The sequence below is a fragment of the Arachis hypogaea genome, chromosome 6 (assembly GCF_003086295.3).
Source record: "Arachis hypogaea cultivar Tifrunner chromosome 6, arahy.Tifrunner.gnm2.J5K5, whole genome shotgun sequence".
Classification (NCBI taxonomy): domain Eukaryota; kingdom Viridiplantae; phylum Streptophyta; class Magnoliopsida; order Fabales; family Fabaceae; genus Arachis; species Arachis hypogaea.
This window is the reverse complement of record NC_092041.1, coordinates 29,457,350-29,526,578: the sequence shown is the minus strand read 5'-3', so window position 1 is coordinate 29,526,578 and position 69,229 is coordinate 29,457,350. Positions and strand designations below refer to the sequence as shown.

Sequence of the window (69,229 nt, the reverse complement as noted above, 5' to 3'; positions counted from 1 at the left end):
GTGAGACAAATATGTAACATATAAAAATAATAAAAGAATTTATAAACGTATCAAAGTATATAAAAATAAGTAATATAAAAATATTAAATATTAAATAAATTTTTATTATATTAAATAATATTGCAGAAAAATATAGTTATTAATTCACCTTTTTATAAAGTAATAATAATAATAAATAATGAAATTAATTAAGATGATAAAAGATTATTTTTTAATTAATAATAAAAGTCAAACATATTATTTTTATGAATTATGTATGTCAAATTAAATTATATTTTAGAAAAAAATTATGCACCAAATTTTTCATATTTTCATTATGTATTTTATAGATTACTTAATAATTATTCAATTATTTAATAAAAAAACTGAGAATTAATTTCAAACAATAATAATAAAATTAGTTACTTAGATAGAGAAAAGTACCAAATGTGTTATTATTTTAATTGATTTGTAATTAATTTATGCTTGAAAATTAATAAACAAAATATATATTTAATACAAAATTTTTCAATTTACTAGTAAATATTAAAGTTGAGTAGAAAAAAATATTCAAAAATAAATTTTAATTAAATAAAATTTAATTTATGCGAATGTAATTGACATAAAAAATAATTATTTTTTATAATATAGTATTACGTAATTAAATATACATATTGATATGTACAATTATTTTATATTAATCATGTATCAAAATTTTATTTTAAAAGTTAAAAAAATATATATAAAATAAATATTTTAACATAATTAATAGTTATTATTTTAATATAAGGACAAATATAGTTTTTTAATAAAAACACATATATTTATACATATATTTTTTTACACTTTTTAAAAATTTTAGTGGGACAGTTGCCCCACAAATTAAAGCACGAGTCCTCTCTTATTTCATACTTTTAAGTTTTAACATTGATAACTAATAATAAAAAATTAATAAATTTTAATAGCCTTCTAATGTTATATATATATATATATATATATATATATATATATATATATATATATATATATATATATTAATTCTAAATTTTTCGTAACAGAAAACTAAGTGCGTAAAAATATAGAAAATAGTGAGTGAATGTAGATCAAATTGAATTTGATATATAATCAAAAATTTTATTCGATCTGCACTAAAATTATTGGATCAAATTTTAAATATATTCATAAAATATAAAATTATTTTTAAGAATTTATTTTTATTAAAAATATCAATAAATTTTTTTTCTATTCACTCTTTTAAATATATATATATATTTTTTTTTTTCGGTTGACTCACTCTTTTAAATATGTTTATTTAAAACTTGAACTTACATTAAAAATAAGTCATCCGGTAAAAGAATAAAATAGAAAGAACGAATCTGACGTTTTTTGGTCGATCCTTTTTTGGGCTTTTTGTCAGGAACTTTTCTTTTGGACTTATGTGAGTGAATACAGGTTTTGGATCAATACTCACTGTAATACCTTAAATTAGTCTCGGGCCGAAGGGCCATTGGTTCTCAACTCGGTGAATGTGTTGAGCTGTTGAGCCCTCTGTCGTGTCACCGAAACGAAAAAAACTGTTTTTCTGACATTGACATCAGGCTCAGATAGTTTTGCTATGACAACGAGCCTTAGTTCACATAGCATATTTCTTCTTTTTTTACTAAAAGATTTTGGATTCAACTCTTATATAATACAAATTTAAATTTAAATAAATAAATAAAATAATTAATAATGATATAAAAATTTAAATTGTTTTTTAAAAAATAATATAATAATAAAAATAAATTATAAAATAATTAAAATAAATAATAATTAATTAATTAATTTTGACAGTAAAAATTAATTATTTAATATTATAATTTAAAAAAAAAGATACAAAAATTTTTGAAATTTAGTTTGAATAAATAGTTTAATTATTTTTTAAAAAAAATTTAAATAACAAATATTTTTATTAAAAATAATTTAACTTTTTAATCTTAAAATTTTTATTATAAAAAAATTATTTTTTTAATTTTTTATAAATATTCAAATAATTTTTTAAAAATTATAATTTAATTTTAAAATTATACCAAATATTAATATTATAACTTTTTATAAATTAAAAATTAAAAAAAATATTTATACATCTATCCAAAGTTCCAAACTGACCAAACTAATATAGCATAACTTATTATTATTTATTAGGTATTAACTTGCCCACTCTCCTTCCTACGAATTGTGTTTTTCCTCTGGGTTGAGCTTTACGCAATCCCATGTCCCCATCTATTCTCTATCTATATTTATTTCAGGATTTAATATTTGCTTTGTCCGTTCTATTTTAATCTCATCTGGTTCCAAATCTAATAAATAAACATACAAAATCTTTTATTCTTCTCTTCATAGCTTCATTCGTTACCATATCTAATTACCTAGAACACTAAAAATAAATAAATAAAAACATTAAAATTTATTACTTTTTGTTATTATTTAATTATTAATTTAATTTTTATTTTAATAATTTAATAATATATTTTATCTTATATTTAATAATAAAAAATAATAAATTTTAATAATTCTCTAATATTCTTCAAAAAAAAATCTTAAAAACCCAAAGTATTTTATTTTATTTTTTATTTTATTGTTTAAAGAGAGAGAATCTTCCTTCAATAATTCCAAGTTTTCACAGCACCCTTTTTCGCCACCACCATCAACACAACAACATCAACGACAATAACAACCAGAACAACAACAAACCCTCTAAGCTTTTCTGCTCATAAATCTTACGTTCATTTCCTTCCCCCCTTTCCCACATTTTCATTTCTCTCTCTATTTCTTTTACAAAGCTCTCTAAAACACAAAAGAAGGAAAAGAAAAAAAAAAAACAAAACAAAAATTCTACCGCCGGAACCACCGGTGTCTGAAAAATCCAGTTATTCACAAAAGAAGGGGGAAAAACTTTTTAGTCAAAATTAGGGTTTGTTTTTCTAATTCCCCAATCATGGGCAACGCATCGAGTAGCGGCGGCACCACCCGTCGGCGACATGTTGTTTCTAGAAGGACTCATCCACCGCCTCCTCCTCCGGTGACGCCGCAGCCGGAGATCACCTCCAATCCCTTCCTGTATCCCGGAGGCAACCCGTACCCGGCTCAGTACCCGAACCAGAACCGTCCGATGCAATACCCGCAGTACCCTTACCCCGCTTACTACCATCCGCCGCCGACGGTGCCCTTCCCCCACCACAACCAGCACCAGCACCAGCCTCAAATGGGGGTCGGGTGGGTTGGCGGCCGAGGTTACCCTTGCGGGACCATGGTGGCTCCTCCAGCACCTATCGTGGAGCACCAGAAGGCCGTGACAATCAGGAACGACGTAAATGTCAAGAAGGAAACATTGAAGATCGAGCCCGATGAGGTGAACCCTGGCCAATTCCTCGTCTCTTTCACGTTTGACGCCACGGTTTCTGGCTGGTAAGTTTTTTTTTTTTTTTTTTTTGGCTTTTCTGTTAGTTGTTGATCATGGTAATGTTAATTATGTGAATGAATTTTGTTGTGTTGAATTATCAATGTATGTCGTGGTTGTCGTGTTTGTTGAATACATATTGTGATGTTGTGCTCGAACCTTTCATGCTGTGGTGGTAAACTTGACTAAACTGAATCAAAGGTGATTGTAATGTAAATTAGGATATGAATGTGCTAATATAATTGACACCATGTTATATGTTTATCCATTTAGATATGCAATTATATTATCGGAAGAAAAGATTTGTGTAGGAAGTAGGAAGGTTGCTGCATTCAAGAAGTTGATGGCTTCGGTAGCTCATTGACCCCTTTTTTTAATTCTATGGAAAACAGTTTTTGTTGAATGAATATCTTGTTTTGCAGGTGGTTGTGGTTTGCTGGTTTAGAAAATATTCGTGTATCTAGGGCTTGATTTTCTTTATAATCTGGGGAGCCAATTTGACAAAGCATAACTTATTGCTGCTACAGATTGCTGGAGTGATGATACATCTTTGTTTGATAATCAGTAGGGGGTGGGTTGGGAGCGTTATGGAATCACATATTCTCTCTTGCATGATCTATTACCTCTTATTGCAATATATGTTTCTAGTATGCATCCGTTGTTAATTATCTGAGTTGTTTCTATAATACATACTTTATTTCTCCAATATTGCGTAAGCTGATTTTTCCCCCCTCCCTTTCTAATGTGAAAATACCATTGGATTACTTTCAGTATTTATAAGTACTTTTTGCTTTACTGTGAAACAGCATTATGTAGCCATGTTTTATACTTCTGTCTTAAATGCTAATTGCCATTTGTGTTGAGGTTTTTGTCATCAAATGATGATCTACTGATTATGAATGTTTTTGTACTAAAATTCTTTGTTTTGCATGTTCTAACTATCCTGTTTCTTTATCTCTTTAACAGCATCACAATTTATTTCTTTGCAAAAGAAAATGAAAGCTGCATTCTAACACCAGTGAAAGAAAACCTTCTCGCACCCGTGACGGTTAATTTTCAGCAAGGTCTTGGCCAGAAGTTCAGGCAGCCTGCTGGAAGTGGTATTGATTTTAAAATGTTTAATGAGACAGAATTATTGCAAGTGGGTGAGATGGATGTCTACCCTCTAGTAGTAAAGGCAGATGCATCTCCTAGTAATACCAATGGATCAGATGAAACTACAACATCTAATACCAGAAACTCGCAGATAACACAAGCAGTGTTTGAGAAGGAGAAAGGTGAATTCCGGGTAAAAGTTGTCAAGCAGATTTTGTGGGCGAATGGAATGAGGTATGAGTTGCAGGAGATATACGGTATTGGAAGTTCAACAGAGACTGGTGCAGATGAGAGTGACCAGGGGAAAGAATGTGTCATCTGTTTGACAGAGCCTCGCGACACAATTGTCCATCCCTGCCGACATATGGTATTTGCATTGCCCTTTCTTTAACAAAGTTTACTTAGATTTGTTGACAGTATGATGCGATGCTAATCATTAGTATTAGGGCAGTATGATTGTCCTTCTATCCCTTGTCATTCTGGGGCTTTTAATGAACTGATGATTATTTAGTCATATTTAACTGTTCACAATTTTTTTATTAGTGTTGGTCTTCACTCTTCAACAATAACATTGACCGGATTCCCCGTGTTATTTTTGGCAGTGCATGTGTAATGGATGCGCAAAGGTTTTGAGGTTCCAGACAAATAGATGCCCAATTTGCAGACAACCAGTTGAGAGGCTTTTGGAGATAAAGGTAGGACCTGAGGAATGAGGAATTTATATTGGTTGCCCTTCAATATTCCTGTACAGCCCAAGTGTCATACTTTAGTACTTCTCCCTGTTTCATTCATTTCTAGGTTTCTGCCTCATTTTTCTGGTTTCTTCCATAACCAGGGAAAAAAAAAATTGTACAATGAATCTTATATATGATGACATGAGGTTTAACATGGTGAACAGGCTCGCTTTGCACCTGGCTTGTATAAGACAGTACTAATACAATACCTTCCCTTACAAAATATAATTAAATGTCTCACTTCAAATAACACTTGAATAAATAAAAAAACGAAATCTTTGATGTTTTTCGGTTTTCTGTAATAGCCTGTATTAATGTATATTTTTGTCGTCCCTGTTGTAAAAAGTTGAGTCCTTTATAGTATCGATAAGGAGGGTATGTTGGGCATCCCACCTTACGAGGTAAAGGGAACATAATAAAGAGGGGGTAAGGAATAGAGATCAAGGGGAAGAAGAGGTAACTGAATGGTAACAACCTTGCTTAACAAAACATTGGGATTTAGGAAGGGGAAGACATTTAGGGATTGTAACAATGTAGAATTAGGTATTTTGATGGAGGAGATCGGAACCTTAAGGTTTAGGTTGCCTTTTCCCATTTAGCTAGCTTCCTTTCCCATTTCCATATAGTTACAGTTGTGGCTTATGAAAGATCAAGGTATCGATGTTTGACACATGGATTGTCATACGAGTATGTGTGATGGGTGTTTCTTTCTTTTCTCATCCTATCTCCAGCTATGTTTTGTTTGCGGTTTGGGGAAACGTTAGGTTGTGGGCCGGGTGATATTGACAGCTTCATCATGCACTCATCTCTGTTGGTCTTGTATAACCAACAAGCCAATTGGTATTTTAAAATGAGCAACGTTATATGGCCAGCAAATATTTATCTTTTTTGGCCAATATTTGATCAGTAATAATTTACACTCATTATTTATAAACGTTTTACACATAATAAGGCTATAATTTGTACTTATATTACCAGAAATTTGCACACATAATAAGGCTATAATTTGTACTTATATTACCAGAAATTTGCACACATGAATCAATACAGTTTATACTCACACTTTTCAAAATTTATACATGTGAACTAGTAAAATTTATCTGTTAAAAATAATTTAGTATTTGTGCTGGTCAAATAATTGGTTAAAACTACTAAAAATTACTGGCTCCCAATAAATTTTCATTTAAAATACTTTAGTAACGTCCTTGTAGTTGTAGATAAATTAAGATAATACCCGGAAGAATAAACTACCGTATGCATGCACATAGCGTTGCCAAGTGAAGAAGAGTGGCCCCGGATGTGTTTTAGGAGTAGGCTAAAATATTTGTTGCTTTATAATTTTATATTGTATCTAACACATCGAGTTTGCTATTCAAGATGTAATTAAAAAGTAGATATATACGATATAACAATTTCCTCTAACATGACGTGATTATGGTTCACACAATGGACATTCGGTAACCTTCTTGACCTAGGTATTCAAAGTTTCAAACCAATATCCAAATCACAGAAAGTATAGTGATCAAAAGTCTTTCGTCGCAGTGTGGCGCTCAGAGAGATATTCAAAAACATGCAAGGTAAATTGAAGATTGAATGAACTAAATAAGTATGAAGCACAAGGTCAAACATAAGGAGAAATATTGTAACACCAAGGCGTTAGTACAACAATAACCAACGTACAGGATAAGAGTAAAGTATTATTCATCATGGCATCTATTGAGAATTAAATAATAGGTACGTTAATTGATGCCGATGGCCTCATTTTGTATTAGAAGCCTAAAACACACCCCAAAACTTAGATTAAATAAAGATAAAGGAACATAACAGAGATTTTATTAGCAAACCGTACGAGGATGACAACAGTGGTTGATTATTTAGTAGCAAGCGCCCAACCATAAAGCACTCGGATGTTCATAGGATCCAACACACCTCAACAAACAACAAAACGCAATAATAACTCACAAGACACTTGGGAACACAATTTGCTTCTTATTCAGATCATAATCATCATAGATTCATCCCTTGATGCATAATTTAGTCCGCCCACCACTGATGAACGTAGACACCATTGCTTCTGAGACCCTTGTAAATATCCATGCAGCTATCCTTGCCAATAACAGTTTTCTCATCGTCATTTCCACTCTCTGGGCACCTCAGAAACAATTCATCCACAAAGCATATTGCTCCACTCTCAAACACATCCAAGAGGAACTTCATTTCAGCATTCCCTGCATTCATTTTGAGGACAACAAAATCAGCATACTGCACAGTTTCCTTGAACCAAGCAAGGAAATCAAACTCGTCCTCCCCAACAAACGGTTCCAAATCTCCATCATCATCGTCAGCAGCATCAAGATTAGCCTTGGCCGCGGCCTTACCGGCCAACCCGGGATAGTAAACAAATGTCACACCAGGTCGCTTCACATAGGACAACATTACAGAAGTGTTATAGTGAACAAAATACACATTGAAATCCTTTTGACTAATAGGGTAAGATGGCAAGAACCAATCACTAGGATTATCATCAGCATTGCGGATCTCTCGCCCCCCATTAATATCAATATAAACCATCCTCTTCCTAGAAGAAACATCCACGAACTTTGGCAAGTAAGGTACCATCTTCTCATACCCAAGTGGCGGCTTCTGACTCACAAGAGACTCCATAAGCTGAATCAAAGGCTTTGTAAGACTTATGCTAGAACAATCCGCAGGAAGTGGATACTGATAGAAAGCACCAGAAGTAGTATCATTTGCCACCCTTTTCCTGAACACAACAAGGTTGAGATCACCAACAGAGCCAACATGCAGAACGGTGGAAGATCTTAGCAACGATGAAACCGGTGTTGCAGACCTAATGAGGTCGTTGGGGATGGAATTGGAGCCAGTGGGACCCACAAGAAGGGCACCGACACCACCTGGCTTTAGAACACGCTCAACCTCAAGAACGAGCAACGCAGGAACAGAAACCTTGTCAAGATCCCTTGACAGCACGAAATCGAATGAACAGTCCTGGTAATTGAGCTCGTACACGATTTTCTTCTGCTTGAGGGAGAAGAACCGGTGCCTGTGGACACCGGTAACGCTGGAGAATCCCATGTGCTTCATGGCGGCGACGGCCATCGCCGAACCTTCTCCGACGCAGAGGCTCTTGGCTCCGCAATCCAACAGTTGCTTCTTCATAAGGTCGTTGACCACGTTGACCGTCAAGTTTTCGTCTTTCTCGCAGTAGAAGGAGCTCCAGAAAGTGCTGAGCACGCGGCTCTGGAGAGTGGCGTTTTCGAAACGCATTTGGGAACCCGCGGCGACGCAGTCGGTGTAGGTCAGTGTCACCGGAGCTAAGTCAGCCAAGTCGAAGGCGGAGAAGGCGCGGAGCAGAGAAACGATCGAGATGGCGGAGGCGAGCATGATTGAGCGGAAGAACACGCGCCTCGCTATGGACCCCTTCAGGATCTGGAGTTTCATGGCTTTGGCATCCATGGGATTCGAGGATTGAAGATAACACCAATAAAGAAAAATTTAAATAAAAAAAAGGAAGTTCGGAGTTCGGTTGATTGATTGAACACTAAGAAAGGGTTCTTGAAAGATTTGAAAGCCGGAAAGTGGAGAAGAAGAGATGATTAGCGAGTGCAAAACCTGGAGGAGGTGTGATTTCCACCCACGAGGACGCCCATTGAGATTTGGAACCTTAACCAGACCCCCCTTGGAACCCTTTTCGGTGATGATTCATACCATAATCCCCCACCCATCATCGTCCCCATTGTGCCCCCCCTCACATTCAGTTCCTTACTTCATCCTCCCAACTCCAGCATCAAATCAATATTCTAACGAAAATTGAAGTGGTGATATGAGGAAAAACCCTAGGTAGATCTGAAGCAGAGGTTGGATATGGAGCGAGAGTGTGTGTTTGTGAAGGGATTGGGAGTTGAGTGAGTGTAGATCTGGGGAAAATATAGGACCGGGAAATGGGGGGTGATTGCGTGTTACGCAGTAAGGTAAGGACCAGCGAAGGTGTCATCTATTATTTGCTGCCATGGCCCATTCGATGCAAAATGTTAGCTACGTGGCATAATATCGTCGACCCTCCAGTCCTCGTGTTACATCACCATCCTATTTTCTCTACTTTTTAAAAATTACAAAGTTAATATTTTGTATTTTATTAATTGAAAGTTTTCTGTATTTGCATTTCTTTTTTTTTGTTATAAATTAGAATATTTTCAAAATCATTTATGAAAATACATTTTAATTATTTTAAAAATTAACTTTAATATACAAATTTTAAATAGACCTATATGAATAAATAAAAATTGTCACTAAATATTAGTTATTATTATCCAAAAATTTTACAAGGATAAAGAGGTATCAATAAATTTGTGTCTTTTATTTAATTTTATGTCATATTTTTAAAGATAGCTAAATCGTATAATTTTAATAACTACTTTAATATTACGCTTATCAAAAATGAATTCTAGTAAAATTATGGATACATTTGTTAAATTTTAAAAATTATTTTAAAAATTATTTGATTGATAATATATTTTAGGAATTTTTTTGTCAATATTTAAACTTTTTAAATATCGAATTGATGGTTAATTTTTATTAGATAGTTTATGTATTTTAAAATTGTGAAATAAATTCTTTATTTTTTCTTTAATAAAATTTGATAGTTCAATATGAAATTAAAATATTTTAACTACAAATTTACGTACGTACTTATTTAATAATGTAAAAGTTTAGAAACTAATAATTACTAAACAATGATAAGAGATTAAAGTGACCATTAGAAAAAAAAATTAGAGATTATTTTAAAGTTTATTTTACTCTAAATAATAGAACTATGTCTATATGCATGTATGTATACTTTAATGATTATGTGGGTGTATATATCTTTGTTTATCAAATTTTTTATGGCTGTGTGTCTATATTTTTCATAAGCTAAGCATGTTAAGCATGGTTATAAAAATTAGATCGAATAGTTGATCAGATTAGTTTAATTGCAAATTAGATAATAATATGATTTTGTTTATCGATTAAAATTGACAATTTTAATTAATTGTGTTGAATTAAGATTCAGTTGATTTTATGAAACGACGTTATTTTATTGTTTAAAAAAAAGAGAAAAAGACGGATCTCCTTCTAAAGTCCTCGAGCCCTCCCTCTCATCCTCAAACAAAATTTTTCCTCTCCCAAATGTCAAAATAGAGAAAAAAGAAAGTGAGAGACTCTAAGACAGTGGAAATCCCACGGCCACAAGGTGTGAGAGTTGCTGTCACCGTTCGTAACGTTCGGGCACCACTTTGTCTACGCTTCTTCCTCTTTTAACACACTACAAGAAAAATTTCGAGTAACCTTGAATTTACCGTCAAATTTAGCATCACAGAGTAGCGGTGGATTTACCAGTGATAATGATGTCGAATTTGTAAGGATAAGTAATTACCGGTAAATTCTGCTTTTCGACGGTAAATCCGCCAGTAATATTTGGAGGAAAAATAAGTTGAATTGGCGCGTCCTTTACCGTCGAATTCTAACAGTAACTCCAATTAGTGAAATGATGTGTCTTGGTGACCCGTAATAGTTTACCGTCAAAATTTTCTGACAGTAAAAGGGTTATATAAATTCAAATCATGAACCTCTTCCCCCTCATTAGACCACCATTACCACCATCCCCCCTCTCTCTCTCCCTAATCGCTGTCACTCTTGCCATCTACCACTGCGGCCGAAACCACCGTCGTCGCTACCTTCTCTTCGTCACTGTCAACCCTTTATGCTGACTCCTCCTTCTTCCCCTCCCTCCCTCCCTCCCCCCCCCCCTCTCTCTCTCTCTCTCCTCCGCCGTCACCACCATCTGCCACCACCTCAACTTTGGCAACCACTGCCGCAACATCCACCTCTTCCCTTATTATTTTCTTTGTTCTTCATTACAAGTTCTTGAGCAACTCTTTTCTAATTTCTTTAATTTTAGTTTAATTTAGTTTAGGTTTGAGTAGAATTTTAATTTTAATTTTGAATCAGTATCAAAGTTAGTTCAATTTAGTTTTCTAATCTTAGTGGATTTAGGTTGATTAATTTAGGTTAGATTCAATACATTAGGTTTCGAATTTTTGAAATATTTGGAATTGTCTAATTGTGTTAATTGCTGCATTGATGACTGTTTTGCTGAAAAATTGTTACTGAGATTGTTTGATAATTTTTAATTTCAGTTTAGTTTAGTTTATGTTTGATTAGAATTTCAATTTTAATTTTGAATCAGTTTCAAAGTTATAGTGGATTTAGGTTGATTAAGTTAGATTAGATTTAATACATTAGGTTTTGAATTGTTGAAGTGTTTGAAATTGCCTAATTATGTTAATTGATGCGTTGATGACTGATTTACTGAGAAATTATTGTTGAGATTGTTTGATAATTTGATATTTACAGACATGACGACAGATAGAGGTGTTGTGGATCAGGTTGCTGGTCGTAGTTGGGGTAGAGGGAGGGTTTCTTTCAGTACCCCTGAGACTTCTGGATCCTCTCCCTCTACTCCGACCACCCCAGTGGCACCACAGGTTGCGGGTTTAGTGATGATTGGACTTTTGACGGTTTAGAATTTCACTAATGAAATCTCGTTGAAGTATAGTCTCTAAACCAATCACTAATCCTCTCATACAAAAATATGTTTGTCACAAGTACAAACCCCTAAAATCTATAAACTGAAGTATTTAAACCTCGGGTCGTTCTCCCTAGGAATTACAATAAAGTGTCTTGTTATTGGTTAGAAATGTGTTTTGGGGTTTTGGATAAGAAGCATGAAAAGTAAATGGCAATGAAAATAAACTAACAACTATAAAAGGCTCTTGGCAAGGTATGAAAATTAGAAGTCCTATCCTAGTTATCCTTCTCAATTGTGATGAGAATTGTTCATTGCTACCACTTAGTTAACCCTTACTAAATAAAGGAAAGTCAAGTGGATGAATTGACTTGAGCCACAAGTCCTAGCCAACTCCCAAGGAAAGACTAGCTTTAGTGCACTCCAAACCAATTAGCAATCTCTCCAATTATCAATCAACAAAGAAATTAGATAACTCAAGTGTCACTAATTACTCTACCTAGGCCAAGAGGAACAAAATCTATACTATATCTAGAAGAGGCATTTCAACAAACACATAAAAGGCAATAAAAGTAAACAATATAAATTGCAAGAATTAAAGAGAGATCTAACTACAAAGGCAAGAGATCAACAATAGAAAAGCAAAGAAGAACAATTGTTATGAATTACCTCTTATTGAATTGAAAGAAAATGGAAGGAACAATAGTAGATCTACAACAAAGTATAAGAACAACATAAAGGAAATTACAATAAAAGAATGGAAGAAGAATGAATGTAATAATAAGGAATTGAGAAGATAGAAGTAGAAGAAGATGAATTAAAATCTAGATCTAAGAACTAAACCTAATCCTAATTCTAATCCTAGAGAGAAGTGAGAGCTTCTTTCTCTAGAAACTACTTCTAAAACTAAACTAAACTAATGGTAACTAACATGTCCATCCCTCTTCAATCCTTGGCTTAAATAGGATCAGAAATGAGTTGGATTGGGCCCACAAGGCTTGTAAATTCGCTAGCCACGAGTTTGCTTTAAGTGAACCAGGTGGCAGCAACAGCGCGTGCACGTACTATGCGCGTGCGCGCCACCATACGTGTAGCAGCTATGGCAAATCTTATATCGTTTCGAAGCCCCGGATGTTAGCTTTCTAACCCAACTGGAAACACATCATTTGGACCTCTGTAGCTCAAGTTATGGTCGTTTAAGTGCAAAGAGGTCGGCTTGACAGCTTTCCGGTTCTTTCATTTCTTCATGAGTTCTCCAACTTTTCATGCTTCTTTCTTCATTCCCTTGATCCAATATTTGCATCCTAAACCTTAAATCACTTAACAAACATATCAAGGCATCTAATGGAATCAAGGAGAATTAGATTTAGCTATTTTAAGTCATAAAAAGCATGTTTTCACTCTTAAGGACAATTAAGGGAGAAGTTATAAAACCATGCTATTTCATTGAATAAATGTGGGTAAAAGGTCATAAAATCCCTTAAATCAAGCACAAGATAAACCCTACAAATGGGGTTTATCATTTAGCAGACTAGCCATTCATCATGGTCCCTAACCCCAACGACATGCCTCCGTCTACGGCGACGCCGCCTCCAACGATGGATGCCGCGACCTCAGAGTCCAGCCACAGAAGTGAGGCAACAACTGATGCCCATCCACCATCTCCCATCGTACAGTTGACCATTTGGCCTGATGGCGGCATGGGGTAAGTATCATGTTCAGTCTCATGTATTTTCTGTTTATTGTTATCGCTAAAAGTGCCTAAAATTTCATTCTAGTTTAGTGGATTTAGGTTTGAATGCTCGTTAGTGTTTTAAATTTCAATGATTATCATTATTTGATTTGCTGAAAGTTCCTGAAAATTGATTCCTTTCTAGTAGATTTAGGTTGATTTGGTTGCCTGGTTAGTGTTTTTTGTTTCAATGATTTGGTTGTTGCTAAAAGTTCTTGAAAATTGATTCCTATTTAGTGGATTTAGGTTATTTTTTTTGCTGGTTAGTGTTTTTAAGTTTCAATGATTATGATTAACTTTATTGTTAGAAGTTCCTGAGAATTGATTCCTGTCTAGTGGATTTAGGGTTTCAATGATTATGGTTATTGCTTAAAGTTCCTAAAAACTTGATTCCAACAAAATGGATTTACGTTGATTTAGTTGCCCAATTTTTGTTTTAAGTTTCAATGATTATGATTCTTGTTTAGTGGTTTAGGTTGATTCTTGTTTGTGGGTTGTTAGGTTTGTGCCAAACAATAACGCGTGTACTCAAGAGCTGACCAATGTCATCAAACTGATGTACGACCGTCTACACGAAGATCTCTGTTGAGACTAGGGAGCAGTGGTTTCAAAAATAGGCAGTAATTACCCTTTTTTTAGTTTCAAACCTTTTTAGCTAGTTTATACCTTCTATCTTACTTAACTAATTTTAAAGTTTCTTTGTTGCACCTGCATTTTAGGTGGGACACTGAGCACGGCCTTACCATCAAGAAGATATTCGACCATAGAATGGGTCGGCGGTTCCGGCCGATACTGGATGATGTTCATTAAAGACGGGACTACTGGACGACTTAACTCTGACCAGAAATAAAGAAGACTCTGTTTATTCATTGGGAGACCGATGAGAGATTCTAGCGTTGGCGTCTCACCAATACAACTAACAGTGCTGCTCAGAATGAAGATAATGGCTTCATTTTTATTTTTAATTTTTTGTTTTTGTTTTTGTTCTTTGTTCTTTACTCAGAACATTATTTTTTTTTGTTCTTTACCCAGATTAAAATTTAAACCATTGAATGATTAGCTCTTTTTTGGATTGAATCATTGAATGATTGAACGATTAGTTGATTTTAATCCTCTATTTTCACTCTCTGTATTGTCTTTTGTTTTCTTGCTTTGAATTATATGAATGATTAGTTGATTTTAGTTTACTTGTTAATCTTTGTTAAAATTATGCTGAAATTTTGCTAAACTTATAATCAACTAAAAATCTTATTATTAATCTTGGATTCTTTATTAAAATTATACTCAGAATTTTGTTAAAAATTTATCAAAGAAGAAGTAAATTATGTTAAAAATTTGATTTTTATTAAAATTATAATCAGTCTTCTTTTGTTAAAAAAAATATATTGAATATAATCAACTTTTTAATTTAATAAAAAATATATAAATTGAAATAACTCAATTAAAACGGTTCAATAATTAATTCGATTAAATTTTAATTAAATTAATTAAATTAATGAATCTGTAACTAAAATAGTTCTATAACCAGGCTTAAGCTGATATAACAATTCTTTTTAGTAGTATGTTTGAAATAATATTTAGTGATTCTAAAGTGTATAAAGGTCGAGTGTTCACATGCATCCACTCTTTTCTACATTTGATGCACGGAGCCTTCACATTTTCATTTTAACATGTCTCAAATACTTTCCAAACTAACGAACCTGCTAAATTTAATGTGGTCCTACATTCATTCACTGTCAAGTTCTATTTCTGTCAAATTCATTTATTATATAAAATTGATAATAAAATTGTTTAATTTCCAATGTTAATTAATTTCAACTATGTATCGTGGATTGTAGACTTGTAGTTCAATAATTATTACAATCTTTATTTTCAAAATTTTATCATAGATAGTTTGAATATTAGGGATAAAACTTTGTAGTACTGTTTAAAACATCTTTAGGATATTGATATTTCAATTTTTTTTTGACAGCAGAATGTTTTCATTATATTAATTAATTTATGCACAATACATTTTACAGTAATTTTAGAGTGGTAATTGATCCAAATAAATAAATAAAAAGAAAAAAAAAGTGTACAATAAAAAAATGTGAAACTGTATGATTGGATCTAAAGTACATAAGCCAACGGATCGACAGAGAGACAGCACGCACCAACAAGCACAGTATATACTTTTTTTGGGTTTTCTATTTTAAATTCAAATTGATAGGATGTAAATAGGGGTGTACGCGGATTGGATTGGATCGGATATAGCCGAAAATTTGATCTGATTCGCACAATTTCTATCGAATCGGATCGGATATAATATCCGTATTTTCTAATGTCGGATCCGATCTCGAATCGAATCGGATATCGGATATATCCGCATAATTGAACTTTTTTTAATTATATTTCTATATAAAAAATTCAAAAAAATATTTCTTTCACACTTTTAAACCTATTTATTCTTAAAATATTTTTAATCAATCTTTTTCTAAATAATAAAAATAAAATAATACAATATATTAATAATAACTATTAAGTAAAAAATACAAATAAGTAAATATAATACAAAAAATATACATATTTATTTTTTTAATTGTTATTGTGCAGGTATGCAGATTCGCAGATCGAATATGCGGATGCAGAGCAGATATCCGCGATCCGATCCTTAAAAGGTGCGGATCGGATCCTATCCGATTTGATCAGTATGCGGATCAGATCGTATCTGCAATTTTTGGATCGGATGCAGATATTTACCGCAGATTTGTGGATACGATCCGATCCATGAACACTCCTAGATGTAAAAATGTATTAGAAATTTAGAATTTTTACTAGTATGGGAGTTTTGGATTGATAGACATGAGTGGAAGTGAGAGAGGGAAAGAGATCGTGAGGGAGAAACACATTGAGGTAGCCGGTAACACTGGCAGAAGACATAAAGAGGAGAATAGGGAAGGGGTCGTATCCGAAGCAACGAGGAAAATAATCTAGAGAAGCATGCTAAGATCTCTTTCCGAAACAAAGTTGTGGAGAATTCATCCTCTAATGCTCTTGTCAGAGCTGTCTCACTTGTGGATGACTACATGGCCAAAATAAACGAAAAACAAGGGAATAAGGTACTACTAAGTGTAGTCTTCACGCCGAAAGCTACAAAAATTTTATCAGAACCATATAAAGAAGCAATGGTGATCAAAGTGCTCGATAAATACTTTAGTTACACTGCCTTGGTTCATAAATTTAAGGGAGTTTGGCGTACTAGAGGAGGGTACGAGATCCTTGACATGAGCTTTGATTTTTTTTATTCAATTTGATCTTTCGAAAGATCGAGAAAGGGTGTTGCTAGGTGGTCATAGATGCTTTCGAGTAGCTATGTAGTTATAAAACCGTGGAGTCCTAGCTTCAGGTCAAACAAGTGTTCTTTCAGAGCTATTCTTGTTTGGATAAGAATCACTAGTTTAAACATATAGTATTATTATGAGCAGGCCATGATGAGAATAGCAAAAACTGTGGGAAAACCAATCAAGATTGACCTTGCGACTAAGTTAGCAGAAAGAGAAAAGTATGCCAGGGACATGTGTGCAAATTGATCTGGAACTACCAATCATAAAAAAGATCAATGTTGATGAAGTGTAATATGAGATTGAATACGAGAGTTTACACTTGAGTTGTAGTAAGTGTGATTGCTAGAGTAAATCTCCATAGTGGTCCCTGAGATTTACTAGATTACCCAATTCGGTCCTTGAGGTTCCAATTTCACTATAGTGGTCCTCCAGATTCTGATCTAGGCACTATAGTGGTCCCTGGAGTAATTTCTGATGTTGATTCAGCTGACAGAGTGCTGATAGGCTATCCTTTGCCATGTTGGAGATTTCGATAGCTAGACGATGTGGCAAGATTGCAATTGGACCCAATTTGGTCCCTCTCCCATTAAAAAAATCCTAATTCATCCCTAGTGTTCAGATACAACAAGAACTAAAAAACTGCTGGCAAAGAAAAGACTGTATCCTACCAAATTACACATTCTAGTATTGATCTTTGATTTGTTCCATGTCATTATTGCTATTGTTCCAAGTGCATATGGTTGATAAATCAAGGTAAGTACCCTTGCAGGATGATATTTCTTCAAACAAGGTTTCATTAGTTAGAATCACCGACTCTTACAACCTTTAAATCAAGCATTAATTACCAAAAATCTTGTTCTTACATTAGAGTATGCTTGGTTGGCAGATAAAAATAAGATGAAAATTTTAATAGATGAGCTCTATTTGTAATTTTACAGAAAAAATTCATCTTTTCCACCCAATATAACATCTAAACAAAATCTATTTGTATCGTTTAAAATCACACCTTACAAGATCCATTGAGAGGATCCATTTTCATGTTGCCAATTCTTTGTGCTTATTGAAAAATTTGTATATTAAGTATGATTGATTAGAATAAGAGTTGCTTACAAGGACCAATATGTAATAGGAATCTCTAATGGTCAACTCCTTGCTCCATAAAACAAGTGAGCCGAGTCCCAGAATGAAACGAACTAACATGGCTTTCTATTTTTCCTGCTTATATAATACACCAACAAGCTTTGTTCTCGAGTAATAAAACTGTTAGTTGTTCAAATGAAACTAAAATAAGAATAAGCACTTACCTCATGCTTTCCTGGTACTCCATTATCCTTTTGATTATTAACATCATCAGCAATAATTAGGGTCATTCTACTTATTATGAACCCTAGCATTTTGTCATTGAAGAAGAAAAAAAGAAGAAGAATGAAAGTAAAAGTGAAAAAGACGAACCCAACCCAAAACGTGTCATTTTGCCCAACAATGGAAGCAAAACCAAAATGGAGTTGTTTTGGAAACCTCCAACCTGGCAAAGGATAGCCATATCAACACTTCGTTAGCTGAGTCAGCATCGGAAATTATGCCAGAGACCACTGTGGTGTCCAGAGCTAAATCTGGAGTACCAGTATGGTGAAATTGGAACCTCAAGGACTAAATTAGGTAATCCAGTGAATCTTAAGGATTACTATGAGAATTTACTCGTGATTGCTATGAACATGTTGCTAGAGAATGCAAGTCCGGAAACCAATATTCTCCTCCGGGTGGGACCATTTTGAAGATGTCGGATATGAAGGAAACGCCGGAGGTGGCAGTGGTTGAACCAGAAGTTACCTCTTAAAAAAATTTGAATTTGAATATCAATCTTTTATCATGATACAAAATTAGCAATCAGTGAATTTGGGGGAGACTTTAATGCAAAATGTTAACGTTGAGGATAAGGGACATGCAAAGGAGGCGGGATGGGGCTGAAGTCAAACGAAAAGGTAAACAAAAAGTGGAGTTGAATAAAACTTATGCATTATAATTCTAATGGGCTACTAAACTCCAAGTCCAATGTAACAAAAGGGCCTTGATTAAGAATGGAAGACCAAATCTCTCTTTCACTAACAAACATGGAGTGGGCCAAAGGAAAGCCAACCTGTATTCTTCTTTAAAACAAGCAATGGTTCAAAGCTCAAAGTCTTCGAATTGCAGCATTGAACATGTTGAGAAAGTGATGCAAACACGTGAGCTCCCAAATGCTGTTGGAACTCCACCAAATGCTAAGTTATAAGTTTTAACGGTTCAAATAGCTTTATGTTGTGTCTGGTTCAAATGGAATTGCATAACTGTTTTGCTCACCTTCTGTTTGGTATTTTGGTTCTAGGAAGACCTTTCCTAGCAACTGGACGAACTCTCATTGATGTACAGAAAGGGGAAGTAACCCTGAGAGTCAATGAGGATGAGTTCAAGTTGAATGCTGTAAAAGCTATGCAGCATCCAGACACACCAAATGACTGCATGGGCGCTGACATTATTGACTCTCTGGTAGAAGAGATCAATATGACTGAAAGCCTAGAATCAGAGCTTGAGGACATCTTCAAAGATGCTCAACCTGATCAAGAAGAACCAGAGGAAACAAAGGAATTTTCAAAAATTCCTCAGGAGGAGGATAAGCCTCCCAAACCTGAACTCAAACCACTACCACCATCCCTGAAGTATGCATTTCTGGGAGAGGGTGACACTTTTCCAGTGATTATAAGCTGTGCTTTAAATCCACAGGAAGAGGAAGCACTGATTCAAGTGCTAAGGACACACAAGACAGCTCTTGGGTGGTCCATAAGTGATCTTAAGGGCATTAGCCCAGCTAGATGCATGCACAAGATCCTGTTGGAGGATAATGCCAAACCAGTGGTCCAACCACAAAGGAGGCTAAATCCAGCCATGAAGGAGGTGGTGCAGAAAGAGGTCACTAAATTACTAGAGGCTGGGATTATTTATCCTATTTCTGATAGCCCCTGGGTGAGCCCTGTCCAAGTTGTCCCCAAAAAGGGAGGCATGACAGTAGTTCATAATGAAAAAAATGAACTGGTTCCTACAAGAACAGTCACAGAGTGGCGTATGTGTATTGACTACAGAAGGCTCAATACAGCCACCAGAAAGGATCATTTTCCTTTACCATTCATAGACCAAATGCTAGAAAGACTAGCTGGTCATGATTATTACTGCTTTTTGGATGGCTATTCAGGCTACAACCAAATTGCAGTAGATCCTCAGGACCAAGAGAAAACAGCATTTACTTGCCCTTCTGGCGTGTTTGCCTACAGGAGGATGCCTTTTGGTCTGTGCAATGCACCTGCAACCTTTCAGAGGTGCATGCTCTCTATCTTCTCAGATATGGTAGAGAAATTTCTGGAAGTCTTCATGGATGACTTCTCAGTATATGGAGACTCATTCAGCTCCTGTCTTAATCACCTAGCACTTGTCCTGAAAAGGTGCCAAGAGACTAACCTGGTTTTAAACTGGGAGAAATGTCACTTTATGGTGACTGAAGGAATTGTCCTTGGGCACAAAATTTCAAGCAGGGGAATAGAGGTGGATAAGGCAAAGGTAGAAGTAATCGAAAAATTACCACCACCTGCCAATGTTAAGGCAATCAGAAGCTTTCTGGGGCATGCAGGATTCTACAGAAGGTTCATAAAGGATTTTTCAAAAATTACAGAACCTTTGAGTAACCTGCTAGCTGCTGACACACCATTTGTGTTTGACACACAGTGTCTGCAGGCATTTGAGACCCTGAAAGCTAAGCTGGTCACAGCACCAGTCATCTCTGCACCAGATTGGACATTGCCATTTGAACTAATGTGTGATGCCAGTGACCATGCCATTGGTGCAGTGTTGGGACAGAGGCATAACAAGCTTCTGCATGTCATTTATTATGCCAGCCGTGTTCTAAATGACGCACAGAAGAATTACACAACCACAGAAAAAGAGTTACTTGCAGTGGTCTATGCCATTGACAAGTTTAGATCCTATCTAGTGGGATCCAAAGTGGTTGTGTACACTGACCATGCTGATCTTAAATACTTACTCACAAAGCAGGATTCAAAACCCAGACTTATAAGATGGGTGTTGCTTCTGCAAGAGTTTGATATAGAAATAAGAGACAGAAAAGGGACAGAGAACCAAGTAGCTGATCATCTGTCCCGAATAGAACCAGTAGCTGGGGCGTCCCTCCTTTCTACTGAGATCTCTGAGACCTTCCCAGATGAGCAACTTTTTGCCATTCAGGAAGCTCCATGGTTTGCAGATATTGCAAACTATAAAGCTGTGAGGTTCATACCCCAGGAGTACAGCAGAGTGCAAAGAAAGAAATTAATTTCAGATGCCAAGTACTACCTCTGGGATGAACCATATCTCTTTAAGAGATGTGCAGACGGAATTATCTGCAGATGTGTACCCAGAGAAGAAGCACAAAGGATCCTATGGCACTGCCATGGATCACAGTATGGAGGACATTTTGGAAGTGAGCGAACAGCCACTAAAGTCCTCCAATGTGGCTTCTACTGGCCTACTCTCTATAAAGATTCCCGAGAGTTTGTGCGTAACTGTGACAGTTGCCAAAGAGCTGGTAACTTGCCTCACGGATATGCCATGCCTCAACAAGGGATATTAGAGATAGAATTGTTTGATGTATGGGGCATTGACTTCATGGGGCCATTCCCACCATCATACTCAAACACTTACATTCTGGTGGCAGTGGACTATGTATCTAAGTGGGTAGAAGCAATTGCTACACCCACTAATGATACCAAGACCGTGCTAAAATTCCTCCAAAAACACATCTTCAGCAGGTTTGGTGTTCCCAGAGTACTAATCAGTGACGGGGGCACTCATTTCTGCAATAGACAGCTATACTCTGCTATGGTTAGATATGGAATTAGCCACAAAGTGGCAACTCCGTATCATCCACAGACAAATGGGCAAGCTGAGGTCTCTAACAGAGAGCTAAAAAGAATCCTGGAACGGACTGTGATAGCCCGAAGAAAGGATTGGGCAAAGAGCTTGGATGATGCTCTGTGGGCATACAGAACAGCATTCAAGACTCCTATAGGAACCTCTCCATACCAACTGGTGTATGGGAAGGCCTGTCATCTGCCCGTGGAACTGGAACATAAAGCCTATTGGGCAACCAGATTTCTAAACATGGATGCTCAGTTAGCTGGTGAAAAAAGATTACTCCAGCTAAATGAGCTAGAGGAGTTCAGACTCAATGCCTTTGAAAATGCAAAAATTTATAAGGAAAAGGCAAAGAAATGGCATGACAAGAACTTGTCAACCAGAGTCTTTGAGCCAGGACAAAAAGTTCTGCTCTTCAACTCTAGGCTCAGACTGTTTCCAGGAAAACTTAAATCCCGGTGGAGGGGTCCGTATGTGATTACAGGAGTGTCACCATATGGATATGTTGAGCTTCAGGATATTGATTCTGACAAAAAGTTCATTGTTAATGGACAGAGAATTAAGCATTATCTTGAAGGCAATTTTGAGCAGGAATGCTCAAAACTGAGACTTGAGTGATTCTCAGTAAAGGTCCAGCTAAAGACAGTAAAGAAGCGCTTGCTGGGAGGCAACCCAGTCATTAGGAGGTTATATGATTTGTTCTTACAGAGGCAAGTATCAAAAATGAAGGAATTCACAGAGTTACAGAAGGATTCAGCTCAAAAAGCAGAGAAAAAGAGCTTACTGGCGAAAAAATGCCAGTAAGGGGCATTTTGGGCGTTAAACGCCAGAATGGGCACCATTCTGGGCGTTTAACGCCAGGTGTGCAGCATCCTGGGCGTTTAGCAAAATGCCCAGTGATAAAGGAATTCTGGCGTTTAACGCCAGCCAGGGCACCTGGCTGGGCGTTAAACGCCCACAATGGGCAATCAATGGGCGTTAAACGCCAGAATGGGTGCCATTCTGGGCGTTTAACGCCAGAAAGGTGGGGGGGAGCAAGATTTTGTTTTCAAATCAAATTTTTTTCAAACTTTCCTTTTCTTACCCATACTTTTCTACAAAAACACATTTCAATCTCTCATCATTCACTTTCAAATTTTCAAAAATCTAAAATCATTCTTCAAATCTCTCAAATCAATCCCAAATTTTGTTCAAAAACTCACCCTTCTCTCAATTTCTTTCCATATCTTCTCAAATCTCCTTTCAAATTTTTCTTTTTTTTCAAAATCTCTCCTTTCCCCCCTTTATAAATACACGTTCAGCCCCCTCATTCCCCCACACCATTCGAATTTGCTCTTCCTCTTTCTCTCTTCTTTCCTTTCTTTTGCTTGAGGGCAAGCAAACCTCTAAGTTTGGTGTGCTTTTCCGTGATCACTAAGTCAAGATTCATCAAGATCATGGCTCCTAAGGGAAAACAAACCAATTTAAGAGGAAAGAAAGAGAATAATCCAAAGAATCTTTGGAATCAAGAGAAGTTCTTAACCAAAGAACATGAAGACCATTATCACAAAATAATGGGTCTGAGGTCAGTGATCTCAGAAGTTAAATTTGATCTGAAAGAAGATGAATATCCGGGGATCCAAGAGCAAATTCGAAACAGAGGATGGGAAGTTCTAACCAATCCTGAGATAAAGGTTGGAAGGAATATGGTTCAGGAATTCTACTCAAATCTGTGGTTAACAGATAAGCAGAGAATGACTAGAACTGCTTACCATACCTACAGAACCATGGTCAGAGGGAAAGTTATGTACTTCCATCTGGACAAAATAAGAGAAATCTTCAAATTACCTCAACTGCAAGATGATCCTGAATCCTTTAATAGGAGAATGGTGAGAGCAGATAAAGGGTTGGATCAAGTTCTAGAGGACATATGCCTCCCTGGAACTAAGTGGATAACCAATTCAAAGGGTGTCCCAAACCAACTCAAGAGGGGAGACCTCAAACCAATTGCAAGAGGTTGGCTAGACTTTATTGGGCATTCCATATTGCCCACTAGCAACCGTTCTGAGGTCACTATCAAGAGAGCAGTGATGATTCATTGCATTATGCTTGGAAAAGAAGTGGAGGTTCATCATGTGATTGCTTGTGAGATCTACACAATTGCAAATAAGAATTCCACTGAAGCCAAACTAGCTTACCCAAGCTTGATCTCCTTGCTCTGTAAAGAGGCTGGGGTAAAGATGGGAGTAGATGAATTCATACCCATTGAACATCCAATCACCAAGAAGTCAATGGAAGGACAAATGCAAGACAACTCTATCAAAAGGAGGGCGCAGGAGTTCCTCCCTGAATTCCCTGAAATTGGCTACTGGGCCAGCCTAGAAGCATCTATCAACAAGTTGCAAGAGACTATGGAGCAACTTAAGGAAGAACAGCAGAATCAGAACTGCATGCTCTGCAAATTGCTGAAGGAACAAGAGAAGCAGGGGCGTGAACTCCAAGAGTTGAAAAGCCAAAAGCTCTCATCTCAAGTTGAGGGAGCATCTACTTCTCAAAATCAAGGTTGTTGAGTCCTAACTCTGTGAAAACCTCTATCATTAGGAGCCTATTTAAATTTTTGTTTTCTATTTTTATTTTCTAGTCTCATCTTATATTTATTTTTGAGTCTTGTTTTTAATTCATAATTAATAAAATTTAAAATTCATGTCTTAAAGCTATGAATGTCCTATGAATCCATCACCTCTCTTAAATGAAAAATGCTTTAATCACAAAAGAACAAGAAGTACAGGATTTCAAAATTTATCCTTGAAACTAGTTGAATTAGTTTGATGTGGTGACAATAATTTTTGTTTTCCGAATGAATACTTGAACAGTGCATATGTCTTTTGAATTTGTTGTTTTGAGAATGTTAAAAATTGTTGGCTCTTGAAAGAATGAGGAAAAAGAGAACTGTTATTGAGGATCTAAAAAATTCATCTAATTGATTCTTGAAGCAAGAAAAAGCAGTGGATACAAAAAAAAGAGAAAAAAATTTCAAAAAAAAAGAGAGAAGAAAGAAAGAGAAAGAAAGAAATAAAGTTGTGATCCAAGGCAAAAAGAGTGTGCTTAAGAACCCTGGACACCTCTAATTGGGGACTCTAGCAAAGCTGGGTCACAATCTGAAAAGGTTCACCCAATTATGTGTCTGTGGCATGTATGTATCCGGTGGTAATACTGGAAAACAGAGTGCTTTGGGCCACAGCCAAGACTCATACACTAGCTATGTTCAAGAATCATTATACTTAACTAGGAGAATCAATAACACTATCTGAGTTCTGAGTTCCTATAGATGCTAATCATTCTGAACTTCAAAGGATAGAGTGAGATGCCAAAACTGTTCGGAGGCAAAAAGCTACTAGTCCCGCTCATCTCATTGGAGCTAAGTTTCCTTGATATTTTGGAGTCTATAGTATATTCTCTTCTTTTTATCCTATTTTGATTTTCAGTTGCTTGGGGACAAGCAACAATTTAAGTTTGGTGTTGTGATGAGCGGATAATTTGTACGCTTTTTAGCATTGTTTTTAGTATGTTTTTAGTATGATCTAGTTAGTTTTTAGTATATTTTTATTAGTTTTTAGTTAAAATTCACTTTTCTGGACTTTACTATGAGTTTGTGTGTTTTTCTGTGATTTCAGGTATTTTCTGGCTGAAATTGAGGGTCCTGAGCAAAAATCTGATTCAGAGACTGAAAAGGACTGCAGATGCTGTTGGATTCTGACCTCCCTGCACTCGAAGTAGATTTTCTGGAGCTACAGAAGCCCAATTGGCGCGCTCTCAACGGCATTGGAAAGTAGACATCCTGGGCTTTCCAGAAATGTATAATAGTCCATACTTTGCCCGAGATTTGATGGCCCAAACCGGCATGGAAATTCAGCCTCAGAAATTCCAGCGTTTAACGCTGGAACTGGCAGAAAACTTGGAGTTAAACGCCCAAACTGGCATAAAAGCTGGCGTTTAACTCCAGAAAAGGTCTCTACACGAAAATGCTTCATTGCTCAGCCCAAGCACACACTAAGTGGACCCAAAAGTGGATTTTTACGTCATTTACTCATTTCTGTATACCCTAGGTTACTAGTTTACTATTAATAGGATCTTTTGACATTGTATCTGTACCTCATGACACTTTACACGTTTCTTTGTGTACCTTCCACAGCATGAGTCTCTAAACCCCATGGTTGGGGGTGAGGAGCTCTGCTGTGTCTTGATGGATTAATGCAATTACTACTGTTTTTCATTCAATCATGCTTGCTTCCATTCTAAGATATTACTTGTTCTTAAACCGGATGAATGTGATGATCCGTGACACTCATCATCATTCTCAACTATGAACGTGTGCCTGAAAACCACCTCCGTTCTACCTTAGATTAAGTAGATATCTCTTGGATTCTTTAATCAGAATCTTCGTGGTATAAGCTAGAACTGATGGCGGCATTCAAGAGAATCCGGAAGGTCTAAACCTTGTCTGTGGTATTCTGAGTAGGATTCAATGACTGAATGACTGTGACGAGCTTCAAACTCCTGAAGGCGGGGCGTTAGTGACAGACGCAAAAGAATCACTGGATTCTATTCCGGCCTGATTGAGAACCGACAGATGGATAGCCGTGCCGTGACAGGGTGCGTTGAACATTTCCACTGAGAGGATGGGAGGTAGCCACTGACAACAGTGAAACCCTTGCATACAGCTTGCCATGGAAGGAGCCTTGCGTGCTTGAAGAAGAAGACAGTAGGAAAGCAGAGATTCAGAAGATGGAGCATCTCCAAAGCCTCAGCCTATTCTCCATCACTGCGAAACAAGTACTTATTTCATGTTCTTTTACTTTTCACAATCAATCCTGATAATTTCTGATATCCTAACTAAGATTTACGAGATAACCATAGCTTGCTTCAAGCCGACAATCTCCGTGGGATCGACCCTTACTCACGTAAGGTATTACTTGGACGACCCAGTGCACTTGCTGGTTAGTTGTGCGGGATTGCAAAAGTGTGATTGCAATTTCGTGCACCAGCGTGACACCAAATTCTTGACAAACAAGCTGAAAAATCTTGATGAAGCCCCATGAATTCGGATGGAGCTGCAAAGGGGCTACGTTACAAGACCATAACAGGTCAGTTTCAAAAGAAGTAAAAGGAAAGGTGATGTTCATTTGGCTAAAAAAGAAGTCATAAGCATAGAAGAAGGGACGCTCCCCCTGGATCAGGACTGGGAAGCAAACTCTATCACCAGAATCAGGTGCTACTAACTCGTAATTGCCCTCCTGATCCTCGCTGCTACAGACACGATGATGCCTTCTAAGCGTCACACAAAATTCAGAATCGGCTAAAGAAACACACAGCAAAATAAGAGAGTTCAGCCAATCGGACATCCCTTCGGGAACCTTAGGAGACACCTCGACAATATTTTTTTGGGAAGACATGGCCAACTAGTCCTTCAAACAAGAAAAAAGATTGGATTACTAAAAAGGTAAAAACATCCCAGACGAAATCAAAACGACTCGGACAGCACAATTCAGCGCAGTACAGCAGATAAAAAGGAAAACCCCAGGACACAACCCAAGGTATCCTTTGGAGGCAATCAGGGAATAAAGATTCAGGAAAATCTACAAGATAAACGCCCCAGCAAAATTCGTAGTGAAGGCAAAGAAGAACCTTTCCCCCAGAAAGTAACATCCCAAAAAGAAGAAACACAAATAAGATGCCAAAAGAAAAAAGACCCTTCACGAAGCCATATTCGAAAAGCAATCAACAGAACACAACAAACCATCGAAAGGAGCAAATTTCCTCAAAATAACAAAGTTTAGCAAACAGGAGTAGCATCGAAACCCTAAAAATCCAAATCAAGAGAAAACACCCAAAAGCATACATAAAGGCAAAAAGAAGACCAGAGGGCGTGCACTACAATGATAAACCAAGCGTGATAACATACAAAGATTCAAGCTCGCCAACATGCACTTAGTCAAAACTTCAAAAATTGCAGAACAGTTAAAGAAACGATGGAAGAAAAAAGAAAAACCAACCTGGGAAAAAAAGGAGAAGAATGTGGAAGAGGGTCGAAGACGAGGAGACCAGAAGACGCCGTCGGAAGCACTCACGATCGCCAAAACCACGTGAGACACCAAAGAAATGTAAGTTTTCAGGGAAGGTGAGAAAAGAAAAGAGTTACGAAATAGAGAAGAGAAACTGTTTTGTGAAAAGTTCAAAAAGAACAAAGAAACGGAGCATCAAAAACCAATTAATGGGGCATTAAAAACCCTCACACATTCCCAAGGCCAGGACGCTAATCCAAAAGCGCGCGTTTTCAAAGGAAGCAAAATGTTTTGCATTCAAAAAGGGAACCCTACAAAGACGAAAGCGACGAAATGCTCGAGTTTGGCTTCACCCGAGAAGGATCAAAAGTCTTAAAACTAAAGACTCAACCTAAAAAGGAAGACCGAGCTCGAGCAGGGGCACTGTTCATACCATGGGTCAAAGCTGTCCGACCCGAGATGTTCTACAGACAAAGTGACCGACCTCTTCAGGACAGGATGACCCGACCTCTTCTCAAAGAGCTCGACCAAGTCACAGGAATGCCCAATAAAGGGCCCAAACAGAGGAACACGTCCCGAATCCAAGGGCAGCCCAAGCCCGTAGAGATAAAGACGATTCCCTTGAAGATAAGAAGACCTCACTCAAAGATAAGATAAGATAACTATCTTATCTCCGGAAAGGTCACTCCCCACCATTATAAATACACTAGAGCACCCAGGTATAACTCATACTCTGATTCTACTCAATACCTGTTTAATACCCTTGCTAACTTAAGCATCGGAGTCCCTTGCAGGTACCCCCCACCCTCTGGGGACGAAGGAATCAGCACCGCCACCAAGTCCAACAAATCGGACACAGCAACTCCGGCCATTACAGAAGATCTCATCCGAGATCGACCTACAGTTTTAGGTAACCCTCGGAACAATTTTCATGTTAAATATCTCAAGAAATTACAAATTGTCTGCCTAACTAGAACACCCTTTAACTAAAAATTGCTTAATCCACTAATCCTCGTGGGATCGACCTCACTCTAAGTGAGTTTTATTACTTGATACGACCTGGTATACTTGCCAGTGGTTAATACGTGAAATTATATTTTTTACGTATCAAGTTTCTGGCGCCGTTGCCGGGGATTGGTAAAGATTAACAATGATTAAGTGAGTGGTAGTCTAGACTAGGCATTTTTCTTTCATTTTGTTTAAAGCACACTAACTGTTCGACACTTTGTGTCATCTAACCCTCTAACAACACTCTGTCATCGGAGTGTGCATTTTTCACTTGGTTTGTTTGTGATTGTGCATGCTAGGAGGAAGGAGAGGAGCACCCACCTCTTTTGATTCTGAGCCTGAAAGAACCTTCCTGAGACTTGGAAGAGAAGCAAGAGGGAAGGGGGTAATTGGTGAAGAGGACTTAGAGCAAGAAAATCAACTTATGGAGGATAATATGCATAATCCACCTGAGGAGGTTGCTAATAACAATAAACCACCTGCCAGAAGAGTATTGGCTTCATATACCATTCCTAACCCAAGGAACTGCGGAAGCAGCATACTTACTCCAAATGTTCATGCCAATAACTTTGAGTTGAAGCCACAACTCATCACTTTAGTGCAGAACAATTGTTCCTATGGAGGGGTTCCTCTTGAAGACCTGATGAGCGGATAATTTATACGCTTTTTGGCATTGTTTTTACATAGTTTTTAGTATGTTTTAGTTACCTTTTAGTATACTTTTATTACTTTTTATGCAAAAATCACATTTCTGGACTTTACTATGAGTTTGTGTGTTTTTCTGTAATTTCAGGTATTTTCTGGCTTAAATTGAGGGGCTTGAGCAAAAGTCTGATTCTGACCCTCCTACACTCGAAGTGGATTTTCTGGCGCTAGAAAAGCCCAATTGGAGCGCTCTCAATTGCGTTGGAAAGTAGACATCTTGGGCTTTCCAGAAAAGTGTAATAGTTCATACTTTGTTCGAGATTTGATGGCCCAAACTGGCATTGAAACGCCCACCAGAGACCATTTTTTGGCGTAAAACGCCGAAATTGGCACCAGAGCTGGAGTTAAACGCCCAAACTGGCATCCAAGCTGGTGTTAAACTCTAGAAAAGGCCTATGCACGTGTAAAGCTCAATGCTCCACCCAAGAACACACCAAGTGGGCTCCGGAAGTGGCTTTCTGCACTATCTGCACTTAGTTACTTAATTTCTGTAATCCCTAGTAACTAGTTTAGTATAAATAGCACTTTTGACTATTGTATTTCAGCTTTGGATCATCTTTTGATCTTTTTGATCACTTGGAGGGAGGCTGGCCATTCGGCCATGCCTAGACCTTTTTCTCTTATATATTTTCTACGGTGGAGTTTCTACACCTCATAGATTAAGGTGAGGAGCTCTGTTGTTCTTCATGAATTGATGCAAGTACTATTGTTTCTCTTTCAATTCACGCCTACTTCTTTTCCAAGATATACTCTCGTACTTAATTTAGTTAAGTCAGAATAAAGGGGTGACCCGTGACAATCACCCACTATCTTCGTTACTCGCTTAGCCAAGATCCGCGTGCCTGACAACCACAAGCGGTCTTCATGATGTTCAACGTAGTCATTGGACGACAGCTAGAGTATAATCTCTTGGGTCTCTGATCTCACGAATTTGACTCGCCTCTCCTGACAATAGAGTATTCGAAACCGTGAGATTAGAACCTTCGTGGTATAGGCTAGAACCAATTGGCAGCATTCCTGAGATCCAGAAAGTCTAAACCTTGTCTGTGGTATTCTGAGTAGGATCTGGGAATGGATGACTGTGACGAGCTTCAAACTCGCGAGTGTTGGGTGCAGTGACAGTGTGCAAAAGGATAGAGAGATCCTATTCCGACACAAGTGAGAACCGACAGATGATTAGTGGTGCACGAAATTGCAATCACACTTTTGTAATTCCGCACAACTAACCAACAAGTGCACTGGGTCGTCCAAGTAATACCTTACGTGAGTAAGGGTCGATCCCACGGAGATTGTCGGCTTGAAGCAAGCTATGGTTATCTTGTAACTCTTAGTTAGGATATCAATAATTATCAGGTTTAATCGTGAAAAGTAAAAGAACATGAAACAAGTACTTGTTTTGCAGTAATGGAGAACAGGTTGAGGTTTTGGAGATGCTCTATCTTCTGAGTCTCTGCTTTCCTACTGTCTTCTTCTTCATGCACGCAAGGCTCCTTCCATGGCAAGCTGTATGTAGGGTTTCACCGTTGTCAATGGCTACCTCCCATCCTCTCAGTAAAAATGTTCAACGCGCTCTGTCACAGCACGGCTAATCATCTGTCGGTTCTCAATCAGGTTGGAATAGAATCCAGTGATTCTTTTGCGTCTGTCACTAACGCCCAGCCTTCAGGAGTTTGAAGCTCGTCACAATCATTCAATCCTTGAATCCTACTCAGAACACCACAGACAAGGTTTAGACCTTTCGGATTCTCTTGAATGACGCCATCAATTCTAGCTTATACCACGAAAATTCTGATTAAGGAATCCAAGAGATATCTACTCAATCTAAGGTAAAACGGAGGTGGTTGTCAGGCACACGTTCATAGGTGAGAATGATGATGAGTGTCACAGATCATCACATTCATCATGTTTAGGAACAAGTGATATCTTAGAATAGAAGCAAGCGTGTTTGAATGAAAAATAGTAGTAATTGCATTAATCCATCAAGACACAGCAGAGCTCCTCACCCCCAACCATGGGATTTAGAGACTCATGCTGTAGAAGATACAATAAGAAACATGTAAAGTGTCATGAGGTAGAGATACAATATCAAAAGGTCCTATTAATAGTGAACTAGTAACCTAGGGTATACAAAAATGAGTAAATGACGTAAAAATCCACTTCCGGGGTCCACTTGGTGTGTGCTTGGGCTGAGCATTGAAGCTTTCATGTGTAGAGACTTCTTCTGGAGTTAAATGCCAGCTTTTATGCCAGTTTGGGCGTTTAACTCCAATTTTTGTGCCAGTTCCGGCGTTTAACGCCGGGCAGTTTTGAGCTGATTTGGAACGCCAGTTTGGGCCATCAAATCTCGAGCAAAGTATGAACTATTATATATTGCTGGAAAGCCCAGGATGTCTACTTTCCAACGCCGTTAAGAGCGCGCCAATTGGACTTCTGTAGCTCTAGAAAATTCACTTTGAGTGCAGGGAGGTCAGAATCCAACAGCATCTGCAGTCCTTTTCAGCCTCTGAATCAGATTTTTGCTCAGGTCCCTCAATGTCAGCCAAAAAATACCTGAAATCACAGAAAAATACACAAACTCATAGTAAAATCTAGAAAAGTGAATTTTAACTAAAAACTAATAAAAATATACTAAAAACTAACTAAAACATACTAAAAACATACTAAAAACAATGCCAAAAAGCGTATAAATTATCCGCTCATCAATTAGCCGTGCAAAAACTGTACCTGGACCATTTTCACTGAGAGGACGGATGGTAGCCATTGAAAACGGTGATCCACCAACATACAGCTTGCCATGGAAGGAAGCACGCATGATTGGATGAAGACAATAGGAAAGCAGAGGTTCAGAAGCAACAAAGCATCTCCAAACGCTTATCTGAAATTCCCACCAAAGAATTACATAAGTATCTTTATTTTATTTTACGTTTTATCTATCTTTTAACTATCAAAATCTCATAACCATTTGAATCCGCCTGACTAAGATTTACAAGATGACCATATCTTGTTTCAAGTCGTCAATCTCTGTGGGATCGACCCTTACTCACGTAATGTATTACTTGGACAACCCAGTGCACTTGCTGGTTAGTTGTGTGGAGTTGTGAAAAGTGTGATCACAATTCTGTGCATCGAGTATTTGGCGCCGTTGCCAGGGATTGTTTGAGTTTGGACAACTGACGGTTCATCTTGTTGCTTAGATTGGATAATTTTATTTTATGTTTAAGATTTTTACTTTTATCTTCGAAAAATACAAAAAAACTTTTAAAATCATAAAAACCAAAAAAAAATTTGTGCTTCTTGTTTGAGTCTAGTGTCAAATTCTAAGTTTGGTGTCTTGCATGTCTTTCTTTCTTAAATTTTCAAAAATTCATCATGTGTTCTTTCTTTGTCTTCAAGTTGTTCTTGAAGATTTTCCTTATTTGATCTTTAAATTTTCTTGTTTGTGTTTTTTCTTGTTTTTCTTATGCATTTTCAAATTCATATTGTCTAAACATTAAAAATTTCTAAGTTTGGTGTCTTGCATGTCTTTCTTTTCTTAAAAATTTTCAAAAATATGTTCTTGATGTTCATCATGATCTTCAAAGTGTTCTTGGTGTTCATCTTGACATTCAAAGTGTTCTTGCATACATTCTTTGTTTTGATCTTAAAATTTTATGTTTTGTTTCATTTTGTTTTTTTTCTCTCTCCTTATTAAAAAAAAGAGAGCTCACTGGCATTAAAACGCCAGTAAAGAGGCACTTTGGGCGTTAAACGCTAGAATGGCTATCATTCTGGGCGTTTAACGCCAGTAAAGATATCATTCTGGGCGATAAACGCCAGAATGGACAGCATTCTGGGAGTTTAACGCCAGAAATGGCAGCATTCTGGGCGTTTAGAAAAACGCCCAGTAAAGAAGGATTCCTGGCGTTTAATGCCAGTCAGGGTATCTGACTAGGCGTTAAATGCCCAAAGAGGCAGCCAAGTGGGAATTAAACGCCAAAATGGATAGCATTAATGCACCTCGAGTATTAATGCAAAGTACTATTGTTCTTCTATTCAATTCACGCTTATTCTTATTCTAAGATATCCATTCGCACCCAAGAACCTGATGAATATGATGATTATGTGACGCTGATCACCATTCTCACTTATGAACGTGTGCCTGACAACCACTTTCGTTCTACATGCAAATAAGCTTGAATGAATATCTCTTGGATTCCTTAATCAGAATCTTCGTGGTATAAGCTAGAATCCATTGGCAGCATTCTTGAGAATCTGGAAAGTCTAAACCTTGTCTGTGGTATTTCGAGTAGGATTCAGGGATTGAATGACTGTGACGAGCTTCAAACTCGCGACTGTAGGGCGTGGTGACAGATGCAAAAGGATAGTAAATCCTATTCCTGCATGATCGAGAACTGATAGATGATTAGCCGTGCGGTGACAGTGCACCTGGACCATTTTCACTGAGAGGACAGACGGTAGCCATCGACAACGGTGATCCCCTAACATACAGCTTGCCGTGGAAAGGAGTAAGAATAATTGTATGAAAACAGTAGGAAAGCAGAGATTCAGAAGGAACACAGTATCTTCATGCGCTTATCAGAAATTCCCACCAATGAATTACATAAGTATCTCTATCTTTATTTTATGCTTTATTTATCTTTATATTCGAAAACCATTATAACCAGTAGAATCCGCCTGACTGAGATTTACAAGATGACCATAGCTTGCTTCATACCAACAATATCCGTGGGATCGACCCTTACTCACGTAAGGTTTATTACTTGGATGACCCAGTGCACTTGCTGGTTAGTTGTGCGAAGTTGTGAAGAATGTGTGTGAACCATGGTATTGTGCACCAAGTTTTTGGAGCCGTTGCCAGAAATTGTTCGAGTTGTGAAAAGTATGAGTCACAATTTTGCCTATCAAGTTTTTAGCGCCGTGGCCGGGGATTGTTCGAGTTTGGACAACTGACGATTCATCTTGTTGCTCAGATTAGGTAATTTTCTTTTCAAAAAGTTTTCAAAAATCTTTCAAAATTTTTTTATTTGTCTAAACATAAAAAATCTCTAAGTTTGGTGTCTTGCATGTTTTTCTATTCTTGAAAAATTTTTCAAAAATAAGTTCTTGATGTTCATCATGATCTTCAAAGTGTTCTTAGTGTTCATCTTGACATTCATAGTGTTCTTGCATGCATCATGTGTTTTGATTCATAATTTTTATGTTTTGAGTCATTTAGTTGTTTTTCTATCTCTTCATTAAATTCAAAAAAATAAAAAATATCTTTTCGTTATTTTCCTCATAATTTTCGAAATCTTTGGGTTGACTTTGTCAAAATTTTTTAAAATAAGTTGTTTCTTGTTAGTCAAGTCAAGATTTCAATCTTAAAAATATTATCTTTTCAAAACTTTTTCAAAAATCAAATCCTTTTCATTTTTCTTTTATATTTTCGAAAATTTTTTAAAATTGATTTTCAAAATCTTTTTCTTATCTTTATTTCATATTTTTCGAAACTTTACTAACAATTAATGTGATTGATTCAAAAATTTGAAGTTTGTTACTTTCTTGTTAAGAAAGGTTCAATCTTTAAATTCTAGAATCATATCTTTTAGTTTCTTGTTAGTCAAGTAACCAATTTTAATTTTAAAAATCAAATTTTTTTAATTTTTTTCAAATCTTTTTCAAGATAAATTTCGATCATATCTTTTTGATCATATCCTTTTCAATCATATCTTTTTCAAAATCAATTTAAAAATCTTTTCTAACTTCTTATCTTTTTCAAAACCACCTAACTATTTTTCTCTCTCTAATTTTCGAAAATTTCTCACCCTTTTTCAAAATTCTTTTAATTAACTAATTATTTTAAATTTTAATTTTATTCTTTTTTATAAATTTGAATTTAATTAATAATTAAAATAAAAACAAAAATATTCTTCTTCTCTTTTCTTCTAATTTTCTTCTTCTACTCACATAAGGGAATCTCTATACTGTGACATAGATGATTCCTCTTCTTTTCTGTTCTCTTCTTTTTCATATGAGCAAGAGCAAGGACAAGAACAAGAACATTCTTGTTGAAGCAGATCCTGAACCTGAAAGGACTCTAAGGAGGAAGCTAAGGGAAGCTAAAGCACAACCCTCTGGAGAGGACTTGATAGAAACATTTGAAAAAGAAGAAGACATGGCAGCCGAAAATAACAACAATGCCAACAATGCAAGGATGATGCTTGGTGATTATACTACACCTACTTCCAATTTTTATGGAAGAAGCATCTCAATCCCTGCCATTAGAGCAAATAATTTTGAGCTGAAGCCTCAATTAGTTGTTCTAATGCAACAGAACTGCAAGTTTCATGGACTTCCATCAAAGATCCCTATCAGTTTTTAACTGAGTTCTTACAGATCTGTGATATTGTTAAGACTAATGGAGTAGATCCTGAAGTTTACAGGCTCATGCTTTTCCTTTTTGCTGTAAGAGACTGAGCTAGAACATGGTTGGACTCACAACCTAAAGATAGCCTGGACTCTTGGGATAAGCTGGTCACGGCCTTCTTGGCCAAGTTTTTTCCTCCTCAAAAGCTAAGCAAGCTTAGAGTGGATGTTCAGACTTTCAGGTAAAAAGATGGTGAATCCTTCTATGAAGCTTGGGAAAGATACAAGCAGTTGACCAAAAAGTGTCCTTCTGACATGCTTTCAGAGTGGACCATTTTGGATATATTCTATGATGGTCTATCTGAGTTCTCTAAGATGTCACTGGACCATTCTGCAGGTAGATCCATTCACCTAAAGAAAATGCCTGCAGAAGCTCAAGAACTCATTGACATGGTTACAAATAACCAATTCATGTACACCTCTGAGAGGAATCCTGTGAGTAATGGGACGCCTCAGAAGAAGGGAGTTCTTGAAATTGATGCTCTGAATGCCATACTGGCTCAGAACAAAATATTGACCCAACAAGTCAATATGATATCTCAAAGTATGAATGGATTGTAAAATGCATCCAACAATACTAAAGAAGCATCTTCTGAAGAAGAAGCTTATGAACCTGAGAACCCTGCAATGGCAGAGGTAAATTATATGGGTGAAGCCTTTGGCAACACCTATAACCCTTCAAGGAGAAATCATCTGAATTTTTCATGGGAGGATCCATAGAAGCAAGGCTTCAATAATAACAATGGTGGAAGAAACAGGTTTAGCAATAGCAAACCTTTTCCATCATCATCTCAACAACAGACAGAGAATTATGAGCAGAATCCTTCTAGCTTGGCAAACTTAGTCTCTGGTCTATCTAAGGCCACTCTCAGTTTTATGACTGAAACAAGGTCCTCCATTAGAAACCTGGAGGCACAAGTGGGTCAGCTGAATAAGAAAATCACTGAAACTCCTCCTAGTACTCTCCCAAGCAATACATAAGAGAATCCAAAAAGAGAGTGCAAGGCCATTGCTATAATCAAAATGGTCGAATCCAAAGAGGAAGGGGAGGACGTGAATCCCAATGAGGAAGACCTCATGGGACGTCCTCTAGACAGAAAGGAGTTCCCTATTGAGGACCTAAAGGAATCTGAGGTTCATATAGAGACCATAGAGATTCCATTAAACTTTCTTCTGCCATTCATGAGCTCTGAGAACTATTCTTCCTCTGAAGAGGATGAAGAAGTAACTGAAGAGCAAGTTGCTCAATATCTAGGAGCCATCATGAAGTTGAATGCCAAGTTGTTTGGTAATGAGACTTGGAAAGATGAACCTCCCTTGCTCATTGATGAACTAAATACATGGGTTTAGCAAACTTTACCTCAAAAGAAAGAAGATCCTGGTAAATTCTTAATACCCTGTACCATAGGCACCATGACCTTTGAGAAGGCTCTGTGTGACCTGGGGTCAGGTATAAATCTTATGCCACTCTTTGTAATGGAGAAACTGGGGATCTTTGAGGTACAAGCCGTAAGAATCTCATTAGAGATGGCAGACAAGTCAATAAAACAAGTTTATGGATTGGTAGAGGACGTGTTAGTGAAGGTTAAAGGCCTTTACATCCCTGCTGATTTCATAATCCTAGACACTGGGAAGGATGAGAATGAATGCATCATCCTTGGAAGACCCTTCCTAACCACAGCAGGAGCTGTGATTGATGTTAACAGAGGAGAGCTAGTCCTTCAATTGAATAGGGACTACCTTGTGATTAAAGCTCAAGGATCTTTCTCAACAAACATGGAGAGGAAGCATGAAAAGCTTCTCTCAATACAGAGTCAAACAAAGCCCCCACAATCAAACTCTAAGTTTGGTGTTGGGAGGCCACAACCAAACTCTAAGTTTGGTGTTGAGAAGCCCCCACATTCAAACTCTATGTTTGGTGTTGGGAGGCCCTCATCATGCTTTGAACATCTGTGAAGCTCCATGAGAGCTCACAATCAAGCTATTGACATTAAAGAAGCGCTTATTGGGAGGCAACCCAATTTTTACTTATATATATATTTCTATTGTTCTTTTATGTTTTATTAGGTTTATGATTATGTGGAGTCACAAAACAATTGCAAAAATTAAAAACAGAATCAAAAATAGTAGAAGAAAAAGCACACCCTGGAGGAAGAGCTGTCTGGCGTTTAAACGCCAGAAACAAGCATCTGTCTGGCGTTTAACGCCAGAAACAAGCACCAAGCTGGCATTTAATGCCAGAAACAAGCATCAGGTTGGCGTTAAACGCCAGAAACAGGCTACATTTGGGTGTTTAACACCAGAAACAAGCTGCAGTCTGGCGTTAAACGCTAGGATTGCATACAGAGGACGTTTTACACGCCTAAAAGGTGCAGGGATGAAAAACTCTTTACACCTCAAGATCTGTGGACCCCACAGGATCACCTCAACATCTGTGGACCCCATAGGATCCCCACCTATCCTACTTCTCTCTTATTCACATAATCCAATAACACTATGCCCTTCACCAATCACATCAATCTCTCTTCCCCATTACCCCTTCACCAATCACATTCATCCACTCTTCCCCATAAACCCCACCTACCTTCAAATTCAAAATCTCTTTTCCACACAAACCCACCCTAAATGACCGAACCCAAACCCCTCTCCCTCCACTATATAAACCCATCCATCCTTCTTCATTTTCACACAACACAACCCTTTCTTCTCCCCCTTGGCCGAAACCCAAACCTCTCTCCCTCTCCTCCATATCTTCTTCTTCTTCTATTCTTTCTTTTTTTGCTCGAGGGCAAGCAACATTCTAAGTTTGGTGTGGTAAAAGCATAGCTTTTTTATTTTTCTATAACCATTGATGGCACCTAAGGCCAGAGAAACCTCAAGAAAGATGAAAGGGAAGGCAATTGCTTCCACCTCTGAGTCATGGGAGATGGAGAGATTCATCTCAAAAGCCCATCAAGACCACTTCTATGAAGTTGTGGCCAAGAAAAAGGTGATCCCTGAGGTCCCTTTTAAGCTCAAAAAGGGCGAATATCCGGAGATCCGACAAGAGATTAGAAGAAGAGGATGGGAAGTTCTCTCCAATCCTATTCAACAAGTCAGAATCTTAACGGTTCAAGAGTTCTATGCAAACACATGGATCACTAAGAACCATGATCAAAGCATGAACCCAAACCCAAAGAATTGGCTTGCAATGGTTCAGAGAAAATGCGTAGATTTCAGTCCGGAGAACGTAAGGTTGTCGTTCAACTTGCCTATGATGCAAGAAGACGCACGCCCCTACACTAGAAGGGTCAACTTTGATCAAAGGTTGGACCAAGTCCTCATGGACATATGTGTGGAAGGAGCTCAATGGAAAAGAGACTCAAAAGGCAAGCCAGTTCAATTGAGAAGACTGGACCTAAAGCCTGTGGCTAGAGGATGGTTTGAGTTCATCCAACGCTCCATCATCCCCACTAGCAACCGATCCGAAGTAACTATGGATCGGGCCATCATGATCCATAGCATCATGATTGGAGAGGAAGTAGAAGTTCATGAAGTCATCTCTCTAGAACTCTACAAAGTAGGCGAAAAGCCTTCTACCTTGGCAAGGCTAGCCTTTCCTCACCTAATTTGCTATCTATGCAACTTAGATAGAGTTGTCATAGAAGAAGACATCCTCATTGAAGAGGACAAGCCCATCACTAAGAAGAGGATTGAGCAAACAAGAGAGCCCATTCATGGATCTCAAGAGACGCATGAGGAAGCTCATCATCAAGAAATCCCTGAGATGCCTCAAGGGATGCATTTTCCTCCAAACAACTATTGGGAATAATTCAACACTTCTCTAGAAGGATTGAGTCATAACATGAACCAATTAAGGGTGGAACACCAAGAGCACTCCATCATTCTCAATGAGATTAGATAAGATCAAAGAGCTATGAGGGAGGAGCAACAAAGGCAAGGAAGAGACATAGAGGAGCTCAAGAACACCATTGGTTCTTCAAGAAGAAGGTGCCACCCTCACTAAGGTGGACTCATTCCTTAACTTCCTTGTTCTTATCTCTCTGTTTTTCAGTTTTATGCTTTATGTTTGTCTATGTTTTGAGTCTTTACTACATGATCATTAGTATTTAGTAACTATGTCTTAAGGCTATGAATAATTCCACGAATCCTTCACATTTCTTAAATGAAAAATGTTTTTAATACAAAAGAATAAGAAGTACATGAGTTTCGAATTCATCTTTGAAATTAGTTTAATTATATTGATGTGGTGACAATACTTTTTGTTTTCTGAATGAATGCTTGAACAGTGCATACTTTTTATCTTGTTATTTATGAATGTTAAAATTGTTAGCTCTTGAAAGAATGATGAAAAAGAGAAATGATATTGATGATCTGAAAAATCATAAAATTGATTCTTGAAGTAAGAAAAAGCAGTGAAAAAAAAGAAGAGAAAAAATGGTGAAAATAAAAAAAAAGAAAGAAAGAGAAAAAGCAAGCAGAAAAAGCCAATAGCCCTTAAAACTAAAAGGAAAGGGTAAAAAGGATCCAAGGCTTTGAGCATCAATGGATAGGAGGGCCTAAAGGAATAAAATCCTGGCCTAAGCGGCTGAATCAAGCTGTCCTTAATCATGTGCTTGTGGCATGCAGGTCCAAGTGAAAAGCTTGAGACTGAGTGGTTAAAGTCATGATCCAAAGCAAAAAGAGTGTGCTTAAGAACCATGGACACCTCTAAATGGGGACTTTAGCAAAGCTGAGTCAGAATCTGAAAAGGTTCACCCAATCATGTGTCTGTGGCATTTATGTATCCGGTGGTAATACTGAAAAACAAAGTGCTTAGGGCCACAACCAAGACTCATAAAAGTAGCTGTGTTCAAGAATCAACATACTTAACTAGGAGAATCAATAACACTATCTGAACTCTGAGTTCCTATTGATGCCAATCATTCTAAACTTCTAAGGATAAAGTGAGATGCCAAAACTGTTCAGAAGCAAAAAGCTACAAGTCATGCTCATCTAATTAGAATTAATATTCATTGATATTTTAGGATTTATAGTGTATTCTCTTCTTTTTATCCTATTTGAATTTCAGTTGCTTGGGGACAAGCAACAATTTAAGTTTGCTGTTGTGATGAGCGGATAATTTATACGCGTTTTGGCATTGTTTTTAGGTAGTTTTTAGTAGGATCTAGCTACTTTTAGGGATATTTTTTTATTAGTTTTTATGTAAAATTCACATTTCAGAACTTTACTATGAGTTTGTGTGTTTTTCTGTGATTTCAAGTATTTTCTGGCTGAAACTGAGGGACCTGAGCAAAAATCTGAGAGGAGGCTGAAAAAGGACTACAGATGCTGTTGGATTCTGACCTCCTTGCACTCGAAATGGATTTTCTGGAGCTATGGAGCTCCAAATGGAGCAATATTAATATCTTTGGAAAGTAGACATCCAGGGATTTCCAGCAATATATAATAGTTCATACTTTATTCGAGTTTAGACAACGCAAACTGGCGTTCAACACTAGCTCCATGCTGCATTCTGGAGTAAAACGCCAGAAACACATCACAAACCAGAGTTAAACACCAAAAACACATTACAATTTGACGTTTAACTCCAAGGAAGGCCTCTACACGTGAAAGCTTCAATGCTCAGCCCAAGCACACACCAAGTGGACCCCGGAAGTGGATTTCTGCATCATTCACTTATCTCTGTAACCCTAGTAACTAGTTTAGTATAAATAGGACTTTTCACTATTGTACTAGGGAGCTGGGAGTTAAGTTTTATGCTATCTTAGACTCTGATGGGGGCTGCCATTCGGCCATGCCTGGACCATTATCACTTATGTATTTTCAACGGTGGAGTTTCTACACACCATAGATTAAGGCGTGGAGCTCTGCTGCACCTCGAGTATTAATGCAAAGTACTATTGTTCTTCTATTCAATTCACGCTTATTCTTATTCTAAGATATCCATTCGCACCCAAGAACCTGATGAATGTGATGATTATGTGACGCTCATCACCATTCTCACTTATGAACATGTGCCTGACAACCACTTTCGTTCTACATGTAAATAAGCTTGAATGAATATCTCTTGGATTCCTTAATCAGAATCTTCGTGGTATAAGCTAGAATCCATTGGCAGCATTCTTGAGAATCCAGAAAGTCTAAACCTTGTCTGTGGTATTCCGAGTAGGATTCAGGGATTGAATGACTGTGACGAGCTTCAAACTCGCGACTGTAGGGCGTGGTGACAGATGCAAAAGGATAGTAAATCCTATTCCTGCATGATCGGGAACCGACAAATGATTAGCCGTGCGGTGATAGCGCACCTGGACCATTTTCACTGAGAGGATGGACGGACGGTAGCTATTGACAACGGTGATCCCCCAACATATGTGTTGCCATGGAAAGGAGTAAGAATGATTGGATGAAAGCAGTAGGAAAGCAAAGATTCAAAAGGAACACAGTATCTTCATGCGCTTATCTGAAATTTTCACCAATGCTGTAAGAGACAAAGCTAGGATATGGTTGGACTCACAACCTAGAGAAAGCCTGAACTCTTGGGACAAGTTGGTCAGTGCTTTCTTGACCAAATTCTTTCCACCTCAAAAGATGAGCAATCTTAGAGTAGAAGTCCAAACCTTCAAACAGAAGGAAGGTGAATCTCTCTATGAAGCTTGGGAAAGATACAAGCAATTAACCAAAAAGTGTCCTTCTGACATGCTTCCAGAATGGAGCATCATATGTATATTTTATTATGGTCTGTCTGAATTGTCCAAGATGTCATTTGGACCATTCTGCTGGTGGATCCCTTCATCTGAAAACACCTACAGAAGCCCATGAACTCATTGAGATGGTTGCAAATAATCAGTTCATGTACACTTCTGAAAGAAATCCTGTGAATAATGGGATGACTCAGAAGAAAGGAGTTCTTGAGATAGATACTCTGAATCCCATATTAGCTCAGAACAAAATATTGACTCAGCAAGTCAATATAATTTCTCAGAATCTGACTGGATTGCAAGCTGCATCCGGCAGTACTAAAGAAGCCTCCTCTGAAGGAGAAGCTTATGACCCTGAGAATCCTGCAATGGAAGATGTGAATTACATGGGAGAACCCTATGGAAACACCTATAATCTTTCATGGAGGAATCATCCAAATTTCTCATGGAAGGATCAACAGAAGCCTCAACAAGGCTTCAATAATAATAATGGTGGGAGAAATAGGTTTGGCAATAGCAAGCCTTTTCCATCATCTTCTCAGCAACGACAGAGAATTCTGAGCAGAACCCCTCTAGCTTAGCAAACATAGTCTCTGATCTATCTAAGGCCACTCTCAGTTTTATGACTGAAACAAGGTCTTCCATCAAAAATTTGGAGGCACAAGTGGGTCAGCGAGTAAAAGAGTTACTGGAACTCCTCCTAGAACTCTCCCAAGCAATACAGAAGAGAATCCAAAGAGAGCGTACAAGGCCATCAATATAACTAAAATGGCCGAACCTATAGAGGAGGAAGAGGCAGTGATTTCCAATGAGGAAGACGTTTTTGGACGTCCACTGACCACTAAGGGGTCCCTAATGAGGAACCAAAGGAATCTGAGGCTCCTATAAAGACCATAGAGATTCCACTAAACTTCCTATTACCATTCATGAGCTCTGATGAGTATTCTTCCTCTGAAGAAGATAAAGATCTTGTTGAAGAGCAAGTTACTTGGTATCTAGGAGCAATCATGAAGCTGAATGCCAAGTTATTTAGTAATGAGACTTGGGGGGATGAACCTCCATTGCTCATCAATGAACTGAATGCCTTGGTTCAGCTGAAAATACATCAAAAGAAACTAGATCCCGGAAGGTTCTTAATACCTTGTACTATAGGCACCATGACCTTTGAGAAGGCTCTGTGTGACCTGGAATCAGGTATAAACCTCATGCCACTCTCTGTAATGGAGAAACTAGGAATCTTTGAGGTACATGCTGCAAGAATCTCACTAGAGATGGCAGACAAATCAATGAAAAAGGCTTATGGACTTGAGGAGATGTCTTAGTGAAGGTTAAAGGCCTCTACATCCCTGCTGACTTCATAATCCTAGACACTGGGAAGGAGGAGGATGAATCCATCATCCTTGGAAGTCCCTTCCTAGCCACAACAAAGGCTGTAATTGATGTAGACAGAGGAGAGTTAGTCTCTCAATTAAATGAGGACTACCTTGTGTTTAAGGCTCAAGGATCTTCTTCTGTAAACATGGAGAAGAAGCATGAAAAGCTTCATCCAATTCTCTCCATATAGAGTTAAGCAGAGCCCCCACATTCAAACTATAAGTTTGCTGTTGGGAGGCCACAATCATGCTCTGAGCATATGTAAAGCTCTGTAAGAGCTTCCTGTCAAGCTATTGACATTAAAGAAGCGCTTATTGGGAGGCAACCCAATTTTATTTATCTATGTTAATTACTTTTTTATTTTCCAGTGTTAGTCTATGTTTTCTTTAGGTTGATGATCATGTGGAGTCACAAAAACAGCTGCAGAATTAAAGCGAAATCAAAAATAGCATAAAAAATAGCACACCTTGAAGGACGAGCTTACTGGCGTTTAAACGCCAGTAAGGATAGCAAAATGGGCGTTTAACACCCAAAATGGTAGCATTCTGGATGTTAAACACCAGAATGAGTAGACAGACTGGCATTTAACGCTAGAAAAGGGTGTCTGGTGTCTGGCTGGCGTTAAACGCCAGTAAGGGTAGCAGAATGGGTGTTTAACACCCAGTTTGGCAGCATTTTGGGCATTAAACGCCAGAAATGGCAGCCAAACTGGCGTTTAACGCTAGAAAGGAGTATCAACCTGGCATTTAACACCAGAAATGGCACACAAAGGGCGTTTAAACGCTAGAAAGGTGCAGGGATGAGAAATCCTTGACATCTCAAGATCTGTGGACCCCACAAGATCCCCACCTACCCCAACTCACTCTCTCTCCTTTTCACACCTTTCCATAACACTCTTCCCCAAATACCATTCACCTATCAAATCCTACCCTCTTCCCCATAATTTCTCCACCACTCACATCCATCCACTTTTCCCTAAGAAACCCTCATAAAACCCCACCTACCTCACCATTCAAATTCAAACCATTTCCCCCCCCAAACCCATCCATTCTCACACGGATTCCCTCCCCCTTACCCTATAAATACACCTCCTTACCACCCGCAATTTCACACATCACATACACTTCTTTCCCCCTTGGCCAAACAACTAATACACTTCCCTCTCCTCCATTTCTTCTTCTTCTACTCCCATCTTTCTTCTTTTATTCGAGGATGAGTAAACCTTTTAAGTTTGTTGTGGAAAAAACTTTGCTTTTTATTTTTTCATAACCATTAATGGCACCTAAGGCCGAAAAAACCTCTAGAAAGAGGAAAGGAAAGGCAGTTGCTTCCACCTCTGAGTCATGAGAGATGGAGAGATTTATCTCAAAGGTCCATCAAGACCACTATTATGAAGTTGTGGCCAAGAAAAAGGTGATCCCTGAGGTCCCTTTTATGCTAAAAAAGAGTGAATATCCGGAAATCCGACGTGAGGTTCGGAGAAGAGGTTGGGAAGCTATCACCAACCCCATCCAACAAGTCAGAATCTTAATGGTTCAAGAGTTCTATGCTAATGCATGGATCACTAAGAACCATGATCAATGTATGAACCCGAGCCCAAAGAATTGGCTCACAATGGTTCGGGGGATATACTTGTATTTCAGTCTAGAAACTGTAAGATTGGCATTCAACTTACCGATAATGAGAGGGGATTCTCATCCTTTCACTAGAAGAGTCAACTTTGATCAAAGGTTAGACCAAGTCCTCATGGACATCTGTGTCGAAGGAGCCCAATGGAAGAGAGACTCCAAAGGCAAGCTGATGAGCGGATAATTTATACGCTTTTTGGCATTGTTTTTAGATAGTTTTTAGTAAGTTCAAGCTACTTTTAGGGATGTTTTCATTAGTTTTTATGTTAAATTCACATTTCTGGACTTTACTATGATTTCGTGTGTTTTTCTGTGATTTCAGGTAAATTCTAGCTGAAATTGAGGGATTTGAGCAAAACTCTGAAGAAGGCTGACAAAAGGACTGCTGATGCTGTTGGAATCTGACCTCCCTGCACTCGAAATGGATTTTCTGGAGCTACAGAACTCCAATTGGCGCGCTCTCAACGGCGTTGGAAAGTAGACATCCAGAGCTTTCCAGCAATATATAATAGTCCATGCTTTATTCGAAGATTGACGACGTAACTTGGCGTTGAACGCCAAGTTCATGCTGCTGTCTGGAGTTAAACGCCAGAAAAACGTCATGATCCGGAGTTGAACGCCCAAAACACGTCATAACTCGAAGTTCAACTCCAAGAGAAGACTTAGCTCGTGGATTGATCAAGCTCAGCCCAAACATACACCAAGTGGGCCCCGGAAGTGAATTTATGCATCAATTACTTACTCATGTAAACCCTAGGAGCTAGTTATTATAAATAGAACATCTATCTATTGTATTAGACATCTTTTGACAGTTTAATCTCTTGAATATTCGGTCACTTGATCATGGAGAGGGCTGGCCATTCGGCCATGCCTGAACCTCTTTCACTTATGTATTTTCAACGGTGGAGTTTCTGCACACCATAGATTAAGGGTGTGGAGCTCTGCTGTACCTCAAGTATTAATGCAATTCTATTGTCTATTTTATTCAATTCTCTCTTATTCTTATTCCAAGATATTCATTCGTACCCAAGAACATGATGAATGTGATGATAAGTAACCCTCATTATCATTCTCACTTATGAACGCACGTGATTGACAACCACTTCCGTTCTACATGCAACAAGAGCTTGAATGTGTATCTCTTAGATTCCCCAACAGAATCTTCGTGGTATAAGTTAGATAGATGGCGGCATTCATGAGGGTCTGGAAAGTCTAAACCTTGTCTATGGTATTCCGAGTAGGATTCTGTGATTGAATGACTGTGACGAGCTTCAAACTCCTGAAGGCTGGGCGTGATGACAAGCGCAAAAGAATCAAGGGATTCTATTCCAACCTGATTGAGAACCGACAGATGATTAGCCGTGCTGTGACAGAGCATAGGAACGTTTTCACTGAGAGGATGGGATGTAGCCATTGACAACGGTGATGCCCTACATACAGCTTGCCATGGAAAGGAGTAAGAAGGATTGAGTTGAAGCAATGGGAGAGCAGGCGTCCTTGAGCCATACGGTATCTCCATTCGCTTATCTGAAATTCCCACCAATGAATCTGCATGAGTACTCTATCCCTTTTATTATTTATTTTCTTATTTCTATTTTCGAAAACCCATAAACTAATTTAATCTGCCTAACTGAGATTTACAAGGTGACCATAGCTTGCTTCATACTAACAATCTCTGTGGGATCGACCCTTACTCACGTAAGGTATTACTTGGATGACCCAGTACACTTGCTGGTTAAGTTGAACGGAGTTATGATCACACCAGGGATTATTAAGATCCCAATTTATCACACCATGATCTCTTTGGGGTATTTTTGATTTCATACAAATACAAAGAGACCAACTTTGAGGATCACAATTTCGTCCACCAAGTTTTTGGCGCCGTTGCCGGGGATTGTTCGAGTATGGACAACTGACGGTTCATCTTGTTGCTTAGATTAGGTAATTTTCTTTTCAAAAATCTTTTTCAAAAAATTTTTCTTTTCTTTTTCGTTTTTTTTTCCAAAAATGTTTTTCGAAAAAAAAAATAATAAAAATACAAAAAAATTAGAAAATCATAAAAATCAAAAATATTTTGTGTTTCTTGTTTGAGTCTTGAGTCAATTTTTAAGTTTGGTGTCAATTGCATGCTTTTAAAAATTTTTCTTGCAATTTTCGAAAACCTCATGCATTCATAGTGTTCTTCATGATCTTCAAGTTGTTCTTGACAAGTCTTCTTGTTTGATCTTGATGATTTCTTGTTTTGTGTCTTTTGTTGTTTTTCATGTGCATCTTTGCATTCATATTTTTCATGCATTAAAGATTTCTAAGTTTGGTGTCCTGCATGTTTTCTTTGCATCAAAAATTTTTCAAAAATATGTTCTTGATGTTCATCATGATCTTCAAAGTGTTCTTGGTGTTCATCTTGACATTCATAGCATTCTTGCATGCATTATTTGTTTTGATCTAAAAATTTCATGCATTGATTATTTTTGTTGTTTTTCTCTTTCATAATTAAAAATTCAAAAATCAAAAAATTATCTTTTCCTTATTTCCCTCCAAATTTTCGAAATTTTGGGTTGACTTGGTCAAAAATTTTTAAAATTAGTTATTTCTTACAAGTCAAGTCAAAATTTCAATTTTAAAAATCTTATCTTTTCAAAATCTTTTTCAAAAATCATATCTTTTTCATTTTTTTTCGAAAATTTCAAAAATCTTTTTCAAAATTTTTTCAAAATCTTTTTCTTATCTTTATATCAAATTTTCGAAAATTGAGCTAACAATTAATGTGATTGGTTCAAAAATTTGAAGTTTGTTACTTTCTTGTTAAGAAAGGTTCAATCTTTAAATTCTAGAATCTTATCTTGTAGTTTCTTGTTAGTTAAGTCATTTTTTTTAAATTTAAATCTTTTATCTTTTATCTTATCTTTTTCAAAAATTTTCTCTTTTTCAAAATTTGATTTCAAATATCTTATCCAACCTCTTAGCTTCTTATCTTTTGAAAATTTGATTTCAAATCTTTTTCAATCAACTAACTAACTTTTTGTTTGTTTCTTATCTTTTTCAAAACCACCTAACTACTTCTCCCTCTCTAATTTTCGAAAATATCTCATCCATTTTTCAAAATTTCTTTTTAATTAATTAACTGTTTTAAATTTTAATTCTAATCTTATCTTATCTTTAATTTTCGAAAATTACTAACCTCTTTTTCAAAAATTATTTTCGAAATCTTCCTTCTCTTTTCTTCTTCTATTTAATTATTTAATTACTAACACTTCTCTTCACCTCTCTTCATCCAAAAATCCGAATCCCCATCTCCATTCTTCTAACCCCTTTCTTCTTCTACTAACATAAGGGAATCTCTATACTGTGACATAGAGGATTCCTCTTTCTTTTCTTGTTTTCTTCTCTTTCATATGAGCAGGAACAGGGAAAAAGGCACTCTTGTTGAAGTTGATCCAGAACCTGAAAGGACTCTGAAGAGAAAATTAAGAGAAGCTAAATTACAACAATCCAGAAACAACCTTTCAGAAATTTTCGAACAAGAGAAGGACATGGCAGCCGAAAATAATAATAATAATAATGCAAGGAGAATGCTTGGTGACTTCACAAAACCAACATCCAAGTTTGATGGAAGAAGCATCTCCATTCCTGCCATTGGAGCTAATAACTTTGAGCTTAAGCCTCAACTAGTTGCATTAATGCAACAAAACTGCAAGTTTTATGGACTTCCATCTGAAGATCCTTATCAGTTTTTAACTGAGTTCTTGCAGATCTGTGAGACTGTAAAGACGAATGGAGTTGATCCTGAAGTCTACAGACTCATGCTTTTCCCTTTTGCTGTAAGAGACAGAGCTAGAATATGGTTGGATTCACAACCTAAGGATAGCCTGGACTCCTGGGATAAGCTGGTCACTGCCTTCTTGGATAAATTCTTTCCTCCTCAAAAGCTGAGCAAGCTGAGAGTGGATGTTCAAACCTTCAAGCAAAAAGATGGTGAATCCCTCTATGAAGCTTGGGAAAGATACAAGCAGCTGACCAAAAGATGTCCATCTGACATGTTTTCAGAATGGACCCTATTAGATATATTCTATTATGGTCTCTCTGAATTTTCGAAAATGTCATTGGACCATTCTGTAGGTGGATCTATTCACCTGAAGAAAACGCCTGAAGAGGCTCAAGAACTCATTGACATGGTTGCAAACAACCAGTTCATGTACACCTCTGAGAGGAATTCCGTGAATAATGGGATACCTCAGAAGAAAGGAGTTCTTGAAATTGATGCTCTGAATGCCATATTGGCTCAGAACAAAATGTTGACTCAACAGGTCAACATGATCTCTCAAAATCTGAATGGATTGCAACATGCATCCAACAGTACTAGAGAGGCAGCTTCTGAAGAAGCTTATGATCCTGAGAACCCTGCCATGGCAGAGGTTAATTACATGGGTGAACCATATGGAAACACCTATAACCCATCATGGAGAAATCATCCAAATTTCTCCTGGAAGGATCAACAGAAGCCTCAACAAGGCTTTAACAATGGTGGACGCAATAGGCTGAGCAATAGTAAGCCATATCCATCATCTTCTCAGCAACAGACAGAGAATTCAGAACAAAACACTTCTAATTTAGCCAATATTGTCTCTGATCTGTCAAAAGCCACTTTCAGCTTCATGAATGAAACAAGATCCTCCATTAGAAATTTGGAGGCACAAGTGGGCCAGCTGAGTAAGAAAGTCATTGAAACTCCTCCCAGTATTCTCCCAAGCAATACAGAAGAGAATCCAAAAGGAGAGTGCAAGGCCATTGATTTGATCAAAGTGGCCGAATGCACTAGGGAGGAGGAGGACGAAAATCCTAGTGAGGAAGACCTCCTGGGACGTCCTTCAAGCAAGAAGGAGTTTCCTATTAAGGATCCAGAGGAATCTGAGGCTCATCTAGAGACCATAGAGATTCCATTAAATCTCCTTCTGCCATTCATGAGCTCTGAAGACTATTCTTCCTCTGAAGAGGATGAAGATGTGACTGGAGAGCAAGTTGCTCAATATTTAGGAGCTATCATGAAGCTGAATGCCAAGCTGTTTGGTAATGAGACTTGGGAAAGTGAACCTCCCTTGCTCATTAGTGAACTAGATACTTGGATTCAGAAAATTCTACCTCAAAAGAAACAAGATCCTGGCAAGTTCTCAATACCTTGTACCATTGGCACCATGAGCTTTGAAAAAGCTGATGAGCGGATAATTTGTATGCTTTTTGGCATTGTTTTTAGTATGTTTTTGGTATGATCTAGTTAGTTTTTAGTATATTTTTATTAGTTTTTAGTTAAAATTCACTTTTCTGGACTTTACTATGAGTTTGTGTGTTTTTCTGTGATTTCAGGTATTTTCTGGCTGAAATTGAGGGACCTGAGCAAAAATCTGATTCAGAGACCAAAAAGGACTGCAGATGCTGTTGGATTCTGACCTCCCTGCACTCGAAGTGGATTTTCTGGAGCTACAGAAGCCCAATTGGCGCGCTCTCAACGGCGTTGGAAAGTAGACATCCTGGGCTTTCCAGCAATATATGATAGTCCATACTTTGCCCAAGATTTGATGGCCCAAACCGGCGTTCAAAGTCACCCTCAGAAATCCCAGCGTTAAACGCTGGAACTGGCACCCAAATGGGAGTTAAACGCCCAAACTGGCACTAAAGCTGGCGTTTAACTCCAAGAAGAGTCTCTGCACGAAAAATGCTTCATTGCTCAGCCCAAGCACACACCAAGTGGGCCCGGAAGAGGATTTTTATGTCATTTACTCATTTCTGTACACCTTAGGCTACTAGTTTTCTATAAGTAGGGCCTTTGACTATTCTATTAGAAATCTTTTGATCACTTGAGATCTCTAGATCATCTTTGGACATTTTAGTCTTAGATCATTGGGAGGCTGGCCATTCGGCCATGCCTAGACCTCATGCTTATGTATTTTCAACGGTGGAGTTTCTACACACCATAGATTAAGGTGTGGAGCTCTGCTGTACCTCGAGTATTAATGCAATTACTATTGTTCTTCCATTCAATTCCGCTTGTTCTTGTTCTAAGATATCACTTGTTCTTCAACTTGATGAATGTAATGATCCGTGATACTCATCATCATTCTCACCCATGAACAAGGTGACTGACAACCATTCTTGTTCTACAAGCGATCAAGGCTCTAGTGAATATCTCTTGGATTCCTGATTGCACGATGCATGGTTGATCGCCTGACAACCGAGTGCTCGTCTGACAAACGAGCCAACCATTCCGTGAGATCAGAGTCTTCGTGGTATAGGCGAGAACTGATGGCAGCATTCAAGAGAATCCGGAAGGTCTAACCTTGTCTGTGGTGTTCTGAGTAGGATTCAATGACTGAATGACTGTGACGTGCTTCAAACTCCTGAGGGCGGGGCGTTAGTGACAGACGCAAAAGAATCACTGGATTCTATTCCGGCCTGATTGAGAACCGACAGATGAATTCCGCTATGCTGTGACAGAGCATATGCAATCGCTTTCACTGAGAGGATGGGAGGTAGCCACTGACAATGGTGAAACCCTTGCTTAAGCTTGCCATGGAAAGGAGTAAGAAGGATTGGATGAAGACAGTAGGAAAGCAGAGAGAGACGGAAGGGAAAGCATCTTCATGCGCTTATCTGAAGTTCCTACCAATGAATTACATAAGTATCACTATCTTTATCTTTTATGTTATTTTCGTTCATCACCATTACCATTTGAGTTTGCCTGACTAAGATTTACAAGATGACCATAGCTTGCTTCAATACTAACAATCTCCGTGGGATCGACCCTTACTCGTGTAAGGTTTATTACTTGGACGACCCAGTGCACTTGCTGGTTAGTTGTGCGAAGTTGTGTAATGCCATGGTATTGAGCCACCAAGTTTTTGGGGTTCATGACCGGGGATTACGAGAGTTGTGAAAAAGTATTGTTCACAATTTCGCGCACCAAGTTTTTGGCGCCGTTGCCGGGGATTGTTCAAGTTTTGAGCAAGCTTTTGGTAACATCAGTGCCAAGATCCGGCAACAACACCAAGTTTTTGGCGTTATTGCCAGGGATTGTTCAAGTTTGGACAACTGACGGTTCATCTTGTTGCTTAGATTAGGTATTTATTTTTTTTCGAAATTCTTGAAGATGAATTCTAGAGTTTCATGATGATTTGTTGAAGTCTGGCTGGCTGAGAAGCCATGTCTAATCTCATTGGACCGAGGTTTCAACTTATCATCACAAGAGCTTGTTGATTTCTATCAATCTTGCTTTTAGAGCAGTGATCTGCTAAGGCTTGGCTGGCCATTGGCCATGTCTAGTGTTTTGGACCGAAGCTTTCTTTGAAAGCTTGGCTGGCTGTGAAGCCATGTCTAATTCCTGGACCGGAGTCTTAGACTAGCATTGCACTGATTCCTGGGATTCTCATTAAGAATTTTGATACCTTTTTCCACTTAATTTTCGAAAAACACAAAAAAAATTAAAAAAAATCATAAAATCCAAAAATATTTCTTGTTTCAGTCTAGTGTCTCATCATAAGTTTGGTGTCAATTGCATGCATTCATATGTCTTAGTGATCTTCAAGATGTTCTTGATGATTTGCTTGCTCTGATCTTTGAATTCTATTGACTTGAGTGTTTTGTGTGTCTCATATGCATTTTCATTTTGTTAGTGTCAGTAGTATACAAACTGCTAAGTTTGGTGTCTTGCATGCATTGTTATTTGATTCTTGTTGCATTTTGATTTTCCTTATTATTAAAAATTCAAAAATATTTTTAATTTGTGTCTTTTCAAGTCAATAATACAGAGAATTGAAGATTCAGAACATACAGCAGAGGAATTGCACAGAAAAAGCTGGGCGTTCAAAATGCCCAGTGAAGAAGGACAGACTGGCGTTTAAACGCCAGCCAGGGTACCTGGTTGGGCGTTTAACGCCCAAAAGGGTAGCATTTTGGGCGTTAAACGCCAGAATGGATACCATTCTGGGCGTTTAACGCCAGGATGGCTAGAAGGGAAGATTTTGTTTTCAAATCAATTTTTTTTTCAAGTTTTCAAAATCTTTTCAAAATCAAATCTTTTTCAAATCAATTTTCCAATCAAATCTTTTTCAAAACCAATTTCTTTCCATTTTTAAAGATACTTACTATCAATTAATGATTTGATTCAACATTTCAAGTATGTTACCTTTTCTGTTGAGAAAGGTTTAATGTTTGAATCATATCTTTTCTTGTTAATCAAGTTTTTAATTTTCAAAATCAAATCTTTTTAAAATGTTTTTCAAATCATATCTTCTCAATCACATCTTTTTAAAATTAATCATATTTTCTTAACCAATCATATCTTCTTAACCACATCTTTTTCAAAATAGTTTTCAATCAAATCTTTTTGATTTCTAATTTCAAAATCTTTTTCAAAAATCACTTGATTCCTTTTCCATTTTCATTTTCGGAAATTAAGTAATGTTTTTCAAAAATGTTTTCAAATTTTTCACTTAATTTTCGAAAATCTATTCCCTCCTTCTCACATCCTTCTATTTATGAACTAACACTATCCCTTAATGCAAAATTCGAACTCCATCTCCTTTGTTAAGTTCGAATTTTCCACTTCTGTCTTCTACTCTTCTTTTCCTCTGACACCTTAAGGAATCTCTATACTGTGACATAGAGGATTCCACATTTTCTTGTTCCCTTCTCTTTCTTATGAGCAGGAGCAAAGACAAAGGCATTCTTGTTGAGGCTGATCCTGAACCTGAAAGGACCTTGAAGAGAAAGCTCAGAGAAGCCAAAGCACAACTCTCTTTAGAGCACCTGACCGAATTCTTCAAAGAAGAAGAACTCATGGCAGCCGAAAACAACAACAATGCCAACAATACAAGGAAGGTGCTGGGTGACTTTACTGCACCTACTCCCGACTTCTATGGGAGAAGCATCTCTATCCCTGCCATTAGAGCAAACAACTTTGAGCTTAAGCCTCAATTAGTTTCTCTAATGCAACAGAATTGCAAGTTCCATGGACTTCCATTGGAAGATCCTCATCAGTTTTTAGCTGAGTTCTTGCAAATCTGTGACACTGTTAAGACTAATGGGGTTGACCCTGAGGTCTACAGACTTATGCTATTCCCTTTTGCTGTAAGAGACAGGGCTAGAACATGGTTGGACTCTCAACCTAAAGAAAGCCTGGACTCTTGGGAAAAGCTAGTCAATGCCTTCTTGGCAAAGTTCTTTCCACCTCAAAAATTGAGTAAGCTTAGAGTGGAAGTCCAAACCTTCAGACAGAAGGAAGGAGAATCCCTCTATGAAGCTTGGGAAAGATACAAACAATTGATCAGAAAGTGTCCCACTGATATGCTTTCTGAATGGAGCATCATAGGTATTTTCTATGATGGTCTCTCTGAACTGTCCAAGATGTCTTTGGATAGCTCTTCTGGAGGATCTCTTCATCTGAAGAAGACGCCTACTGAGGCTCAAGAACTGATTGAAATGGTTGCAAATAACCAATTCATGTACACTTCTGAACGAAATCCTGTAAACAATGGGACTAGTCAGAAGAAAGGAGTTCTTGAGATTGATACTCTGAATGCCATATTGGCTCAGAACAAAATATTGACTCAACAAGTCAATATGATTTCTCAAAGTCTGTCTGGAATGCAAAATGCACCAAGCAGTACTAAGGAAGCTTCATCTGAGGAAGAAGCTTATGATCCTGAGAACCCTTCAATGGAAGAGGTGAATTACATGGGAGAACCCTATGGAAACACCTACAATCCTTCATGGAGGAATCATCCAAATCTTTCATGGAAGGATCAACAGAGACCTCAACAAGGTTTCAATAACAATAATGGTGGAAGAAACAGGTTTAGCAATAGCAAGCCTTTTCCATCATCTTCTCAGCAACAGATAGAGAGTTCTAAGCAGAATACCTCTGACTTAGCAACCATGGTCTCTGATCTAATTAAAACCACTCAAAGTTTCATGACTGAAACTAGGTCCTCCATTAGGAATTTGGAAGGACAAGTGGGTCAGCTGAGCAAGAAAATTACTGAACTCCCTCCTAGTACTCTCCCAAGCAATACAGAAGAAAATCCAAAAGGAGAGTGCAAAGCCATCAACATGGCCGAATTCTGGGAGGAAGAAGAGGCAGTGAACGCCACTGAGGAAGACCTCACTGGACGTCCACTGGCCTCCAATGAGTTCCCCAATGAGGAACCATGGGAATCTGAGGCTCAAACTGAGACCATAGAGATTCCATTGGACTTACTCCTGCCATTCATGAGCTCTGATGAGTATTCTTCCTCTGAAGAGGATGAGTATGTCACTGAAGAGCAAGTTGCTAAATACCTTGGAGCAATCATGAAGCTAAATGACAAGTTATTTGGAATTGAGACTTGGGAGGATGAATCCCCTTTGCTCACCAAAGAACTGAATGACTTGTCTAGGCAGAAACTGCCTCAAAAGAGGCAGGATCCTGGGAAGTTTTCTATACCTTGTACCATAGGCACCATGACCTTCAAGAAGGCCTTGTGTGACTTAGGGTCAAGTGTAAACCTCATGCCTCTCTCTGTAATGGAGAAGCTAGGGATCTTTGAGGTGCAAGCTGCAAAGATCTCACTAGAGATGGCAGACAACTCAAGTAAACAAGCCCATGGACTTGTAGAGGATGTTCTGGTCAAAGTTGAAGACCATTACATCCCTACTGATTTCATAGTCCTAGAGACTGGGAAGTGCATGGATGAATCCATCATCCTTGGCAGACCCTTCCTAGCCACAGCAAGGGCTGTGGTTGATGTTGATAGAGGAGAGTTGATCATTCAAGTGAATGAAGAATCCTTGGTGTTTAAGGCCCAAGGATATCCCTCTGTCATCATGGAGAGGAAGCATGAAGAGCTTCTTGATGTGTGGAAAGCGATCCAACACAAAACTCACCGGCAAGTGTACCGGGTCGCATCAAGTAATAATAACTCACATGAGTGAGGTCGATCCCACAGGGATTGAAGGATTGAGCAATTTTAGTTCAGTGGGTGATTTAGTCAAGCGAATCAAGCTTTGGTTGAGTGATTTGTGTTTAACAGAAAGTAAATGACAGTAAATGTAAAGGGGAGAGGGAAAATTGCAGTAAAATAAAGAACAGAAGAGTAAAAGTGCAGAAATTTAAAGAACAAGAAAGTAAATGACTGAAACTTAAAGTGCAAGAAACTTAAATTGCAGTAACTTAAATGGCAAGAAAGATAAATTGCTAGAAGATAAAAGGGAATTAAGGAGTGGGATTGCAAGATCTTAACAAAAGAAAAGTAAATTGCAGTAATGAAGATAGCAGAAATTGAATTGGATGCAAACAGAAATTTAAACAGCAAGGAAATTAAAGTGCAGTAAAGGTTCACAGAAGAACCAAAAGTGATCTCAGGATCCCCAGGGCTTAGGTAGCAGAGCCTAAAACCCAATTTCCTTCCCAGATCTAGATTCACTAAGCAATTGACAGAAAATTAAAGAAGAAGCAATTGAATAACAGAATTTGGATTGAATTATGCAGAAAATTAAAGGCAAAGAGCTTGAATGGGAATTGGGACAGAATTTCCCCAATTTCACACACCCAATACTCAGAAAACAGAAGAGTAGAATTGCCCAAGAGAAGTGAGGAAGGAGACTCTCCTTTGATCCTCTTAGTTCTCGGTCCAGTCTCTCAAGGAAGCTCGAAAGCAAGATGAAAGTAAAATTGCAAAGCCAAGGTAAAAGTGAAAATTCAAAAATGAGCATAAAGGTAGCAAAAGGTAAAAATCCAAAAAAAGTCCTAATTACATCAAACTAAGTCCTATTTATACACTTTCTATTCTTGGATTTTGGGATTTGGATGGGCTTTTGGATTGGTGAAGAAATGAGTTCAAATTAATTTTTAATTTGAATTTTGGCCCAAAATCCACTTCCAGGAGGCTGCCCTGCCCTTGTGGAGGGCAGGGCAGAAAATTGATGCATGGTGGTGTGATTTGGTGCGGCCTTGGTGCGTGTGGTGCGAAAGTTGGTGCGCCAGAGGCTGCCCTGCCCGTGCCAAGGGCAGGGCGGGAATGGATTGACGCGCCAGGGAGCGTTGAGCGCTCGGATGGTGCTGCCAGGGGGCGTTTGGCGTGCCAGGATGCGTGGGAGGCTGCCCTGCCCGCGCCAAGGGCAGGGCAGGATCGGTTTGGTGCGGCCAGAGAGGAACGCGCGCGCCAGGATCGTGCCAAGGAAGGAGTTGGTGCGCCAGGAAGTAATTTTGGTGCGCCAGGGAGCAAAGTTGGTGCGCCATTCAAATTTCTGCCCTGCCCGTGCCAAGGGCAGGGCAATGACCCTTCCTTCATGTCGTGGGTTCGATCCTGGGAGCTTGCAAACACGCCACTTTTTCTCTTGATTTCTTGGCACGCTAGTGTGTGTTAGAGCTTGGCTTCTTCATGGTCCCTTGTTCGAAACTTGTGGCTTGCATGGGTGTCATTTTCCTTGGATTTCTTTCCTCATGGAGCACGATCCTGCCCTTCACAAGGGCAGGGCAATGTTTTCTTCTCTTGGCTCCAAGGCATCATTTTGTGCTCTGCCTTTGAAGTGGGCAGGGCAGGGTTGCCTTGCTTGCTTGGTCACTTGATGCTGCCCTCCAAGAGAGCAGTCTGCCCTTGTGGAGGGCAAGGTTGCTTCCCCATTGCCATGCGGCACGCTTCTCCTTTCCTTTGCCACGCTTTTCTTTTCTTGTGTCACACTTCTTAGGCCACGCTTTTCATTTTCTTTTCTTTTCTTCACCTAAAATAAACCAAACAACCACTCAAAGTATCACTAAATTCAAGAGGCTTATAAATCAATTAAAATGCAATTAAAATTAGCTTAAACCTCATGATTTAACATTAATTTCATGGTGGTTGCTTGATTTAGAGAAGTTGTGCATTTTCACTCCAAATCACTTACTTAGGATGCAAGAAAGTGCATAAATGCTAACAAAACAAGTGAAATTAGCTTGAAAAATGGGTATATGATGACTTGTCATCACAACACCAAACTTAAACCTTGCTTGTCCCCAAGCAAGCATCAAAACCAAGAGAAAATGGAATGAATAAGACAAGTGTATATATCCTTATTATGCAGATAGCAGAACTTGGTTTATGGAGCATTTATGCAGACAATGACACTCATTTATTGTTGCTGCTGCATAATACACATTTTGCATCAAAAGTTTGCTAAACTTGCTGTTATAAGACTTCACTTTTTACTCACTCCCTTGATAACTTTTCTTAGCTTACAAGGCTCAAACAAGCTTATTACTCTTTTATAGGTTGGGTGTCAAATGCTGCAGCATAGCCTTTGGCTTTATTTTCTTTTCTTTTGCTCAACATCCTTCCACCACAGACACTTAGCTTGCTTAATTCTCCTTAGGGTCATTGATGCCCAGCATCTCTTTGGATCACTAAGTGCTTTGTATCTGAGTTGCTCTTTATTGTGGATTTTCAATTGGCCATCCCAAATCAGTTGATCTAAGTGACCGGGTTTCAAAATACCCCTTAGAATTTACTCATCCAAGCAGATCTCAGTACAACAACACCACAGGCATTTGTCCTAAGGTTCAAACCATTGGTGTCCAACCTTTATTATTTGTTTTTCTTGCCATTTTGGCTTTTTCTTTCTTTCTTTTCTTTCTGTTTTTGTTACCAAGGGTGTTTCATTATAGATAGAAGTCTTTGTAACAGCAAGCTAACTCACAAGTAATGAGAATGATATTATGCAACACTTATTTGATGAGTTATGCATTTAATCAAACACATGTGCCACCACTAACTTCCATTCAAACTCAAGCAACATTGGATATTTTACTTTTCAATTCAAACCAAACTCTTTTATTTAGCATATGGGAAACAAGGCAATATTTAAAGCTAAGTGATGGATTCAAGCATTATGCAGACTTGACATTTTCACAAACAATTTCACTTGTAACTAAATGAACACTTTAGCAAGAAATACAATGACTTCCAGATTCGAAACATCACACAGCAGCAAGGATTAAGTTCAGATACAACCTTTGAAGTTGCAGCCCTTTGATTTTTCCTTCTGCTGTGTCCTCTTTGAGTTACAATGCATAATGTCTTCAAATGTTGGCTTATATCCTGCATAGTTCTCAAAGTTGCTTGATTCTCAAGCCCTTAATTATATGGTTAGTAGGCATAATACTGAGTGTGGCTCTTGGATTGATTTTGGTGTGTGAACACCAAACTTAATTGTTGTGCCACTGTCTCAGCTGTACCAAGTTAACCATATGTGAAACCATGTATTCTTGCTAAAGTTTAAATGAAACAAAAGCTAGAAAGCATCTAAACAGTTGAATAATGTGTTTGATTGCTTGGAGCTAGAATTATGCAAGAGGTGAGAATGTGTTAAATGATATTTTTGGTGGGACACCAAACTTAGAAGTTTTCATTCTCCCTTAAATTGTATTGGTGTGCAACACCAAACTTAGCTCCTTGCAATTCACAACAATTACTCAACATCTTTATTGAAAAGCTATGAAAAGAAACTACCTCAGGTTGGGTTGCCTCCCAACAAGCGCTCTTTTATTGTCATTAGCTTGACATCTTCATTTTTGTTTCAAGAGGGATTCAGGTTCTGGACCTCCTTCTCTTTGTTCCATTGCCCTCCTAGGTACAATTTTGCTCTATGTCCATTTGCAGTGAATTGGTTCTTTGTTGCTTCATCTAGTAATTCGATGCTTCCATAAGGAAAGACCTTAGTTACCAAATATGGACCAGTCCATTTAGACTTAAGCTTGCCAGGGAATATCTTGAGCCGTGAGTTATATAGGAGAACTCGTTGTCCAGGTTTGAATTCCTTCTTCAAAATCTTCCTGTCATGCCATCTCTTAGCTTTCTCCTTGTATATCTTTGTATTTTCATAAGCTTCTAGCCTAAACTCATCTAGCTCATTTAGCTGTAACAATCTTTTCTCTCCTGCTGCTTCAGAATCCAAATTTAGAAGTTTGGTGGCCCAAAAGGCTTTGTGCTCAAGCTCTACAGGGAGATGACAAGCTTTGCCATATAATAGTTGAAATGGAGACTTCCCTATAGGAGTTTTAAAAGCTGTTCTATATGCCCAAAGTGCATCTTCCAACTTCCTAGCCCAATCCTTTCTTGTGCTTCCAACTGTTTTTTCTAGGATCTTCTTTAGTTCCCTGTTTGCTAATTCTGCTTGACCATTGGTTTGGGGATGATATGGTGTGGCTACCTTATGAATGACTCCATATTTGTGGAGGAGTTTCTCCATCTGTCTATTACAAAAATGGCCACCACCATCACTGATGAGACCCTTGGGTACTCCATATCTAGTAAAGATATGCTTCTTCAGGAATTGAAGAACAACTTGTGCATCACAGGTTGTTGTGGCTATGGCTTCCACCCATTTTGAAACATATTCTACTGCTACCAAGATATATCTGAATGAATGAGAAGGGGGAAAGGGTCCCATGAAATCAATGCCCCATAGATCAAACAATTCTACTTCCAAAATGAAGTTCTGTGGCATCTCATTCCTTTTTGTTAGTCCTCCTGATCTTTGGCATTCGTTGCATTGGTGGACAAATTCCCTGGCATCTTTGAAGATGGTTGGCCAATAGAAACCACTTTGTAATACCTTTGCTGCTGTTCTTTTTGGACCAAAGTGTCCACCATAGGCTGAGCCATGGCAATGCCATAATACATCTCTTGTTTCATTCTCAGGAATGCATCTCCTGATTATTCCATCAGAACACCTTCTGAACAAATAGGGTTCATCCCATAAGAATTTCTTTGCTTCATTGATTAGTTTCCTCACTTGTTGCTTGGTGAATTCATGTGGTATTTTTCTCCCTACTTTGTAGTTTGCTATATCAGCAAACCATGGTGTTTGTTGGATTTGCATGAGATGTTCATCTGGGAAGCTTTCATTCACAGGTACTGAGGCCTTTTGAATTGTTTCTGGTGGCAGCTTTGACAAATGATCAGCAACTAAATTTTCAGTGCCTTTCCTGTCCTTTACCTCAATGTCAAATTCTTGTAGGAGTAAAATCCATCTGATAAGTCTTGGCTTAGCATCCTGTTTTGACATCAAATACTTGAGAGCAGCATGATCAGTATAAACCACAATTTTAGATCCTATCAAATATGATCTAAACTTATCAAATGCATAGACTACAGCTAGCAATTCCTTCTCTGTTGTAGTGTAATTTTTTTGAGCTTCATTCAATACCTTACTTGCATAATATATGACATGATGCAAGTTTCCCTTCTTCTGTCCAAGTACAGCACCAATTGCAATTTCACTTGCATCACACATGAGTTCAAATGGTAAGTTCCAATCCGGGGGTGTGATGATTGGTGCTGTTGTGAGTTTCTGTTTTAAAGTCTCAAAAGCATGCTGACAGTCTTTATCAAAAACAAAAGGTTGATCAATCATCAAAAGATTGCTCAAAGGTTTGGCTATTTTAGAAAAATCTTTGATAAACCTTCTATAAAAACCTGCATGCCCCAAGAAACTTCTAACAGATTTCACATTAGTTGGTGGAGGGAGTTTTTCTATTATTTCCACTTTCGCCTTGTCAACCTCTATTCCTCTTCTTGAAACTTTATGTCCAAGAACAATCCCCTCAGGTACCATGAAATGGCACTTTTCCCAGTTCAAAACCAAATTAGTTTCTTGGCATCGTTTCAAGACAAGAGTTAGATGGTCTAAGCAATTAGTGAAAGTATCACCAAAAACAGAGAAGTCATCCATGAAAACCTCTAAAAATTTTTCAACCATGTCTGAGAAGATAGAAAGCATACACCTTTGAAAAGTGGCTGGGGCATTGCACAATCCAAATGGCATTCTTCTATAAGCAAAAACACCAACTGGGCATGTGAATGAAGTCTTTTCTTGGTCCTTTGGATCCACTACTATCTGATTGTACCCCGAATATCCATCCAAGAAACAATAATAAGCATGGCCGGCCAACCTTTCAAGCATTTGATCAATGAAAGGAAGTGGGAAGTGATCTTTGCGTGTGGCATCATTCAACCTTCTATAGTCAATACACATTCTCCACCCTGTCACAGTTCTAGTGGGAATGAGTTCATTCCTTTCATTGACAATGACTGTCATCCCACCTTTCTTTGGTACCACTTGTACTGGGCTTATCCATGAGCTATCGGAGATGGGATATATGATTCCTGCATTCCACAACTTCATTACTTCCTTCTGGACAACTTCCTTCATTGCAGGGTTTAGTCTTCTCTGAGGTTGAATTACAGCTTTGGAATTGTCCTCCAAAAGAATCTTATGCATGCATACTGTAGGGCTGATGCCCTTCAAGTCATCAATGGTCCATCCTAAGGCATCCTTGTGGGTTCTGAGGACATCAAGAAGCTCCCCTTCTTCCTTCTTTGTCAAGGATGAATTGATGATTACTGGGAAGCTCTCTGAGGTGCCAAGGAATGCATATTTGAGGTGGGAAGGTAATGGCTTCAGTTCTTGCTTTTGCACCTCTTCTTTCTTGCTTGGTTCTACTTCTTTGCTTATGAGGATCTCAGCTACATGTTCCTCCATTCTTTCCTGGTTGTCTTTTTCTTGCTCATGCTGATCAATGTCTAGCATTTCTTCCACTAGGCTCTCTATCATATCCACTCTCAAATGATCTTCCTGCTCTGGGGGATGTTGCATTGATTTAAAAACATTGATAATCATTTGCTCATTGTGTACTCTGAAAATCATTTCTCCTTTTTCCACATCTATGATAGCTCTTGCAGTTGCTAGAAATGGTCTGCCCAAGATGATTGAATTGTTGCCTTCCTCATCAGTATCTAGGATTACAAAATCTGCAGGGAAGATAAACTTTCCAACTTTTACTAGCAAATTCTCCACAATCCCATTTGGCACCTTGATTGATCTGTCTGCCATGACTAGTGACATCTTGGTGGGTTTGAGTTCTTCTATGGCAAGCTTTTTCATCATGGATAAAGGCATCAAGTTAATACTAGCTCCAAGATCACAAAGGGCTTTATCCAAGGATAGTTTGCCTATAGTGCATGACACTACAAAACTTCCTGGATCCTTGAGTTTTGGTGGGATTCCCTTTTGGAGCACGGCACTACATTCCTCATTAAGCATCACAGTTTCCTTCTCATTCCAATCTCTTTTCTTGTTGATAAGCTCCTTTAGAAACTTAGCATACAGGGGCATTTGCTCCAAAGCCTCTGCCAAAGGTATGTTAATCTCCAACTTCTTGAAAGTTTCAAGAAACTTGTGGAAGTGCTGGTCCTTTGTTTCCTTGTGAAATCTTTGAGGATAGGGTAGTGGTGGTGTTGAGCTCTTCACTACTTGATGTTGTTTTGGAATTGGTTCCTCCATGATTTGCTTGCCTTTCTTCGAATTCTGTGGCTTGTTATCTTCCTCTGTGAGCTTTTCTGAAGCACTCTTGCTTATCTTGTCTTGGTTGATGGTTTCATCCTTCTTTGTTGGCTCAGTGTTATTCTCCATAAGTTTCTTTGTTGCTTCTTGGCTACCATCTGTCAACACCCTTCCACTTCTCAGTTGCACCACTTTGCATTCTTCCTTTGGGTTGGGAATGGTATCACTAGGTAGTGAACTTGATGGCTTCTCAACAGAGATCTTCTTAGAGATTTGTCCAATCTGTCTTTCTAGGTTCTTCATGGAGGCTTCTTGATTTTTGTTTGTTAATTCTTGGCTCTTCATTAGTTTCTCCATGAGTACTTCTAGATTGGTAATTCTCTGTGAATCTTGTGTGATGGGTTGGTTTTGGGGTGTTGATGGATGAGGATAAGTGTTTTGGTTGGTAGGATAGTTATTGGTTGGATATTGGTTAGAATTTGGGTAGTTGTTTTGTGGTTTTCTGTATGAGTTTTGGTTAGTGTTTGGCTGGGAGTTGTGGTTTGTGTTTTTCCAATTGTTTTGGCTTGTGTTTCTTTGCCATGGTTGTTGGTTTTGGTTGTGGTTGTCTCCCCATCTAAGGTTGGGATGGTTCTTCCAAGATGGATTGTAGGTATCACCATAAACTTCATTTGTTCCAGGATTTTGGTTGTGCATGTATTGGACTTGCTCTTGTTGTTGCTCTTCTTGAGTTTCTTCACTTTGCACCCAAGTGGTTGGAGGTTGGCTTGTGGTGCTCACTGCTGCCACTTGCAAGCCATCAATTCTCTTAGCCATTTGTTCAAATTGTTGTTGAATCTGCTGTTGCATCATCTTGTTTTGAGCTAAGATTGAATCAACTCCTTCTAACTCCATGACTCCTCTTCTCTGTGATGGTTGGCGTTGTCTTTGATGAGCAAAGAAATATTGGTTGTTGGCCACCATCTCAATAAGGTTTTGAGCTTCCTCCGTGGTCTTCATGAGTTGTAGAGAGCCTCCGGCAGAGTGATCAAGAGCTTCTTGAGCTTTAAGAGTGAGACCTTCATAGAAGTTTTGCAACTTATCCCACTCAGTGAACATCTCTGGTGGACACTTCCTCAATAGAGCCTTATATCTCTCCCATGCTTCATATAAGTTCTCGGCCTCCAATTGGGTGAATGTTTGAACCTCTGTCTTCAACCTTAGGACTCTTTGAGGGGGTAGAATTTGGCAAGAAACTTGCTCACCAAGTCATCCCAAGTGTTGATGCTTTCTTTTGGAAAAGTCTCTAGCCATTGGGTTGCTTTGTCCCTGAGAGAGAATGGGAAGAGCAGCAGCTTGTAGCTATCAGGGGGCACACCATTTGTCTTCACTGTGTCACAGATTCTCAAGAAAGTGGACAAATGTTGGTTTGGATCCTCCAAAGGTCCTCCTCCAAAAGAACAATTGTTTTGCACTAGAGTGATGAGCTGTGGCTTGAGTTCAAAGTTGTTTGCATTGACATTGGGAGGAAGAATGCTACTCCCACAATGCCTAGCATTTGCAAATGTGTATGAGGCCAAAACTCTTCTCTGTTGGTTATTGTTGGCTCCTCCTCCTGGTTGACTGGTATCTCCTTCCATTTCTTGGAATTCTTCTTCAGATTCCTCTTCAGATTCTTCTTCTTCCCCAACAATGAACTTCCCTCTTTCAGCTCTTCTTATTCTCCGAAGAGTCCTTGGATCAATTTCAGAGATAATAGGAGAGGATCTCCCTATACCTGACATACAAACACACAGCAATAAACACACTAACCCAGAAAGCCAATGAAACTTCAATCTATTGCTAGAATGAGGTTTCGGTTAGTTTAAGCAAAAATACAAACAATTAGTGTGTTAGTGAGGGTTAGAGTAACAGAAAAAGAAAAAGTGCTTAATCTAAACCTCTACTTCACTTAATCATTGTCAATCTATTTCAATCCCCGGCAACGGCACCAAAAACTTGATGTGTGGAAAGCGATCCAACACAAAACTCACCGGCAAGTGTACCGGGTCGCATCAAGTAATAATAACTCACATGAGTGAGGTCGATCCCACAGGGATTGAAGGATTGAGCAATTTTAGTTCAGTGGGTGATTTAGTCAAGCGAATCAAGCTTTGGTTGAGTGATTTGTGTTTAACAGAAAGTAAATGACAGTAAATGTAAAGGGGAGAGGGAAAATTGCAGTAAAATAAAGAACAGAAGAGTAAAAGTGCAGAAATTTAAAGAACAAGAAAGTAAATGACTGAAACTTAAAGTGCAAGAAACTTAAATTGCAGTAACTTAAATGGCAAGAAAGATAAATTGCTAGAAGATAAAAGGGAATTAAGGAGTGGGATTGCAAGATCTTAACAAAAGAAAAGTAAATTGCAGTAATGAAGATAGCAGAAATTGAATTGGATGCAAACAGAAATTTAAACAGCAAGGAAATTAAAGTGCAGTAAAGGTTCACAGAAGAACCAAAAGTGATCTCAGGATCCCCAGGGCTTAGGTAGCAGAGCCTAAAACCCAATTTCCTTCCCAGATCTAGATTCACTAAGCAATTGACAGAAAATTAAAGAAGAAGCAATTGAATAACAGAATTTGGATTGAATTATGCAGAAAATTAAAGGCAAAGAGCTTGAATGGGAATTGGGACAGAATTTCCCCAATTTCACACACCCAATACTCAGAAAACAGAAGAGTAGAATTGCCCAAGAGAAGTGAGGAAGGAGACTCTCCTTTGATCCTCTTAGTTCTCGGTCCAGTCTCTCAAGGAAGCTCGAAAGCAAGATGAAAGTAAAATTGCAAAGCCAAGGTAAAAGTGAAAATTCAAAAATGAGCATAAAGGTAGCAAAAGGTAAAAATCCAAAAAAAGTCCTAATTACATCAAACTAAGTCCTATTTATACACTTTCTATTCTTGGATTTTGGGATTTGGATGGGCTTTTGGATTGGTGAAGAAATGAGTTCAAATTAATTTTTAATTTGAATTTTGGCCCAAAATCCACTTCCAGGAGGCTGCCCTGCCCTTGTGGAGGGCAGGGCAGAAAATTGATGCATGGTGGTGTGATTTGGTGCGGCCTTGGTGCGTGTGGTGCGAAAGTTGGTGCGCCAGAGGCTGCCCTGCCCGTGCCAAGGGCAGGGCGGGAATGGATTGACGCGCCAGGGAGCGTTGAGCGCTCGGATGGTGCTGCCAGGGGGCGTTTGGCGTGCCAGGATGCGTGGGAGGCTGCCCTGCCCGCGCCAAGGGCAGGGCAGGATCGGTTTGGTGCGGCCAGAGAGGAACGCGCGCGCCAGGATCGTGCCAAGGAAGGAGTTGGTGCGCCAGGAAGTAATTTTGGTGCGCCAGGGAGCAAAGTTGGTGCGCCATTCAAATTTCTGCCCTGCCCGCGCCAAGGGCAGGGCAATGACCCTTCCTTCATGTCGTGGGTTCGATCCTGGGAGCTTGCAAACACGCCACTTTTTCTCTTGATTTCTTGGCACGCTAGTGTGTGTTAGAGCTTGGCTTCTTCATGGTCCCTTGTTCGAAACTTGTGGCTTGCATGGGTGTCATTTTCCTTGGATTTCTTTCCTCATGGAGCACGATCCTGCCCTTCACAAGGGCAGGGCAATGTTTTCTTCTCTTGGCTCCAAGGCATCATTTTGTGCTCTGCCTTTGAAGTGGGCAGGGCAGGGTTGCCTTGCTTGCTTGGTCACTTGATGCTGCCCTCCAAGAGAGCAGTCTGCCCTTGTGGAGGGCAAGGTTGCTTCCCCATTGCCATGCGGCACGCTTCTCCTTTCCTTTGCCACGCTTTTCTTTTCTTGTGTCACACTTCTTAGGCCACGCTTTTCATTTTCTTTTCTTTTCTTCACCTAAAATAAACCAAACAACCACTCAAAGTATCACTAAATTTAAGAGGCTTATAAATCAATTAAAATGCAATTAAAATTAGCTTAAACCTCATGATTTAACATTAATTTTATGGTGGTTGCTTGATTTAGAGAAGTTGTGCATTTTCACTCCAAATCACTTACTTAGGATGCAAGAAAGTGCATAAATGCTAACAAAACAAGTGAAATTAGCTTGAAAAATGGGTATATGATGACTTGTCATCACTTCTCTCAAAACAGAGAAAAACAGAGCCCCCACAGTCAAACTCTAAGTTTGGTGTTGGGAGGCCACAACCAAACTCTAAGTTTGGTGTTGAACCCCCACATTCAAACTCTAAGTTTGGTGTTGGGAGGTTCCAACACGGTTCTGAGCATTTCTGAGGCTCCATGAGAGTCCTCTGTCAAGCTAGTGACAATAAAGAAGCGCTTGTTGGGAGGCAACCCAATGTTTTATAATCAATTATTTTCTTTTGTTATTTTTATCTCTTTTGTAGGTTGATGATCATAAAAAGTCACAAAATCCATGAAAAAAGCAAAAACAGAATGAAAAACAGGAAGAAAAACAGCACACCCTGGAGGATGCACCCACTGGCGTTTAAACGCCAGTGAGGTTAGCTGGTGGGCGTTTAACGCCCAGTCTGGCACCATTCTGGGCGTTTAACGCCAGAAAGGGGCACCAGACTGGCGTTAAACGCCAGAAAGGGGCAAGATGCTGGCGTTAAACGCCAGAAATGGGCACCAGCCCGGCGTTTAATGCCAGAAATGGCACAAAACGTGATTTTGAATGCCATTTGGTGCAGGGATGACTTTTTCTTGACACCTCAGGATCTGTGGACCCCACAGGATCCCTACCTACCCTACCACTCTCTCTCTTCTTCACCAATCACCTCAACACCTCTTCCCCAAAAACCCCTCACCTATCAAATCCCATCTTTCTCTTCACCACTCACATCCATCCTTCATAAAACCCCACCTACCTCACCATTCAAATTCAAACCACTTTCCCACCCAAACCCACCCTCAAATGGCCGAACCTCTCTCTCCCACTCTCCTATATAAACCCTCCTTCCATCCTTCATTTTCACACACCTTAAACACTACTTCTTCTCCCTTTTGGCCGAACACAAAGCCATCTCCCTCTCCTCCATTTCTTCTTCTTCTACTCTCTTCTTTCTTCTTTTGCTCGAGGACGAGCAAACATTTTAAGTTTGGTGTGGTAAAAGCATTGCTTTTAGTTTTTCCATAACCATTTATGGCATCCAAGGCCGGAGAAACCTCTAGAAAGAGGAAAGGGAAGGCAAAAGGCTTCCACCTCTGAGTCATGGGA

The 69,229-nt window shown here is 38.4% G+C and overlaps 2 protein-coding genes and 3 non-coding genes across 5 annotated transcripts; 1 reads left to right on the top strand and 4 right to left on the bottom strand.

The window, feature by feature from the left end:
• Window positions 1-2,610: 2,610 nt before the first annotated feature.
• Window positions 2,611-5,533, top strand: LOC112696519 (probable E3 ubiquitin-protein ligase LOG2). Its single transcript, XM_025749316.3, has 3 exons — window positions 2,611-3,426; window positions 4,385-4,880; window positions 5,116-5,533. The coding sequence occupies exons 1-3, from the start codon at window positions 2,957-2,959 to the stop codon at window positions 5,224-5,226; spliced, it is 1,077 nt and encodes a 358-aa protein (XP_025605101.1). The 5' UTR covers window positions 2,611-2,956; the 3' UTR covers window positions 5,227-5,533.
• Window positions 5,534-7,058: 1,525 nt separating this feature from the next.
• On the bottom strand, window positions 7,059-9,236 carry LOC112696518 (uncharacterized). The gene has a single exon (XM_025749315.3). The coding sequence runs from the start codon at window positions 8,722-8,724 to the stop codon at window positions 7,282-7,284; it is 1,443 nt and encodes a 480-aa protein (XP_025605100.1). The 5' UTR covers window positions 8,725-9,236; the 3' UTR covers window positions 7,059-7,281.
• A 26,902-nt stretch (window positions 9,237-36,138) lies between these two features.
• LOC112699917 (small nucleolar RNA R71) lies at window positions 36,139-36,246 on the bottom strand. The gene has a single exon (XR_003152848.1). It is a non-coding gene; the product is annotated as a small nucleolar RNA R71 (small nucleolar RNA).
• Window positions 36,247-42,582: 6,336 nt separating this feature from the next.
• On the bottom strand, window positions 42,583-42,690 carry LOC112700438 (small nucleolar RNA R71). Its single transcript, XR_003153347.1, has one exon. It is a non-coding gene; the product is annotated as a small nucleolar RNA R71 (small nucleolar RNA).
• Window positions 42,691-54,922: 12,232 nt separating this feature from the next.
• LOC112700548 (small nucleolar RNA R71) lies at window positions 54,923-55,030 on the bottom strand. Its single transcript, XR_003153454.1, has one exon. It is a non-coding gene; the product is annotated as a small nucleolar RNA R71 (small nucleolar RNA).
• Window positions 55,031-69,229: the final 14,199 nt, after the last annotated feature.

Bases quoted from the DNA above. Each gene is read 5' to 3' on its own strand.
- LOC112696519 (XM_025749316.3), top strand. From the start codon at position 2,957: ATGGGCAACGCATCGAGTAGCGGCGGCACCACCCGTCGGCGACATGTT. The intron at 3,427-4,384 runs GTAAGTTTTTTT...TCTCTTTAACAG, and splicing joins GACGCCACGGTTTCTGGCTG to CATCACAATTTATTTCTTTG. The intron at 4,881-5,115 runs GTATTTGCATTG...TATTTTTGGCAG, and splicing joins TCCATCCCTGCCGACATATG to TGCATGTGTAATGGATGCGC.
- LOC112696518 (XM_025749315.3), bottom strand. From the start codon at position 8,724: ATGGATGCCAAAGCCATGAAACTCCAGATCCTGAAGGGGTCCATAGCG.